The sequence below is a fragment of the Microtus oregoni genome, unplaced genomic scaffold (genome assembly GCF_018167655.1).
Source record: "Microtus oregoni isolate MIOR12 unplaced genomic scaffold, Mior012 000001F_ref0000356, whole genome shotgun sequence".
Classification (NCBI taxonomy): Eukaryota; Metazoa; Chordata; class Mammalia; order Rodentia; family Cricetidae; genus Microtus; species Microtus oregoni.
The window spans coordinates 25,931,140-26,003,228 of record NW_024543060.1 but is presented as its reverse complement, the minus strand read 5'-3'; the positions used below and the strand labels follow the sequence as shown (position 1 = coordinate 26,003,228).

Genomic DNA, 72,089 nt, shown 5'->3' with positions numbered 1-72,089 from the left:
ACTTATGGCCCTGAGAAATTAGTTTTAAATAAAATTCATAATTCATAAATAAAAAGACTAGGTAATGTATTCAAGTTTACCTCATGTAATAAGTTGAATACATCTAAAGGTACTAAACAAGAATCATATAAGCTAATGTATTTTAATATTGCTAAAAGAAAAGAAAATTATAAATGTTTTCTCTGAGTTTGCTCACTTTATGTAAAAATGTTTAGCTTTTACTAATGCTGTAGAGGAAGGAATTGATAGCCTATCTAACTAATAATGAAAAGGATTTTTCTTGCTTAGTTACAAATAGGAAATAATTGCAAAATCTGTTTCCAAAGTATGGATATTTATCAGATAATGATACTTACTAACAACTCTCAGATGCTAAACATTTTCTCCACTGCAAGCTTTTGTGTGAGAGCTCAATAAACATTTATGAAATTAAATCCATACTAATGTGAATGATATATAAGATAACAAATATTATTTCAACTTACTCAGATTTACATATATTTCTTTATAAAGTGATCACCAAAAAATCTGAAACAAATTTCATTAATCTTCCTTAATTTTCAGAATGTCTACCTGTTTATAAATGACTTATCATCATTCACGTATAACATCTTCTGCAGTAAAAAAATGCTTTTTAAAGAAAAATTTCAAGCATTTAAATTAAAATATTTTGTGTGCTATTAATGAGTAATTAATTTATGTCATTTCCCCTTCTATTCCTCCTGTGCCTATATTCCCTCTCAATAGTTACTGGTCTCTTTGAAAAATTATTATTGTTATATATGCATATACATATACACATCTATGTACACACTCACATACACAAACATAAACAGGACTTGTATGCACAGGTCAATGTAATGATACCAGATGCGTTTGGCTTTAGATTTTCTTTCTTATCAAAACCAGATTTCATTATGTCTTATGTAAAAATTAAGTAGGTCAACTCTTATCTGTGATTTTGTGGTTTCATCCTGATGTGCTATGGGACAATGCTTTTGTATACTGTAAAGATTTGTCACTTGTATTAGTTTAATAAAATTTTGATAGCTCACAAGCCAGGCAGGACGTATAGTTGGGGCAGCAAGACTAAGAGAATTATGGAAAAAGGAAAGGCAGAGACGCAGTCACATCTAGAGGCAGAAGAAACATGATGGTAATGCCTTACTGAGAAAAGGTACCAAGTCACGTGGCTAAACAGAGACAGGAATTATGGGTTAATTATTCTTTCAGAGTTAGTTAATTATAAGACTGAGATAATAGGCTAAACAGTTTAATAATTGATATAAACCTCTGTGTGTTTCTTTGAGACTGAATGGCTGTGGGGCCAGGTAGGACAGAAACAGCTATACTTTACTGATGAATTAGTTACTTTAGTGTTGTTCAGAAGCATATATGTTTAGGGATGATCATGTGAGATCAAGTAACAAGTAAATAGTTAGGGTGTTTTCTATTTTCCTGTTACTGTGAAGAAACACCATGACCAAGGTAACACATAAAAATATTTTAATTTGGGGCTTGGTTACCATTTCAGAGAGTGAGTCCATGACCATCATCTCAAGGATCATGGCACCAGATGTGAGGAATATTGCTGGACGAGTAACTAAGAGCTCATTTTTGGATCCACAAGTAAGGGGAGACAGAGACTGAACCTGGAATTTATTTTGTAAACCTCCGCAACCTCTTCTGGCGAAACTCATCTTCCAATAACACCATACCTCCTAATCCTTCGCCAAACATGTCCATCAAATAAAAATACTATGGATGACCATATTCTTTTCTTTCATGCCAACTTCCCAGATCATTACTTTGTCAGTACTTATTCAACTTTATGAACTTTCTCTGTCAAAAATAATATTTAAACAAAGAAACAAAAAATAAAGAAACACAATCAAAACAAGTAATCTAAACAGAAAAGATTATCAACAGCACAAAAAAAAAAGCAAAGGAATGACCACAAAATAAAAAAAAGAAGAAAAAAAAAAAGAAAGTGGACTCTGTTTTTGATTGGCCACCCATTCTGGGAACTGAGTCCTGTCCTAGACTGTGGTTGATATATTCCATAACACTCCACAAAAAAAAAAAAAAAAACTGCCCCATTAAAATCTTATATAAATTGCAAATAGCTCCTTGATAGTGATGAGACTTTGTGCTCATTTTACCTTCTGAGAGCTCTGATTTCATCTGCTTTGAATACTTCTAGTGTGTGCTGTCAAAGTCTCTGTGATTTCATTTGTGTATCACACCTATTGTTTCTGGAAGATATGTTTCTTTGAGTAATCCACCATGCCTAGTTCTTAAAACCTTACCCTTCAAATTCTGAATAGATCCTTGAACATTGGGGGATTGAATATTCCATAAAGATATTCTGTTATGTGTGAGTATTCAAATATTTCTTAATCTCTTAACATTTTCCAGTTTTGGTCCTATTTATTAACTATCGACCACTCCAAAAAAAAAAAAAAAAAAACAGCTTCTCTATGATGTATAACTTATTACCAGGATTTTACAATCAAACACATACAGAAAAATATAAATGGCTTAGAGGAATTATTTTAACATTGTGTAAAAAACACTAATTATATGATTAAGTAATGAATATTATAGTATACATGATAATGAAAAATCATTAAAATTTTCTTTTAAAATTAAATCTATACACTGAAAATTAGTTCAGTTCCATTGATCAACTTATCAATAATTATAATATCAAACTCAGAATCCTTTTTATGTTTTTGCACTTTATAACGTGATAGTCAGGTTTAAAATTAATGAATCACATTTTATAATGTTAATATTATTTACTTCACTGTACCATAAGATAATCTGATCTATTATTGTTAGTGACGTTTGAAAAATGTGGAAGCCCATGTAACTTTTTTTTTAATTTACTTAATTCCTTCCATAGGTCTTACAGCAGATTTTTTTGTCATTCAGCTTCACCATGCATTCCATTCACTTTATACAATTATTCCACACAAGAGATTCATTGAAAAAATTTTAAGTAAAAAAGATGTTGCCAACTGGTCCTCAGAATGGAAGCAGGGCCAAATAGATTTTTCACTGCCTGCCGCTTCTTTGGCAAGAAATGTGTTTTCCTTTGTTAAATTTAGGAGTTACAGTTCAGTATCTTGGTGGGAAAACATTTCTTATTTTTTTATTCTTCCATTCAAAAAATTCCACTCCCTCCCCTCCTCCCATTCCGTTCCTCTCCCACTTCCCCCCCCTCCCTCCCCCTCCAGTCTTAAGAGAAGGCAGGGTACTCTGCCTTGTGGGACGTCCAAGGCCCTCCCCCCTCCATACAGGCCTAGGAAGGTGTGCATCCAAATCGAATAGGGTCCCAAAAATCCAGTAATGCAGTAGAAAAAAGTTCCAGTGCCTTTATCAATGGCTTCTCAGTCATCCCTTGTTGTCTGCCACATTTAGAGAGTCCGGTTTGATCACATGCTCATTCAGTCCCAGTCCAGCTGATTAGATCGGGCACACTGTCTAGGTGGGTGGACCAACCCCTTGAGGTCCTGACTTCCTTGCTCATCTTCTTCTTCTTTCTGCCCTTCAGTTGGATCTTGGGAGCTCAGTCCAGTGCTCTGATGTGGGTCTCTGTCTGTACCTCCATCCATCGCAGGACGAAGGTTCTATGGTGATATTCAAGATATTCATCAGTGTGACAATGGGAAAAGGCCAGTTCAGGCAACCTCTACTCTGCGGCCCAAGAACCTAGCTGGGGACATCCCCGTGGACACCTGGGATCCCCTCTAGAGCCAAGTCTCTTGGCAACCTTAAAATGGCTCCCTTAATGTAGATATCTTCTTCCCTGCTCCTATATCCACCAGTCCTCCATCTCAACCCTCCCACTCCCCAAAATTTTCCCAATTCTTCCCATCTCCCTTCTCTCTCCCCCATCCCCTTCCCCCACCCAAGCTCCACCCCACCCCCATGCTCCCAACTTTCGCCGGGTGATCTTGTCTGCTTCAAATTTCCAGAAGGATCTATAAATGTTTTTCTTTGGGTTAACCTTATTATTTGGTTTCTCTAGGCTTGTGAACTATAGGCTCAATGTCCTTTGTTTATGGCTAGAATCCACTAATGAGTGAGTACATACCATATTCATTTTTTTGGGTCTGGGTTATCTCACTTGAAGTAATAAGGGCAGCGGGGCTGCGTTCCCAGCACCCCAGCCGCCTGCTCGGCTAGCTTATGCCCCGAAATAATTACACGGACACTGTATTCTTTTAAACACTGCATGGCCCATTCTCTTCTAGGCTAATTCTCACATATTAATTTAGCCCATTTCTAATCATCTGTGTGTAGCACCCCAAGGTGCGCTTACCGGGAAGATTCTAGCCTATGTCCATCCTGGGTCGGACCTTCATCGCATGTGTCTGCCAGGGAGCAGGGCATGGCGTCTCTCTGAGGCATCTGCTCCGGAGAGCAGAGCTGTGGAGTCTCTGACCTCACTTCCTCTTCCTCCCAGCGTTCTGTTCTGTCTACTCCTCCCACCTATCCTCTAACCAATAAAATGGGCCAAGGCAGTTCCTTTATTAGCCAATGACCTTCCTCCTCACTCACTCAGTATAGTGTTTTCTATTTTCATCCATTTGCATGCAAAATTCAAGATGTCATTGTTTTTTACTGCTGAGTAGTACTCTAATGTGTATATGTTCCACACTTTCCTTATCGATTCTTCCATTGAGGGGCATCTAGGTTGTTTCCAGGTTCTGGCTATTACAAATAATGCTGCTATGAACATAGTTGAACAAATGCTTTTGTAGTATGATTGGTATATTCCCAAGAATGGTATTGCTGGATCCAGAGGTAGGTTGAATCTGAATTTCCTGAGAAACGACCACACTGATTTCCAAAGTGGTTGCACAAGTTTGCATTCCCACCAGCAATGAATGAGTGTTCCTGTTGCTCCACATCCTCTCCAGCATAGGCTATCATTTGTGTTTTTGATTTTAGCCATTCTGACAGGTGTAAGATGGTATCTCAAAGTTGTTTTGATTTCCCTGATCGCTAAGGAAGTTAAAGATGGCCTTAAGTATGTTTTGGCTATTTGAACTTCTTCCGGTGAGAATTCTCTGTTCAATTCAGCACCCTGTTTTTTAATTGGGTTATTTAGAATTTTAATGTCTAGTTTCCTGTGTTCTTTATTTGGAGATCAGACTTCTGTCTGATGTGGGATTGGGGAAGATCTCCCATTCTGTAGGATGCCTTTTTTGTCTTAATGACAGTGTCCTTTGCATTACAGAACCTTCTCAGTTTCAGGGAGGTTCCATTTATTCATTGTTGCTCTTATTGTCTGTGCTACTGGGGTTATACCCAGGAAGTGGTCTCCTGTGCCCATGTGTTGCAGTTTACTTCTCACTTTCTCTTCTATCAGGTTCAGCGTGGTCGGATTTATATTGAGGTCTTTTACCCATTTGGACTTGAGTTTTGTGCATGGTGATAGATATGAATCTATTTTCTTTCTTCTACAGATTGACATCCAGTTATGCCAACATCATTTGTTGAAGATGCTTTCGTTTGTCCATTGTATAATTTTAGCTCCTTTTTCGCAAATCAGGTGTTCATTAGTTTGTGGATTCATATCCTGGTCTTCGATTCAATTCCATTGGTCAATGTCTCTGTGTTTATGCCAATACCAAGCTGTTTTCATTACTGTAGCTCTGTAATAGAGTTTGAAGTCAGGGATGAGAATGCCTCCAGATGTTCCTTTTTGTATAAGATTTTTTTGGCTATCCTGTTTTTTTTTTCCCATATAAAGTTGATTATTGTTCTCTCAAGTATTTTGTTGGGATTTTGATGGGGATGCATTGAATTTATAGATTGCCTCTGGTAGAATTGCCATTTTTGCTACATTGATCCTACCCATCTAAGAGCAAGGGAGATCCTTCCATTTTCTGGTGTCTTATTCATTTTCTTTCTTCAAAACCTTAAAGTTCTTGTCAAATAGATCTTTCACTTCCTTGGTTAGTGTTACCCCAAGATACTTTATGCTATTTGTGGCTATCATGAAAGGTGAAGTTTCTCTGAATTCCCTCTCTGCTTCTTTATCCTTTGTGTATAAGAGGGCTGTTGGTTTTTTTTTTTTTTTTTTTTTTTTTGAGTTGATCTTCTATCCCGCCACATCACTGAAGGTATTTATCAGCTGTAGGAGTTCTTTGGTAGAGTTTGGGGGACACTGATGTACACTATCATATCATCTGCAAATATGAAAGTTTCACTTCTTCCTTTCCAATTCGAGTTCCCTTGATCTCCTTATGTGTCTTATGGCTATTGCTAGAACTTCAAGCACTATATTGAAAAGATATGGAGAGAGTTGACAGCCTTGTCTTGTTCCTGATTTTAGTGGAATGGCTTTGAGTGTCTCTCTATTTAATTTAATGTTAGTTGTTGGCTTGCTGTATACTGCTTTTATTTATACTTAGGTATGACCCTTGTATCTCTAATCTCTCTAAGACCTTTATCATAAAGGGATGTTGAATTTTGTCAAATGCTTTTTCAGCATCTAATGAAATGATCATATGATTTTTTTTCTTTCAGTTTATTTATATGATGAATTACAATGATAGATTTTTGTATGTTGAACCAGCCGTGCATCTCTGGGATGAAGCCTACTTGATCATATTGGATAATTTTTTGATGTGTTCTTGGATTTGGTTTGCCAGTATTTTATTGAGAATTTTTGCATCAATATTCATGAGCGAGACTGACCTGTAATTCTCTTTCTTGGTTGAGTCTTTGTGTGGTTTTGGTATCAGGGTAACTGCAGTTTCATAAAAGAGTAAGAAACATATAATAAAATAAGTCATATATATATATATATATATATATATATATGAAAGTTCACAAATACACTTTTTTCACAAGTTTTGAGAATTTCATTTGTTCAGATTGCACCTATGCACATCAAATATTTGCATTTTTGCTGATGTGAATGAGAGTTGAAATCTATGGGAGTATCTTTAAACTGGATTTCTTTTATCTTGTGTCCTCAATCATCAACTTATATTATGTTTAATTTGCATTTTTAATTAATTATTGCTCCTATCTAAATTTTAGTCTGTGAAAATGACTAGTTTACCAACTGAAGTTTCTGTATTTTACATCATATTTTCTGTAATTAACTAAAAATGAGTGCTGGGCACTAACTCTGAAAGTACTATTATTTTTCTTTTATGATAAATTTACAGAGTTATAATAGGAAATTACCTTTTTGACAATGTTCTTCAGTTCTATGGATTTCAAATTCTTTACTCTATTGAGGGTGTTGGACAATATTTTTTAAATTTCATGCTGCATTCTAAAAAATGTTGAATATTTTAGCCATTTTAATACACATTTTAAAGTTAAATTTATTTTGTATTTCCTTAATATTCTGAAAAGCATTTTGAGATTGTGAAATGAATACATATATTTGCTTCTCTCAGTGTTTATATATTATAGGCCTTTCTTTTTTTCTAAAATTTGATGATAAATTTCCTATTTAAAAGCTCAAGATGCCCTTAAATGCAAAATTCTCCTTTATCATAATTCAAAGTTATAGGGCACGTATCACAAATCCTGAATAAGTATATTCTTATTTGAGGGAAATTATGTTTAAATTAGCTTTAAAATATTGAAGAATGCTGTCTTAATGAATTGTTGGTATGGCTTAAAAACCATTTTTTTTTTAAAAAATGAGTGTTAGATGAAAAGTAATTTTCTCATGAATATCCAACATACCCTCTTTTATGATTATGCATTCTAAATTAAATGGCTTGATTTTCTATGTCTTATTCAGAATGAATGGAAAGTTGTAACATCAAATCTTAAGAGGGAGAGTTATGGTAAAACAATTTACTCTTGACATGAGTTGAATATGTACCTGTAGTTGGTGTGTTTGTTGAACAATTGGGCTTTTTTATTTTTCTAAGAAGAGCACAAATCTCTGGAATATATTTATTTTATAAAAATGAAACTGTATAACTATTGAAGACAATTATTTCCCCCTGGCAATCACCACTTCAATTATTTTAATTTATTATGATTCAATGGTGTGATAATAGAAATAAAAATCACATTACATATATCTTTTGTTCCTTCTACTCAATAAATCCCCCTAATTACTCTGTTTTTATTGCCTATGTCACGTATTACCCTTAGGTTAAGGATCGAAAAGGGTGGCTTATGCATTTCCAGGTCCCTCATGACAAACAGACACTAGGTCTTTTTTACAGCACTCTGCCACTGTAGTTTTCCATTATGTCTCATGCTAACACTAATGAAAAATTATTGTTACATGCCCTGTCACTGTGTTCATTAACTCAGGTTCACTGAATTCCAACACTGTTTGACAGCCCCTACACTATTAATGTTTTACTAATATTGTCATAAGGAAAGTAAATCAATAGTAATTGATCTTCAGTGGACAATGGTCCTTACTTTGACTTTTGATATACATTTAAACAGTAAATACTCTTTCTTTGTCTCTTATGTAATCCTTCTAAAGTACTTTGTAAACAAGAACTAGTTTAAAATATTACCTAGTGTTTATCTCATTCTCACCTTCCTTCTGTACCCTCCTCTTCCACCTTGTTCTGTTTTCTTCCTCCTCCTGCTCTTCTTCTTCTTCTTCTTCTTCTTCTTCTTCTTCTTCTTCTTCTTCTTCTCCTTCTTCTTCTTTTTCTTCTGTTTTATTATGCAGCCATGTTATTCTGTAATATTTTACAAAGACAAGACAGGCAGTAACCTAAAGACTTGTGCATGTTTCTGCCTTCTGAGAGTGCTAGTGAAATCACTTGCCTCCATGCATGCCTTATATCTTCTTTTACATTTACAAACCATTGTTTTTAATTTTTTTACATCCATGTATATGCTCTCTCTTTAAATTACATAATTAGAACTTTTATTATATTTTGTTTCTCTAAATCCTATTAAAGTCCCAAATTTGTCAATAATTAAATATTTTCTTCAGAAATATTTGATATCTTCACTTTGTAACCCTGTTCTGTGTGACTATATGATAGAAAATCTTCTGACTATATTTTAAATCTTTACTTATATTTTTATTACATTGTCCATCTTAACAGCAGTTACTTGTACTTTGATATTGAATTATTTGTTATGTATATGCCTTCAGTATTTTTAAATATTTATTATTTTGAAAGTGCGTGTGTGAGTGTATGTGTGTGTGTTTGTGTGTGTGCATGCTCATATAGTATTCAAACTAGAAACATCTCTCTTGTCATAAGAATAAAAGAAATATTTTGTGGAGCCAAATATTATGGCCTTAAAACTATAATGTCTTATGTTTGTCCATATACTATGATTGTATGAGGTAGGAATTTTATGAAGATTTTATGAAATAATAATAAAGAAGATCATAAAAGACGTTTTCAGAATAATTATTGGGTATATCATATTTGCTTTATAAGACAGTTACAGCAAAGAGGGAAAAACTTTGCTATTCACCTTAGTTTAGTCTGACAGCATTTCTAGTCCAGTGATGGGGAGAGACTGGAAGTCTTTCCATACATGTTATAGAACTCATTTGTCACAAGAGGTGGGCTATTTACGCAGTAGAAGAAATAATAAGTGGCTGTGAGAGGTGCTATATCAATGAATGGTTATTACACTATCTCAAGGAGGCCCAAGATAATTTGGCTCTGACATTGATACATTTCAACCTTTCCATAGCAATGAAATTCTTATTAGGACAACAGCTTATGGAGATACCATTTCTAACCAGGTATTTTTTTTAACCAAATTATTTTATTTTATTCTTTTTTTTACTATTAAAAATGAATAGAGACCCTTCTCACATAGAATACATTCCAACCCCAGTTTCCCCACCATTGATTTCTCCTAGCTACCACGCCACCACTCCTCTTACCCTTATCCCTTCCTGTTCTGTTTTCTCTTCAGAAAAGAGGATTTCTCCAAGAGATGACAGCAAGAACATACAAAGCAAGATATAATAATACAAGTCAAATGCTGTACAAGGCAACCCAATAGGAGGGCAAAAGCCGCAAGAGCAGTCAAAAGAGTCAGTTACATACCTACTCCAAATTTTAGCAGTATCACAAAGAACACCAAGATAACAGCAAATATATATACCTAGAGGACCTGGAGCAGACTCCTTCCAGGTCCTGTGCATGCCCATTCCAGACTATGAGCCCTTGTGATCCCTGCTTAGTTGATTACTTATTTCCAGTCAATAGGCACATATGTGAATGCAGGTGCTCATAGAGTTCAGAATAGTTTATCACTTGAAAAGCTAACAGAAATCTCTTCATGGAGAGCAATTGTTCTTAATCACTGTGCCATCTCTCCAAATACTTTAGCTATTATCTCTTCAGTATCTCATTTTTCAAACACTATCTGTGCTTTTTTTAGGCTGTCAGTTCACCATATCTCTTTTGCTGAGATGAAATTTCATATCAATTTAATTGTATTAATATGTTTTTGAATTTATGCTATACACTCTTATGTATGTTTTTATTGGAAGTTTCAGGCACCTTACACAGGAGTAAATTTTAAAGTTTTATCAAGGATAGCTATGTTAGAACCAGAGTCTTTAATTTCTCATATATGCTGCTTTTTAGGGTAATCCAATGTTAGCTCTATGAACCATTATTCTCAAATTCAACTTATTTGGTTAGTTTTTAGTTCTTGAATGTACACTTAATTATGGCTTTTATTATAACAAGTTACTTTTACAACAAAATATTTACTAAAGTAAATATCCCTTTTTGTGTCTTAAAATAGCATACCCTTAATACAGCATCCTATTTTAATTTCTAAATTCTACATTATATTATTTCAACATGCTTTTCTCAAGAACAAAACTACTTTTATCACTATATAATTCCTTGAGAATACATTTCAACGGAATCAGTTTGGTTCAACTAGTTACTTCAGTTTAATTAGCATTTCCATGTTGAAAGACACAGTGTTTATCTTGATTTCTTTTTCCTGGTCTTTAAGACATGTTCTTGTAGATAGAAGTATCCTTGATAAAGATTACTGTAAGCAGTGCCTATAATAACATATGACAAAATGCAAAGTTATAAAACCCAATCCCAAAATTTATATACATAAATGCATACTATATACATACATTTGTGTGTGTGTGTGTGTTTGTATGTGTGTGTGTATGTGTGTGTGTGTGTGTGTGTGTGTGTGTGTGTACTCTCTCATAAAATATTGTGAAAGAGTGGGCAGAAACATTCTACGACCCAGAGGTTCTGGGAGTTTGCTATGAGATTTGGTCATCCAGTAAGCTCAGAAGCTATACACATAAAGTTTCCCCATCCTGCCTGATCAAATGTGAGTTGAAAAAGGATGACACCAGTGAATATGCCAAAACAGACAGAAAAGGCCCATGAGACCTCAACCCTAAACTAAGTACATTGGCACCTAAGGAAAGCTGGGAGTGAAAGAGATGGCTTGTGTGGGAGGTCCTTCTGTTTATGTGTTGCTTTTATTGGTTAATGAATAAAGAACTGCTTTGAGCCTATGGCAGGAAAGAAGAGAACTAGGCAGGAAAAGCAAGGCTGTATGTTGGGATAAAGAGGGCAGAGTAAGAAGCCGCTACCAGAGACAGATGTGCTAAAACTTTCCTGGTTAGCCACGGCCTCATGGTGATGCACAGATTAATGGAGATGGGTTAAATTAATATGTAAGAGTTAGCCAATAAGAAGCTAGAGCTAAAGGACTAAGCAGTGATTTAATTAATGCAGTTTATGTGTGATTATTTTGATTCTGGGCAGCCGGGAAGAACAAGCAGCCTGTTTCTACAGTGGCGCCTTTTTTAGGATTGCACTTTGCCAGATGTTCAGTCTTGAAAACATATGTACATGTTGAACAGGATGTATTTAGGAAAATATATGTATAAATATAGCTATATATGCAATAAATGACAATGAAAAAGGAGGCAATGAATGTAAGGTAGAACAAGAAGAGGTATATGCAAAACATAAGAAGAAAGAAAGGGATGGGAGAAATATTGAAATTATATTACAATCTCAAAAATAAGAAAGAAAACTAGTTTTTAATAAGTAATTTTAAGCATAAAATTATTTGTGAAATTTCTTTTTATCATCTGGATCCAAATGTAAGTCATATTAAAACCACAATTATATTTTCCACTGAAAAGCAAATTCTAAAATTTACATGAAATCATAGAAATCAATTTACAGAGAGCAGGGGAAACCTGAGTAAGTAATTTCCTGAGTTAATGTGCAGAGCCAAGCCATGTACTCCAAAGCTGATACCATGGAAAATTTGAAAAGTCTTTCTTTATATGGTACATGCTAAGAGGGAAGGGATAATATTATATCAATGGTCTGAGTAGAGCAAGTGATCTGTGTTTGTAAAGCTAGTAAATTTTGTTTACTATTCTTCCTGGGTGGTTAGAACCTAAGACTGGTGAACTGAAGATGCTTCCTATCAAGAATAACTAGTTCCTACACCTATGATGTACGTAATAAACACACTGAGGTTGCAGTTCATGGCAGTTATAGGTGTTGATTCATCAGAACACATATTCCAACCTTTCCAGCTTTTCTGTACATATAACTGAGTACCTGTCTTTTCTTCCTTCATCCCTTTGGTACTATTAGTGAGCTCTAGGACCCAAGCTCTACAGAACCTAGTACATATTCTAATTGAATCAGCATTAGTTACAAAAGAAAATCTTAGAGGCCTCAAATTATTTAATTATAAAAACTTACTGTAAAACTTTTACAATCACAAGAATGATCTATTGGTATGGTTAATACAGTGCTTCTTTGGGAGAACATTTATAGTAATAAAAATATAGAAACAAATTACAAAAGTTATGGTTAATGGATTTTAATAATGAAACCAAGAAGACAAAAATATAAAAATGTCTTGTTTCTCCATAATGATGAATAAAATCATTTCTCAAATATAAACTTCAATTAAACTCTCATCTCACATCATATACAACTAACTCAGAGGGATATATACATATATATTATATATATATATATATAATTATAAAACCTGAAAAAAACTAAAAAAAACCATACTGTAAAAACTCTGAGGTAGTTTCAAGCAATATTTTTTTATAGACAATATTCAAAAGTATAGGATTAGGAAATAAAACATTCACATATGTTTATATCAACATGAAAAAGTCTCAGTAAAGGCAAAAATCACAAACACAAAGAGACACCCTATGAAATGCAGAAAATTATTTACAAAAATAGGAATCTGTATAAATTGTTTTATTGTTCCCTTGGAAACTGCATTGGTGGTGCTGGTATCATGAAAGTTAATGCACAGAGAGGAGTCATTTAAATCAATTCCATTTCGGGAGAGACTCCAGGACCCTATTCTGAAATGCATGGCATCTTCAACAATGGAGAGTTAGTTACCTTTTACTTCTGAGGTAAACATCAGGCAATAGGAAGAAGCTGTGTCTTCTCAGAATCTTCTGGATAGCCCTGACCAAAAACTCAAATGAGAAATTCTCATGTTCAATATTAAGTTTTTTGTTAGATAAGTTTTGCTCTTGGAGTAAATGTTATTAGCTCTGATAGGAATATTTTATTTAAACTGTGTTTGCATATTTAGACTTGCTTTCACATATTATAGATTTTAGGTATTCAATAGTATTACTTGATTCTTTTAAGTTTTCAGACATCCCTCTTATTTGTTTTACCCTCACTATTCTTTTCTCTGCATTTATCTCTCCCTCCCTTCTGTAATTAGAGCCTGATTTTTCTGCAGTTGCCTAATAGTAGTTCCTTCTGTCTCCCCGGGGTTTTGTAGTTAGTCCAGGCTATGTACACACAGTAGAAGAACTGAAGCCTTAAATCATCTCTGGTGCACAGAAATGATATTAATAATTTTGATGTTTCTTTTGTGTTTTGTAATGTTGTTGGAAGTTTTAGATCTAAAGTATCAGGGAAGATTTAGATTTTTCTCTATATAAGATAGTGTCATCTGAACTCAGATAATGTCACTGTGAACACATCCACAAGACATCTAAACGTCAACACTTCTTGCTGCTAATTTAGAAAACAAAAATAATCACCTTCTTTATTTTTAAATGGCAATCATTTCTCATTTTATGTAATGCCTCTCCTTGGTACACTCATTTGACGTGTTATTAATAGTGGCTTTATCCAGCATCCAGACGTCATTGTTGTCGCTCTTTCCTGATCTGTCAAAGGACAGATGACATGATTGCTGAGTATTACTAATTTTCAATTATCAGCATCTGGTTTAGGTAGAGAAAACTGCAATAACATATTCAGGACAAATATAAACTTGACTTTGACATAAGCTAATGCATTTTCCATAGATGTTAATTGTATTTTCTGCCTTATATTGTTCCATTCTGAGGCTGTGAGAACATAACAAATAATGAGAATTGTGTTGGGACGTATACAAGGCATTACATACCTCCATTTAGTTTGCTCCATTTCAGACTCACAAGAATTTAAAAAACATATGATCTTTTCAAAGTTATGAAAATAAATACAGGCCAAAATTTTTCCAAAAGACAAAAAAGTCACCACTTTACCAATGAGTATGGATTATTAAAATTTATTAAAGTGACATGTACATCATCTAGCTCAAAAATGTTAATTTACAGAGCTCCTGTTTAAAAACACAAGAAGTTAAAAAGATTCTGAAACAGCAAAATCTTCGCTCATGAGAATGATATTTTGTAGATATTGTTGGTAAAAATACACTGATAAATAATTCTGAAATAGACAAAAGATCTTCTTACACATCATTAAAAAGTTTTATAGTGTGTTTTACTTAAGCTTTCTGTTTTAAAATTTTGGCAGAAAGTTTTGTCAGAAATCATAACTAAATTGTCCATCAACTAATATTTTTTCCTGTAATTAAAACTTCTCTTTTATTTAAAGAGCAGAGAGATCATTAATTAAATCATGCTTTGCATACTGAATGGGATCTTATCATTTAATTATATATTGTTTACAAATATGATTAGCAGTAAGTCTATAAGCATTTTTCATGCTTTAAAACAAATGATGGATTTTGAAATGTCATAGCAAAAGTGATTATGAAACAAGAATTACATAGTAGAAACCAGCATCTCACACATTCTTGGGCAAGCAGCCCTGTTTCATCCAAGTCATGAGAGCTACACTGATGGTCTTCTTTGTCCCAAACAAGCAATAGTAGCGTTTATGTCTTGTGAATCAATTTTATTACAAAGATGCAAAGGATGAAGGCTTTGTTGGGTTTTTGTTTGTTTGTTTGTTTGTTTTGTTTTGTTTTATTTGCTCAGAACTAAACCTTGATTTTGTTGTGGGAAAGCCTGAGTACTGGAGACCTCGCTTCCAAAGCCCTGGGGTCTGCAGCAGAGTGCATTGGGCTGTGGACTGAAGGGAGATGAGCAGGGGGTAGGTTATAATAGCCTGGGCAGGAAAGAGCTGCAGCAATTAGGACCTGACAGGAGGCCGATTCTCAGTGTGGCCAGTTTGGGTAGGTGGGCGCCTGGCTGTAGCTGGGTTCTCTGGAGCTGGGGTTGGGGAGAGGAAGAATTTAACCATGAAAATCAAGTTTCTGCTTGGCTGGGTATGGGTGTGTCCCGGAGCAAGGTGGGGATAGGTAGCATCTTGGCAGAAGGTCTGTGAGGAGACGAGGCAGGCTTCAATACCTTGCCTGTAGGAATGCTCATGAGCACCACACAGACAGCAGGTTGGAGGCACCGGGCTGGCCTCCATCGCCCAACCCGGATCCTAGCACAAGCTGCTGATTTGACTCTTACTACAGCCCCACTCGCAGCAGCTGCTGGAAACGCCAGCCAGGATATCCCTGCTGCCCCGAACTGCTCCAGGCGACCCTTGCCAGCTGGGTTGACTACCATAGAAGGCCTGGGGAGATTTGGTCAGGGCCAGCCACTCTCTGGAGCCCACAGCTTCGTCCAGTTCGCTGGCCAGGTTGTCTGTATTGGCTTCTGCATCAGGGAAGAAGTCCCCCAGAGAGTCATGGGCCAAGATGTCTGAGAAGGCTTTGTTTTTTAATTATTATTATTTCTCATTATCTGGTGAACACAAAATCAAAGAAACTGCCATATTAGCTCTTTTTCTAAAATGGCAATACAGAGATGACATCGTTCATATAGATCAGTAATACTGTCAGTTTCTCATTTGTGGAAAAGAAAACCAACTCCTGGTTCCCAGTGTAGCAGTTTCAAGAATGTCATGAGTCTTGCTTTGGCTTCCTTTCATAATGAACTAGAAACTGTAAGATAAAAAAAAAAAAAAAAAAAAAAAAAAAGCCTATCTTCCTCTCATCCCCACCAATAAAACAGTGTTAGTAATGGCTGATTCTTCTATGGTCCTTTTCCTTCGTGGGATCAACAAACCAGTAGTCATCCTGGGCAGCAAAAGACACATTTTCCATAGCCAAGTAAAGAAATTGTTAGAGGAGCTGGAGAGGTGGCTCAGAGGTTAAGCGCACTGACTGCTCTTCCAGAGGTCCTGATTTCAATTCCCAGCAACCACATGGTGGCTCACAACCATCTGTAATGAGATCTGGTGCCCTCTTCTGGTCTGCAACATATACATAGGGAAAACACTGTATACATAATTAATAAATAAATCTTTTAAAAAAAGAAATTGTTAGAGATCAACGTGCAATTCAACTTATTGATCAGAATGTACAAATGTAAACATTATAAAAATAAAGCAATAGAATTAAATTTTAAGGATAAACCAAAAAAAGGGGATCACAATATATTTGTTTTTGTAAATTCATTCATTTCCCTTAAAGTCAGGAAACACCGAATTTCACTTCCATCACTCTGCGATCATGACTATGATACCTGCTGACTGCTATGTATGGCAGTCACAATCGGGAATGTGCTATTGACTTCCCTATAGGTCAGACTAGCCTGGCAAGAGTGGTGCTGGCAACTGGATAATCACTCAATCGTCTCTCAGGATCTATGGTCTGTCTCTGCTTGTGTTTTCTTCTTAGGTCCATGATTGATTGAGAAGCCTGAAAACTCTATCTTATAGAATTTCACCCAATTAGTTGTGTGTGACTCCATTGCCTAAGGAGTAGAGAGGAAACCTTTGTATTATAAACATACACAATACAGTCTTTTCAGACAGGATTATTTCAAGTTCTTTGGATCTTACATATTCCATTATAAATTTTTCACTTTTAAGCTCTATGAAACTATTTTCTCTGCAAAATGGGTAAACTTAAAATTAAGTATATTATTAAGATATTGTTCATTCATATATATATATATATATATATATTGAGCTTTAAACATTGTAGAGTAGAAAGATCTAAAAGAATAGCAATAGGATTAAGAAAATATTTTATATATGCATTTTGAAATCTAGTGTCATTAAGATAATTGCAAAGGTTACACTGGAGAGTTGTCATTTGTCATCAAAGCCAAATCAATTTTAATGGCATTCCAGCAGCAATATCCTCATAACAGAAACCCCACTTGCAAAAATATCTCCCTGCTGTTATTGCCAGGTGTAATGATTACATTCTGATTTGTATTTAAACCTCACTTTCAACGGTTTTCTAGTAAATGGTTTTCATTTAAAAATGTAAAGAGCTCTCTATTATTTCGAAGAGCCTAGTAGTCCTTTTTTTCTTTCATGTCAATAGCCAACTGTCTGACAGTTATCAAGATAATAATGTCAGTTCTTATTCCTATTCCAACATTCTTGGTATAGAAATAGTGAATTTCAAAGACAAGCTTTAAATAAAAACTTTACCACCTTTCCTATAATTTAGAACTGAGCAGTTATTTCCAGAAATCATTCTCCTATTATACTCATAGTACCTGAGTCAACACTTTGACTCTTAAATAAGAGGTCAGTCTATGAGACTCTTCTCACTAAAAATATTTAAAATGGTGTTCTCTGTGAAGATAGTAAAATACTTAGATCATGATATATTTGAGAAAGACTGCCTATTTTACTTTTTTAAAAAGGCAAGGATTCCATTTGAGAATGAGACTCTTTTCTGAGAAACCATTTTTACCTAAGAAATAATGATTATTTTTTAATGAGTATTTTTCAGTGACTGGAGATCAGTGTGAACTATGTAGGAAGAATGCGTTCTGTGCTTTGCAACTAATTTAATTTTCCTGTTGGAACTAACAAATACAGGGCTCTGGACTGATTTTTCCTATTTTAGCTTAAACTGGGTCTTAAATATAAAACTTTTTCTAAATACATTACCATGAATAGGCTTATAGGAAAGTAATAACAAATCCTTTCACTCTGTATGGTGCAGTACTTACTCTAATTTGATGATGATGCAGAAAAAATATTTTATGAGTCTGATATAATAAATTGCAATATATAAACATAAATATTAATGGAATACATAATTGAACCAGTAATATAGTTAAAAGACTAAATTATAAAAATATGAACACAATAGCTTTTTGTTTGTTTTAATTAAAGAGGTAAAAATTATCATTGCCAAAATTGATGAGCTTTTAAAACTACATTTTGAAAACATATAAGGATTCTTCCTTGGTGTTAAGAAAAATGAAATACTTTAGTATTAGGTTTATAATTTAACTTATTCAATTTAAAAGTAAATGGCTTGGTCACTCAAAAGTTATTACTTTGCAGAACTGATATATAAAATGACAGTTCAATGAGAGGAAGATTGAATATTTAAATAAACGTTTTGTTAATTATAAATCATCAGAAATATTGTATTCCTAAGTTACAATGGTGCTTAATAAATCTTAGATAAAATATTGTATAATGTCTAATTCTTAAATAGAAAAATAAAAACAATACACTAGGTTTCAAAATATTTGTGAAATAAAACCATATGTAAGTATAGTTAATAACATATATAGATCATAGCAACATATTTCTAAGTATAAAGGTGTTTTATTTTTCATTTTGGGTAAAGATTTATGCAAATGGAGACATTGTTAGGATGCGCTCAAAATACAAATGAATAACACTCATTCCTATGCCAACATTTTTATTATCTAAATTATTTCATTTAATCAAATTCTACCAATATAATTCTACATATCCAAGTTGTGGTTATATGCTGAGTTTTCAAGGATATAAAATTTGGGGCCAATTTTTAAGTTCATCTTCAATACATTTTATATTTCTATGTAAGGGCACATTGATTTTAATAAAAAACACATAGAAAGCTATAACTTGAGTGCCAGGATTTCAAGAATTTTATAATTTACCTTATATAAGGGAGCTGCATTAAGGATAAAGACAGAAAAAGCCTATGGAAGAAAAGAAAAATATCAGTGCAATATATACAGTGAACACACATTAGCTTTGTTGCATATGCAAACATATTTAACATCCCAAAGTCTTCTAAACAGAAATGATGTTCTTTATGCTACAGATGCCTATTTAAAGACAAAATTTTAAGTGATCTGGCAAAGATTCTAAGTACAAGATTTTCAAATTTATCTAACACAATGTTCCATTGTGAACAGCACAACAATTTAGTTGGATGTCTCTGAATATATATCTATATTTCATTTTTATCTCCAATAAAGGTCTTTTGAGGTTTAATCTCTACCTAAATTTAACTGTCATCATTATGATTGTATTAAAAGATAAGTCACTGAAGATAACTGTCTTTTGGTTTTTTTTTTTATTATTTATTTATTAAAGATTTCTGTCTCTTCCCCGCCACCGCCTCCCATTTCCCTCCCCCTCCCGCGATCAACTCCCCCTCGCTGGCCAGCCCAAAGAGCAATCAGGGTTCCCTGCCCTGTGGGAAGTCCAAGGACCACCCACCTCCATCCATGTCTAGTAAGGTGAGCATCCAAACTGCCTAGGCTCCCACAAAGCCAGTAAGTGCAGTAGGATCAAAAACCCCTTGCCATTGATCTTGAGTTCTCAGTAGTCCTCATTGTCCGCTATGTTCAGTGAGTCCGGTTTTATCCCAGGTTTTTCAAAGCCAGGCCAGCTGGCCTCGGTGGGTTCCCAATAGAACATCCCCATTGTCTCAGTGTGTGGGTGCACCCCTCGCGGTCCTGAGTTCCTTGCTCATGCTCTCTCTCCTTCTGCTCCTGATTTGGACCTTGAGATTTCTGTCCGGTGCTCCAATGTGGGTCTCTGTCTCTTTCTCCTTTCATCGCCTGATGAAGGTTAATATTCAGGAGGATGCCTATATGTTTTTCTTTGTGTTCTCCTTATTTAGCTTCTCTAGGATCGCTAATTATAGGCTTAATGTCCTTTGTTTATGACTAGAAACCAAATATGGGTGAGTACATCCCAGGTTCCTCTTTTTGGGCCTGGCTTACCTCACTCAGGGTACTGTTTTCTATTTCCACCCATTTGCATGCAAAATTCAAGAAGTCCTTGTATTTTACTGCTGAGTAGTACTCTAATATGTATACATTCCATACTTTCTTCATCCATTCTTCCATTGAAGAGCATCTAGGTTGTTTCCAGGTTCTGGCTATTACAAACAATGCTGCTATGAACATAGTAGAGCATAATCTTTTGTTGTATGATAAGGCCTCTCTTGGGCATATTCCCAAGAGTGGTATTGCTGGGTCCAGGGGTAGGTTGAACCCGAATTTCCTGAGAAACCGCCACACTGCTTTCCAAAGTGGTTGCACAAGTTTGCATTTCTGTTATACCTTCCTATACTTTTTCCTCTTTCTTGGTTTACCATTTCTCATTCTATTTAATCTCTCTTTCCCATGATTCTTAATTTTGTTTTTATACTACATGTTCTACTCTCCTTCAGTGGAAAACCCCCATGGCTTCTTACTATTTTCCTGACTCTATATGTCTTTTGAACAGAGGCTTAATACAGGTTGATTAGCTTTTGTTGCCCTTCTGCCCAATGAAGACAAGGATAGAAAGTTCTATTCAGGTGAAATGCTGGATTTGTGATCTTTGTACACACAGCCTCTAGAAGTGATAAGAAATGAAAGAGATTTTGAAATATAAATGACCATTTCAGACAGTGTGTTGTGGCACCATTAATGGTCTAAGACAGAACTGAGTTGATAAATGGCACATGAGCTAAAAATATTAACCTAAACATGCTAAATTATAGAAAAAACAGAATAATTGCATATAATTTCAAAATAAGCTTGAAATGATTATATAAGTTGCCTAGAGGCAAAAGTCAAAACTGTAGACTGGTTTTCTTTGCTTTATGTTTAAAAACCACCTATGAGTGTATACATGTGATAATTGTCTTTCTGTGTCTGGGTTACCTCACTCAAAATGATGTTTTCTAGCTCTATCCATTTGCCTGCAAATTTCAAGATGTCATTATTTTTTATGCTGTGTAGTACTCCATTGTGTAAATATACCACATTTTCCTTATTCATTCTTCGGTTGAGGGCATTTATGTTGTTTCCAGGTTCTGGCTATGAAACTACTATCAGCGAGAACTTAGACAACAATGAAGACACTAAGAGAAACATACATAGATCGAATCTATATGGGAAGTAGAAAAAGACAAGATCTCATGAGTCAGTTTGGAGCATGGGGATGAGGGAGGGGTTGAAGGTGGGAGGAAGAGGCAGGGAGGGGAGCATAGAAAAATGTAGAGCTCAATAAAAATCAATAAAAAAGAAAAAAGCCAATATTGCAGTATGCTGAGGTGATGGAAACCATAAATTCAAAAGCTAAGAGATTTAAAAAAGAAATCAGAAACATAAAAGAGGAAAATATTTTAAAGTTTAAAAAGTCTATGTCTTAAAAGAGTTCCAAGACCGGGCCTCTATCAACATCATGGGGCGCTTACTGACCAAGAGTAAAATAATTTGAGTATCAAAAAAAATTATAAATCAAGAAAATAAAGCATTTAAACATATTTCAATTCATGAAACAATCTATGAAAAAGTGAAGCCAATTCATGTGGAAAACTTGAAAGAAACAGACTCATTTATCTACACTGGTATTCATTTATGCATTCTTATCAGTTTTAGTTTTTTGTAATTAAATGTTTATGAATTAAATTTTCTTTATAAAGAAATATTCTGTATACAAGTATATGTGGAACCATATGTACATGCATTACTATTATCTTAATAAATAGTGTTTTAATTAACTTTTCTCAATGAAATAGCCTTTTATTCAAATAATCTATATCAATAAATATTAATCAGAAATGTTGACTTTACAAAAAACATAATGAAATAAAAGCTTTTGGCAATTAAAACCTAAATAATAATTCAGAATAAGAATCTTTCTATTGACAATTTCTCTGCAACATAAGAATTTGTGGAGTATAAAATGTAGAAGTATCACCAGAGTCATTTTAAGGTGTATTATAATTCAAAGGCATTTCAGCAAACATAGTATCTAGAAACAAATATGGGAGGTAAAGGGAAGAGAAAAACAATTAAGAAAAATGTGAAAATAAAAAATATATAAATTCTATAGCTATACAGATATAAGTATAAATTGGTTTGATATATTAAGATAATTTCATTTGCTAAATAACTTAATTTTTTCCCATTAAAATAGTACTTAAAGCATTTTTAGATGATGACCATTTTCAACTGGAAAGTGAGCAGTCATACAGTTTTCACGTCCAAGTATTGCAAGCTTAAATATCTATAGAGAAACAATGTGTTAGAGATTTCTTGGTAAAGGTGATCTGCAGGAAGAGAATAGAGCAACATATGAAAGCTGAAAGCTGGCTAGCTGGCTTGTAGGAACAAGTATGTCATTATGTTTTTCTATATTTACATATTTTATAATAATTTAAAACTTAAGCTATTTCTTGGGCATTTTGAATGTCAAAATATCACAATTCATCTGTCTCTTTTTAAGGAGAGATTGAACACTGGAAACAACTCAAAAGTGGCACATTAATTCCTCAAATAGTTTCATAAAAAGAGACACAGATAAAAGTATTGGTTATATTTTTACACTAATTAATCATTTCCTGACTTCATATAGCTTGGCATTGGTATAAGCCTGCATTTTACTGGTGGTGTCTGACCACCAAGGAATCTTTATTTTTATAAGCATGATGATGAGCATTTCACCTTGTTTATTTTTTTATTTTTAAAATCAAAATATGAAAGTTAAGTTTAATTTAAAATGACAATCTAAAAATTATATCTATAATGTCTTTCAATATGTCAATGAAGATGTGTATATTCAGATCTTCCTCAAGAAAATAGTGCATAGCTGATGTCTGGCCAGGTCTGTGCAGTGTTGTCTTCCCCATTATTCTTCTCATGATCTATTTAAAGAACTGCTAAAAATGTGGAAGTGCAATATCTCTATGTTTAAACAGCTCCTATTTTTATAGGACTGCAGTTTATTTTCTGCGTACTGCCTGATGGGTTCCAGCCTGTGAGAGCAGTTCATTGCCCTTTATCATCGCATTAATTACGTTGGACATCTGGTGTCATTCCACAGTCTCCGTCCTTGGGGGAATCTATTCCTACCTTATTTGTCATCACTTCTCTTTATATAGCATACATAATTTCTGCTCATTTTGAGTTTCCACTCTATCTGTCAGGAGACCCTAGGATTGGATTAATAACTTTTCTATAAACTTCCATAATTACCAATGCATGCTTATTTAATGTACACAAATTTTGCAGCCAGAATATAAATGCTGTGAGTATCATGACATTGAAACTCTGTTCTAGAGAGGAACACAAACATACTCAAAATGCACAGGCACATGTTTTTAAAACAACATTGTTCTTGATATAATAACTGATAGACATCAATGCCCCTAATGCCTTCTATTGTTTAAAAATGCTAAATTAACTTCTAATTTCAATTGTTTTTATAATTTATCTTAAAAGAGACTAGAGAAATATAAACACATGTGCCTATTGAAGCTGTTGCTAAGCACCCACATCAGTAATACTGAAATTGGCCATTTCCATGTTTATGGTCAGGGTGCAAATTGGCATCTAAGAAATGATCAATGTAACAATTCACATTGAAATAATAGGTTAACATAAATCTCATCTGTCATTCTTCAATGAGAACTGTATTAACCTGATGGCTATTAAAAAGTTTGCTAATTAATTTGAGCACAATCATATTAATGCAAGAAAATTCTAAGTAGCTTTACTAGTGTAAACATTCAGATTTTTATAATGGGGAAAGATGCTATTTTATGAATGTCTCTAAAGCATTTGATAAAAATAGGAGAATATAGACAGTACTTAACAAATGAAGAATGTGTATTACAATTCAAAAGATATACATTATTGTGCAATGAAAAAAATGGGGCCATATCCAGTAGTGCATATCACTTATCAACACTAGACAATCAAGGAATGCTCATCAAATACTTTTATATAAATAAAGTATACTTTTCACTTGGAACCTCAATTAAAACTGATGCTTTTAATTAGCTGGTTGAGAATGAAATGGAAGTAAAACCTTGCAGACAGGAAAACAAAATTAAAGGGCATTGCCCAACTGTATACAGACAAGAATTGGTTTAATACACAGATACAAGAAGTGGTAAAACATAGTTTTCAATATAATAAACGCATCACTTTACATTATGCATTAAATTAACATGAACTAAAGACTTAGTACAATATTCAATAAAAGAAGGAAATTCAAGTTCATGAGACAGATTGCAAACTTGACAGGGTCCACATGACATACATGGTTGCTGTTTTTGTTTGCTCATGTGTTTTGTTTTGCTGAACAAATAAATGTGCATTTTTGTCAGACGAGAATCAGCAATTTACACAGCAGCTCATTGATCGTCATACTTTTAAAAAGGTATAAAGGAGAGACACCACATACATTTCTCAAAAGTATGATATTCTGCTACACTCATAGATAGATGTCTAACCCATTTGTCACCAGAGAGGGTTCTTTCAGCAGATACAGATATCCACAGCCAAACATTAGACAGAACTCAGGGAACTCCATAGAACAAAGAGTAGAAGAATTAGAGAAGCCAGGGGTGTTGAAGACAGTAGGAGAATGTAGCCCACAAAAACCACTAACCAAGATTCACAGGGATCACAGAGACTGAAGCAACAAACACAGAGTCTACTTGGGTTTACATACATGCTGTGGGTTTTAGCTAGGGTGTTTGTTGGACTTTTAACAATGGGTTCCAGGCTATTTCTGATTCTTTTGTATGCATATAGGATCAACTTCTTCTTAATGGGTGGCCTCAAAACAGCCTTGATATTAGGGTATATGGCTAGTCTTTTTGCATCTTGTGATACCAAGCTCCATTGATATCACTGGGAGGCCTGCTATTTTCTGAAAGGAAATGGAGGAAGAGTTGATCTGAAGAAGAGGAAAGTGGTGCTGTGGAGCAGGGAAAAAGGGGGAAGTGGCAGTTGAGATGCATTGTCTTAGAAAAGAATGAATATATAAAATAAATAATAAAACAAAGAATATAAAAGTGTATCGACTGAAATCTGACTCAGTATGATTCCAAAAGTACACAATATTATGTTTACTGTAATTTTATGTTTGAAACAATTTCTGATAACAGAACTCAACAATAGTGAAATTATGCTGCCATTGAGAAAAAAATAAAATGTTCATTAATTTGCAAATCAAATATTGCATTTAGCTGTCATAACAGAAGCCACAGTTGTTGCCAACTATGAAACTTTTCTGCCTAGGTGAATCTAGGAAGCCAAGCACAAACATATATGGGTGTATTTATTGAAATAGATTGTCCTTTTTAAATTTAAGTCAGCAAATATTCTTGGAATTACAGTCATCCATCCTGTAATGGGAAAAGCAGTTTCTGTAAAAGTCATGAAGCTACTGCAGATTGTAAGGCAATAATAATCTGGGCATTAATGTTTGCTTGGGACATTTACTTGTGTGACAATGCCTGAAGGTTTTAGTGAATTTATCTGAAACTTTGGAAAACATAAGCGTTGCTATATTAAATAATTTAAATTGTATACTTTGCAAGTTTATTTTGTTTCAAGAAGGGTCAGTCACTTTGAGTGTTAATGAAACTCTGTAGTAGGCAACGTACTCCCTAGAGAGAGACTAAAGAGAGATTATAAGAAGAAATCTTTAGACTTTCTCAGAGTAAGATAACTTCTGTATCACCTGGGTCTTTCACTAGATGTATTAACATGCACTATCCTAGAGGATTTTGTTTGTTTGCTTGTTTGTTTTTAATTTCATTCATTGATTCTTCTTTCGTCCCAGAAACAGAACAATTTGGAAGACTTGTCACTGTGAGTAATCCCTTCAGTGATCCCAAGCCTCCTTTCCTTGTTGCTTTTAATTAACTAACATGTCAATCAGATTTGCACAGTTTGTGTTTTCACCCATTATCACTGTTTGTATAGACTTTCAGTTTAATCTGTATGTATATTACATCCACCCACTTCTTTGATAAGCCTGGTTTTTGTGTCTCAGTAAGGGTATTTTGAAAGTCTGTATTTTCCTCATAAATTCTTATCCCAATCTTAGGAAGACCAATACTGCCATCTTAAGGCAAATTAAATTAACTGCTTTTAAGAAAGATCTCCAGAGTTATGCATTTTAGATTTGCATTTTCTGTCCATATTCTACTTAAAATTCAGTCTGATTTTAGGAAAATAAAACAGATTCAGGATTAGGTATTAATCTCTCAATTTGCTCAAAAATATCCAAGAGTTCATGTTTTAATAACTTCAAATATTTATTTTACCCTAACATTTACTTTAATTGCTGTATTTTAGGCCTTTCTCAAAATGGTTAATTGCCACCTGAAAGCTATATGCATGATATTCAGGAGTAATGAACTGATAGTGGGAAACATGTGTAGGAATTCACACGATAGGAAGTGTTCTGCTGCTTAATTCCATACATTTGTTCTCTATTTCTTCTGCCAAGTGCAGGGATATCCAAGATGAAGTCATGGTTGCCCTGAAAATACATAGCTATCGCTGGGTGTGGAGATGCATAGTTGTAGCCTAATACTTGGAAAAAGTAACTTTGAGTTTTAGAGTAGAGTACTATATAAGAGAGAGAGAGAGAGAGAGAGAGAGAGAGAGAGAGAGAGAAAGAGAAAGGTGTAAAAGTATAAGATTAGGTCTAAACACAAAGAGAGTTGTAGGGTAGTAACAAGACAGTGTTCAGTTCACAAGAGATCAGTGTGAAAAGCCATGTATATGATGCAATAATAAGGAGGTATAGACAGTTTATGATTCTGAAAGCTGCATAGCTTAATTTACATCCTAAAACTGCATAAACTGTATCTTGTTTCTCACTAAATTTAGATAAAACTTTAGTCTTCATTAAAAAGTTACACAAATGAGGACATGAAACAACTATTACTTCATCTTCCTCAATTCTCTCTTGGTTGCTCTATTTCTTTTAACATTTAGAATTTCTAACTGTTAGACAAAGATATATGCACATCTTGAATTAAAGACTGTCATTTCAATCTTTCTATTCTTTATAATGAACTTCATGTTCTAAACGCTAACATTCAATTATGCCCCAAAACATGTGAGTCAAAACCTACTTCTTTTGCTCACACTACTAACATCTTTTAAAGACATTGGCTTAGCCAAGTCGTGGTGGCGCACGCCTTTAATCCCAGCACTCGGGAGGCAGAGGCAGGCGGATCTCTGGGAGGTCGAGGCCAGCCTGGTCTACAAGAGCTAGTGCCAGGACAGGCTCCAAAGCTACATAGAAACCCTGTCTTGAAAAACTAAAATAAATAAATAAATAAATAAATAAATAAAGACATTAGCTTTATTTTTTGATATTACAAAACACACAAGCATATGTAGCACATTTGTAAATATTTTTCAACCACTCTTATGTGTGCCTCTGATTGTGAGTGTAGGTTTGCAAATATCAAGGTGCAGATGTGTCTAAGTAGGAAAACAACCTCAGTAGGATATGATTCTCACCTTCATCTCACTGATAAAGGACCTCTTGTTCAATGGCACATTTACCAGTCTAGCTATCCCTTAACCTTCAAAAATTCTTCTGTTTCTAGCTCACAACTCACAGTCAGAATTCAGGGATTATCGATAAGTGCTTCCATATCCAGGCAAGATGGGTTTTCAAATTCATTTCCCAATGCTTCAACATCAGGCACTTTGCCATGTAAAACATCTCCCCAGGACAAAATCTGATCTTTTCTTATCCTGAAACACTCATCTAAAATGGTAAAAGAATTCTGCATTTCATTACGAAACCTGTTGTATCAGTTGGCAAGAAAAGGCTGATGAGCCTTTTTATTCCTCGCCTATCATCAATCTATGTGAATTTCAGGTTTCCACTATGAGATGTTGACTTTTCACTGGTAATGTTTTTTCCTTCCTCTCAATTTCATTTGAGTTACTGCTTTCTTGACCTTAAATCAACCTTTTCTCATCCGTGTGCTTGCAGAGACCTTGCTAGATTTTCGAATTTATCAAGCCAGTCATCTCTTCTCTTTACTGTTCTTTTATTTAATTTTTCAATAGAACCCAGAAAATTTTCTTTGGAAACTGTGTGGTGATTATAGCTTGCCTCTTTGTATTGCTGTTCATAAGTGTTCAGCTAATGAAGGTGGCTTTGTCACAAGAGAGGGACTCTTACTTATCGTTGAAATCTTTTTTCTATTTATCGTTGTGCACAATATTTATCCATAACATGAAATGTGTATAAAATACATTAAGTAAGCTTATTGATACATTTGGCTTAACATATCATGCATTTGCAGTAATTGACTAACTTTGCCTTTGTGGCTTGCTATTTGCCAGTATGTAATTTCTGTCTTTTGTAAAATTGTGGAACACAGTGTTCATTAGTATAAGACATATTTATTTGCATATTTACAACAGGTATTCAATTATATTGTTTTTTATCTTTAGGTAAACTTACAAAAGTATTTACATAAGACATAAGGTAAATTTTAAGCTTGGAGAACAGATTTCTTTTCCTTTTTACATTATGTCCATCCATTACCTTCATCTTTTATTTACTTTCTTCTTGCTTCTATTTGCCCTTCTCTATGATTTCTTCTGTTTTTATATTTTCATCATTATTTATTTCTGCATATTTTCTTTTTACTTTTGCTTTCTGCTTAAGACTATCTTTCTGGCTAGGAAAATCTTAGCCAAGGATATAGCAAATATCACTAAATATTTACTTTTGATAGTTTGATTGTTTCTTAAAACACGGTTTTTCTTTTTCTGTTCCTTCTACAGGATTTTCTGAGCCAGAGGGGTGAAGGACACCACAATAAAACTCCAAGAATCAACTAACCTGAGACCATAGGGGCTAACAGGGACAGAACCGACAACCAGGTAGCCTTCACGATACTGACCTAGGCCCTCTGCCCTATGCTATAGTTGGACATCTTTGTCTTGTTGTGGAACTCCTGACAGTAAGATCGGAGGGTGTTTCTTACTTTTTTACTGACTTTAGGGACACTACTCCTCATACTGGTTCATCTTGCCCAGACTTAATACATGGTAGTATTACTGTAACTTGACATGACATAATTTTTTATATTCATGGGAGATCTGCACTTTTATAAAAAGAAATGGAGGAATGGATTGGGGGGAGGGGCGCAGAGATGGTTTGGATAGGAAGGACTGGGAAAAAGGAGGGACAGGAAACTGCTACGGGGAAGAAAAACTAAAGAAAGGCTCTTTCATGTTTTGTCTAAACTCTTAAAACAAACCATCCTCCTCCGTCAGTCTAAGTAATTGTTGCCTAAACCATGAGGTTTTATGAAAGCTGCAAAAACTAATATCTTGTAATTGCAATATTTGAAATACTTGCTTACAGAAAACTTTATTGGAACTTAGATATGGACAAGACCAGAAGAAAGAAATGCGGACAATTGTATAATTATTTAGCTGTAAAGTGATCCTAACCAGAATAAAAACAAAAATTGGCGTAGAAATAAAGTGTCTGTTATTATAAGGAACAGAAATTGTACTGTCAAAACACAGAAGCATGTGCGAGTGCACACGCGCACACACACACAGACACACACAGATACACACACACACACAATCACCAAGTCTTTAGGATACGAAAAATGTAGATGAGAATTAATTGTTTAGCTGGGGAATAGAAAGAATAGCCTTGTTGATCAATCTTTAATAAAGCTAGATTTTGATAAAATAGAATATTAAATGCTTTAAGGGAATTTTCCATTCAGACTTAAATTGTTAGGTAGATTTGGGTCATAGACCTGATAGGATGTATAAGAATATATTTTCTGCAAATAAATATTTCAATATAATTATTTATTATTTTACCTCATTTTGCAATCAAATTAACTCTTCCATAAAATAATAGATGAAATAAGGTTTATAATTTCCATAATTATTTCTATATAAAGTATAACATGTTAAAGAATGTAAAATATATTCTTTGTTTGTAATGGTCAATCGAATGATTTTTGGCATATTTACATACTTTATATGGTAGAAATCATGTTTTTGAATCCTTTGAATTTAAATATGTTTGAAAATATGTAGTTTTCACGTCTAATATTAACGAAAATAGACTTTACAAAATGACTTTGAAGTGATTAAACTTCAAATAGTTGGCTGTTTTCCTTAATGTGTGTTAGAAAAGGGACAGCTTGTCAAGTCCTCTCGAGCATAAAATAGGGTAACTTACCAGCCTGTTGAGATGCAAGACTTCAAAAGATAATCAGAGAGAACTATGCAGCAATAAAAAAAAATAATGAAAAAAATAAATAAAAAAATAATGACCAGAGTGTGAGAGTGCTCTCAAATCACTAGAAAATGAAGTTTCCTTTGAAGCTTCCCTATGAAAGCAAGAACTCTAAAGCTAAATTTTCAATAGTGAAGTTCAACAAGATCTCATCTACTCAAACATTTATAGAAATAAATATACATATTAAAGGTTAAAAATGCTATAGACCTGACTATTTATAGTATACTTGCCTACCATGCAGATGACCTGGCCTCCAATCCTTAAAAAGGACAAAAGAAAAAAGTAAGCCAAAAAAAATGATATTGGATGTATTAAGATGAGAAAATCATTTAATGTCAGTTTCATTATAATCAAAGCTTTTGATACTTAAAGATTCAGGTAGAAATTGTAGTATTACCTGCTATTTACCAAGTTTTACAGATTTTTAACTGGAATTAATGGTTTGGGTAATATTTCTTGTTAAGTAGATACAATTTGACATGTTCACATTGAGATTACTTGATAGTTTGAATTTGAAAGGCCCCCATAGACCCATGTGTTTAAGCGCTTGGTCACCCAGCTTATAGCAATGCTTTCAAAGCCTGGGAAACTTTGAAACATATGGCCTAGCAAGGAGACATTGTTGACTCAGGTGGGCCTTGATTCTGGGGCAACCTTAAGCATTCTATACTCAGATCTATCACAACGTGAAAAATTTTGCTATTTGGTCGTACAGCCGAGAGAGATGTTCCAAACATCTCTGTACTGTTTATAAAGCAAGAGCCAAGGCAGGTGTCCTTTACCTTATTTTATTTTTTGGAAAAGATACTCTGTCACAGCTTTGAGAAAATGGAAAATATAGAATGCTTAAATATTTAATGGAATAATTAACAGAATCCCTATCGGTAATTTTGTATTATTCAAATTAAAAGTCAAATGCAATATGACTTTGACACTACATGCAATAAGTAAGAAATGTTCTTACTTCACTCAGATTCACAATGGAGCAAATATAACTGCATTTTAACTCACTGATATCATATTTGGTATTATTTCATTTCCTTGGTAGAAAAAATTAATGCACTTGATTCATGTAAAGATATTAAAGCCAAACTTTCCATGCAGAAACTTGAATTTCACTTTAAATACTCTAAACAATGCTCTATTGCAAACAATTGTTCTCCACAGTTTTATCCCAAACACAAGTATAGCAACAGATTTCTGGGGAACGAGTTGCTGCTGTTTTTCCCCCATTGCACCAGGGTATATTAAAACTCGCTAAGATGTATGGCAGTGCTTTCTTTTTAAGAAAGGGCTGTGGAGATAGTAAAAATTTCATAGGAAGAAGCAGTCTGAACCATGAGATATGTAAGATGTATTCTCACAGAAAAATCCATTCTTGAAGTTTAATATTGATAGGCTTGAGAATAGCAAATAAAATTAATTTAAAAATGTATTAATAGTATTTCAGCAGAGTATTGTAAATATACACAGATTTTTCTCAGCCCTTTAAAGTACATTCAGTGACAGGCATATAACTCTATTGTAACTCCATAGCTATAGAAATTGACCTTTGGATCAAGTATATTAAATATGGTAAAAATAATTATAAGATCTATGATTATTAATTTATTTTATTCTGTTATTGGTAAAGGCTTCAAAAATAAATTAGAGAATATTTTAATCACTAAATTAAAGGCAGCATTCTCTGGAGAATAATTTCTATCCAAAGTCATGATCCATAAAACTCTTCTCACAGAATGAATATTCTAAATAGTTTTTTTGAATGACACCAGCTAACACTTCTAGAGTATGAATGTCAGTCCCAAATCATTCAAAATTATATACACACTTTTAATGCAGGCAGTGAACACAAAATCAACATTTCTCTCTCTCTCTCTCTCTCTCTCTCTCTCTCTCTCTCTCTCTCATTTTATGGAGTCAAAACTGTCAACTAGAAAACATACTTTAAAATTTATCTGATAGCACCCAGTGGTGGAGTGTACTGACCATGTTAATTGATGAGATTTTATTGACAAAATTGCTCTGCCAGAGTTCTCTTACCTTCCATGTCAGTCTGTCTGAATGCTGTTACGCCATCAAGACAGTATTGTCTTTTTGTCTTTCGCGTATCTGGTTTCTAAATTTGGCCTTGAATCTTAGATGTTTTGAGTTTATTTAATGCATTTGGTGATTCTTGTTTCCCCTGGACATTTTTGTACACATATGTTCAAACCAACTGTACCACTGTCAGAAAAAATAAGACAGAACATTAGTTCTTATGTGACACTTAAGTAAGTATTCAAAATCTAATTCAAGCAAATGTGGATTACTCCCAAAATAACCAACTGTTTTTGTATGTTTCCTGACTATTACTGAAATATGATATATTATTATTAACTTTGGGTTGTCTGTAAGAAATCTTCATTAAGTCTGAACTCTGTCTCATTTAGTGTTGGCAGTTGTGCCTACCATGTAATCCGTGACATGTTTATGATCCCGATATGAATTTTCACATGACACAGAATGGATGATGATCTTTATGTTAGGAAGTCATTTACTATTAAATTGCATATTTCTTTGGCAGGACAATATCATTCTGCCTATAATATTGGTAATAGGAGATGATGCTGTTGGTAGAAACTTAGTACAATAATATCTCTTATTTTCCAATATAAAACTGGAGATTCTACTAGAAAGAATGCTATGTGCTATCCTAAATGAATATGAAGGAAGAAATATAATGTTTAACTTCAAAGAATACCTTTCTCATGAAAGTAAAACTTAGCGGAAACATGTTAATTCTGCCTTTAGGAAACCACAAAATGAAGTTCAATGAAACATATTTAGTGAAACAATTAAACACTTAAAATTAACTTCTCTTTTAAGTCCAATTTCTATGCACAACAAACAGTAAATTTGTGGTGAAAACATTTTTCTGCTGTTCTTAAAGAATAGAATTTCTTAATAGGAGTTAATTTTAACTTCAGTGTTTTTGTGTTTGTACTAAAATTCTCAGACAAAATGTCTAAAATTGATTGTTTACACAGGATTTTATCATAGCATAGCAAACAGATGGGATTTAGATAAATTTCTTCTGACTATTTTTCTTGTAAGTTTTTAATTTCACCTGTATGAATCCTTGGCACAACCACGCAGCTTGGAGGGATGTTTCAATCCAACTCTGTAGAGAAATGCATTTAATATGTAAAAGCATATTTTTCTTCTGGTATTTCATGTCATAAACTTATTTCTAAAACATTTCCTCCTCAATTTTTAGATGGTAAATATGTATTTTGACATTCGACACCATTAACCAAAATAGAATTCCTGGATTTGGAATTGTCATAGTATTTTTATTAACACCATTATTTGTATTGATTCCTTGGGAGTTCATAGTATTCACCCCAATCCCACGCATTTTCCAGTCCTCTACCCCTGCAGCCTCCCCCCCCCCCCAAAAAAAAAGACTATTTTAAAAAAGAAAGAAAACCATTTCACTTCTCCATATTTCTCCATCACATGTCATCTGCCTTAAAGGCCTTAGGAGCTGCCATGTCGTGCATTATACACTTTAGACAAACAACCTTACTTGCAAATGTTTATTGCAATGATTTGTTGGTATGACTCAAAGCCTCTCTCTTATGATATACCATTTATACTAGAGCCTTCATCTAAACTTTTCTCAAATATTCTTCTTTTGCCCAAAGTCATGAAGATTCAGATGATATGGTTCCATAGAACAGAGATAACTTCATGAACTTCTGCAGGTCACAGATAGGGTATGTGTTGGGGTGGGCCAATTCAAATCCTTGAATGTGGGTTTGGGTAATATCCGAGCTGTTCTGTCCACTACTCCATTGGGATTGCCACCCTCAAGTGAGGGTCCAGACCAGATATTCCAACATCAGGGCCATCTCTCTCACATGTATGTTGAGGAGTGGCATCAGGTCTCCCTTTGTGGCAGCCAACAATAGGGTCAGTTTTCCCAAGGCCATTGAGATTTGGGGGCTGGCTACCCTGTGCCCAAGCGGTTAGGGCCACTACTCCAAGGAAGGGGATCAGCTCTCCCCTGAGGTGAATGGTGAGGGAAGGGACCAATTCTCAAGTTCTCAAGTGCACAAGCTACCAGGGTCCTGATTTCCCATGGTCTCTAGAAGTAATCCAGGCACAGATATCAACATAGACCCTGACTGAAATAAGATCATGAACCCAGGTATGACTGTCAGTCAAAGTTCAGTCAACGACATCACTATTGCCTGGGGTAGCAATCAGCACACTCAGATGAATATGGGCCCAATGGCAATATGGTCTTCAGACATCGACATAGCAGCATCAGGCTGGGGCACAGACTAGAAGCATATTCTCAGCCTTTGGTGGTAACAGGAGCCAAGGCCATCAGCACGGTGCATCTGTGGTAGGGACAGGGAACCACAAATGACCCTTGACTGCCACTGAGGCTCAGAATCATCATGGTCCCTGGCAATAGTGCAGGCCATGCAGATCGGCCTATTCCTAACAGCTTTGAGTCTTAAGTTCAGCTTCTCCTTCTCTCCCATTTCTTCAGCACACAGCACTTTATCATACTGACACTTGTCCGGTCCGGGTGGGAGGGATGCCATAATAATTTTTAAAGTAATTAAGATGAAAGAATCCTAACACTTATTTTCTCTTTCTTGATTGTTGAAAAATTTGAAAAGTATTACTTTAACACAAAAGGTAAGAATCGTTATAATCCTGAAATAGTGGCATTTTCTTCTAATCAATTAATGTCAAGTTTGAATTTTTCTTGAAGTAGGATATTTACACAAAGCTACTAGCAAGACTTAATCAAAGACTAATAGGCCCACAAGTTCCTTTCATCCCTATGGCACAGTCTACAGTCCCTAGAAGCTCTTGTTTTTTCTGTGTATTTCACTAACTCTGTCCCGAAGGCAAGACATCTACTCCATCATCTCCATCCTTGAGTACTGCACAAGCACTAGAGTCTTGATATATTATGTTAAGGTAAATTTTCTATTTCAGAAATCTAACTTTTACAGCACACCCTAATTGTTTAATTATTTCTTAGTCCTTAGCAATGTATTGCACAACAATGCACATGTTATTTTCCCTGACATGCCTATTAAACTTCTTAAAATTTGTAACCTAGAAAATGACATAGTAAACCATTTAATTAAATAATTTTCAGACATGTTATTGAAACCATAAAATCAACAAAAAGAAATCTAACATTTTAAGGACTGCAAAGAAAGCTGAGCAGAAAGATCGTTGGTTGATCAGCCAGAGGACTCAAGTGAATTCCAACATCACATTTTGGTTCACAAGTGTCTGTAAAGGATCTTCTGGCCTCTCTAGCATAGTGTGTATGCATCAAATAGGCATACCTGCAGGAAAATATCCATACATAGAAAATAAACAAAATGAAGCAATTTTAAAATGAAGCAAAACCAAGATTTTTATCAGTCTGGTAAGAAATTTATGGCATTAGTTTTATAAAGACATGTCTGTTATTAAGAAACAATATTTATACCAAAAGAAAGCTAATTTTCAAAAAGCCAAGAGCCCTGAAAATGTGTATACAGATGTGTTGATGCTTATAATCCATACTAATCATTTGGATTTAAGGAATTAATAGGAAGGTTTGTGAATAGCTAAGTAACAGAAACAGATAAACACATATTTATTCAGGTTTGTAAATAAGAGTTATTTTCTTAGCTTATTTTTCAGCTGTCACAATTACAGCAATTTCAATTTAATTTATTGCCATAGACATACAAGGTAAACTATTGCATATATGAATTATTAAGTAGGATGGTATCATTAATTATTTTTATAAGCTTGATTACTTGAGAATCCATCCATAAATATACACAACCATCCAGATAGATATGAACTTTGAGAACAATCTCTTTTTTCATATATTGTTTTTAATTTTTAGTTCATTTTCTTAAACAATGTACTGTAATTAGGATTTTTTTCAATAAAAAAGTTTCCAGAATCCAACCAAATTAGCAATAGAAGTATAATAGTAGCTCTCACTACATGATGGAAACAAACAACAACCAAAGCAAACAAACCATCAAACAAAAAGAGCAAATTATTTCTTTTACTTAAAAGTTCTAAGTTAAGCCCATCAGAATAGGGAAAAATAAAATATAAAAGCTTACCATTTTTGACACTTCTGGCTGTAAGTGATGGATTTGTTCCACCCCCAATTCATTTGCAGAAACATCTCATATTGAAAACTCTAGCTTCCTTAGGAGCCATTAGAGCAATTCATTTAAAACCATCTAAAGCAAGGCCTGAAGATGTTGGACGAATAGTACTGATGGATTTCATAATATTAACAGAGAAGCATGTGGAATAATATACTTGAAGTGAATTGAGAATATCTCCAATTACCTGATTAGTGTCTGGAGCCCTGACACTTCACGTCACTTCAATGTCGCTGCCCTATTATAAAAATAAAACCTGAACACCTGGGGAAAGAACTTGGGCTTTTTAAATTTCTTGACATGGCTATAATCAATATTCCTAATGGCATCAATATTCCTTCTATCATGTTTGGCTTAGTCTATGACATTCATTTTAGCAATTATTACGGTATGTCTGCTAACTGACAGTCTCTTCCCATGAGTAGCTCATGAACCAAGCTATGCTGGTAGGCAATTCTATGTTAAAATATGATTCTATTTATGAAAGTTTTCTATTTTCAAGATACTATAGTAGTAAAGTCATTGTTTCACCAAATATTTAACATTATTATACATAATGGAACATAGAGATATTATTTTATGTTTCATAAATATTCTTATGGTGTATAATACATTTTAGCTTTCAAATCACTTCTAAATAAAATAAACATAATATTTCCTAATATTTCAATTTTAGCGATTAGAAAATTTTGCAATTGAATATTTTATCGTTTTTTAATAAATTAATTGCTCACAAAGTTAAAACTGTTCTTCACATTACATATTACAAATATAAATGATACTTATGTCTCCAAATTACAGTTGAAGCATTAGAAAAAAATACCATAGTAGTTTTGAGTGTTAAAAGGCTTAAAGACTTGTAAATGCTTCATTTAATTTTTACAATTACACATTGATTGTAAATCAATCCATTTAAATGAGAACATATACACATATATTAAATTAAATGTAATTAATAAATCATAGCATATATATATGCTATTTTTAAATGTATTACAAACTATCAAATTATTAAAGTTAAAATTTCCTAACATTTTCTGTGCGTTAGGTGAATCTCAGTCTAAATTTATGTTGAACAAAGGTAATGATTTTGTTAGTAAATTTCCTAGACATTTTTAAAACTATGAATGTTTCATGAATTTGTGTAACATTCTAGCACGAGGGCTATGCTAATCTTCTCCATATTGTTCCAATTTTAGTGTACATGCTGCTGAAGAGAGTACACTCCTAGGTTGGAATATATCAATTTTAGTTTATAAATGTTCCTTAATTTATAATTTAAGTATTTATTTATCATTGTAATTCTTGTACATGAATCAATGGAATAATATTGTTTTTCAACCATCAAGGTTTTTTTTGTGTTAGACATTCTAACTTAGCAATTCAACATAGAATGATAATTTTTAAAGTTTCATAATAAAAGCCAGATTAAAATACTGATATAAAGTATGTGTGCATAAAAGTACATGTAAACACCCATCTTACAAAATGTTTTAATTAATATACATATATAATACTTTAAAATACAGACATTTAAAGGCATCTTTGTCATAAAATATATATTTTATAAAAGGTTATTATTATCTAATATTAGGTAAAATTAGTTTATTTTCATTATATATATGTTGAAAAAGAGACATATAAATTTCAATGTCACATGATTTAGTGGTATATTATTTGTGTTTTAATAAATAAAGCTTTCCTAAACAGAGGCAAAGTAGTCATACTAGTCAGCCATACTGGCTGGGGGTGGTAACAGACAGCTTTAATCCCAGGACTCAGGAGACTAAGACAGACATATATATGTGAATTCAATGATACCTTGGGATTCACAAGATTGATCAAGAAATAGATCCAAGTGGTGGCCTTTCACACCTTTAATTCCAGTGTTTGGGAGTCACATAACTTTATTCCCAGCAGTAGGGAGATGGAGACAGGAGAGATATGACTTACTGGAGAGAGGAATGGTGGAGAGAGAAATATAAAGGGGAGAGGAGACAGGAACTCACAACAATGTGGGGTTAGAGGGTTCATAGAGATAGACTCTTGCCCTTTTGGTCTGAAGATCTGATAGAAGCAAAAGGCCTGCAGGGCAATGGTGGCCCACACCTTTAATCCCAGCACTCGGGAGGCAGAGGCAGGCGGATCTCTGTGAGTTCGAGCTCAGCCTGGTCTACAGAGCTAGTTCCAGGACAGGCTCCAAAGCCACAGAGAAACCCTGTCTCGAAACAAAACAAAACAAAACAAAAAAAAAATAAATAAATAAAATAAAAAACAAAACAAAACAAAAAAAAGAAGCAAAAGGCCTTTCTGGTGCTTGGCTGCTTTGCTTTTCTGATCTTCAGGATGAACCCCAGTATCTTTCTCTGGGTTTTTATTATTCGTGCTACAACATGATTTATATATATAAAATATCACGCCCCAATAGAATTGAATTTTCAAATTTTAATGACATTTAAAGAGAATGTTCATATTACTATTGGACAGTTCTTCTGTCATGACATTATTTTGATATAAAAATATGAACAAATTTACAGCATAATCTTTAGTATTCAATTAAAATCAATAAATTTCTATACTCATCTTTAAAACTTTTCAATGAACATAATAATTGTTTACAATTCCATTCCGTTCTTTCTTTTTATGAATGTAAGTGTTTAAAATATTTCACAGAGTACTTCACTCTTTACTCTTGACAGTCAGTCTCACCAGTTCAGGTGGAGAAGTTTAATTTGAGCAAGCTTACTTTTATTGAGATTTGAAAAGAACGCGTGACCTGTAAACGTTATCAGAAACAGTAATGCTCTTTGACAAATGGCCTAATCACTCCACTCCAGATCAACACATTTTTCTTGGTATAATAAAATGTCTTTTCTAAGAGTGCATATGGATTTAACTTAGCTGAAATTCTCAGGGAAAAAAAAAAGGCTACTTTATACCATAGCTTTGTACTGGGAAACTGAAATGTTCCACTAGGTAAATGCTCACCCTATTTTCCTGCACGCCACATAAAAGTCACTTTCAAGGTTCAGAGAAAAACTATTCTTTACTTCCTTTGTGACATTGTCAGTTTTTGAAAATGCACAAACCTTCCTTCTCACTGAAAAGAAACATGGAACATTCAATACCAGAGGTCAGTTCAGCCTCCTAAAGCTATTTAAAAACATGGTCATATTTCCTCTGGTAACTGTCACTGAGCCAACTTAGCAAGAAAGCCATGCTGTATTAGATGTTTACATGTCCAAACTTTCATTAAAATAAAATATTGTAGGTTTCAGATCAATGAAGTTCTAATTTTTACAATATAAGGTAAGCTAAAACACACAGCATAAAATATTGTAGCCTTCAGTCACAATAAGGGCACTTTTGCTTTTCCTCCTAACTCTACCTCTGTCATTAAGACTATGATCTTTTCAAAATAAAAATTTTCTTCCTGTGTTACCTTATTGCTGAGAGCCTGGGGTGTGAACCCTGATTCTTTCTTTTTTATAACTCTAGTTATTACCACATGGAAATTCATAGCTGGTGGCATACAATTGTGTTTTTGGTAATTGACATTTTACTTTCCATATATCTAAATAAATTGAAAGATCTGACTTAAGTGTATAAATTGAAAGAACTAACCTCAGTGTATAAGATGTAAACTAATTGTATAAAAATACAGACACAAGTCACTGTGTGTTTCTGACATTTCAAGGAGGATTTAGAATAACATTGTCAGAATAATAAAAAAATGAAATGTATAGAAGTAAATGTAATCATCATTTAATTAGGTAAAAGATTGTGTGTTTTATGTGGTTTTCAATCTAACATTGTATTAACAGTTATTAATAAAAAAATTGTAGTTAGGCAACACAAATACTTAATAATCAAGGAGAGGCATAAGTACCACTTGGGCATTTAGGTTACTGTTGAACTCTGAAACTGTTTGCAAATGCAAAAATATATAAAGCAAAAGGTCAGAAAAATCTCTACTGTGTATTTATTATGTTTCTATGAATATAATTTTGTAATTGTACTATATAATTTTCAGGATTTTTATCTAAACTTTTACTAGTAATCTGAACTTTGACGATGGAGTGTTTTTTTTTAAATATTTTTCTTCATTATACATACCAATCAAGTTCCCACTCCTTCTACTTCTCCCATTCCCTCCACATACTCTCCTACCCCACCCCCATCCAATCCTCAGAGAGAATAAGGCACGTTGCTTTTGGGAAGATCCTGGTGCCACTACTAGTGACCCCAAGTGTGCCCAGCCATGCAACTGTCAAACACATTCAAAGAGACTACTTTGGTCCTATGCTTGTTCCTTCCTAGTCCAGCTGGAGTTGGTGAGCTCCTATTGGCTCAGGTAAACTGTTTCAGTGGGTGTACCCATCATGGTCTTGTCCCCTTTGCACATATTCTCATTCCTCCCACTCTTCTACTGGACTTTGGGAGCTCAGTCCAGTGCTCTGATGCGGGTCTCTCCCTCTGTTTCACCAGTTGCTGGATGAAGGTTCTATGGTGATATTTAAGATATTCATCAATCAGACGACAGGTCAAGTGAGGATCAGGCCTCCTCTCCACTATTGCTTAGGGTCTTAACTGGGGTCATCCTTGTGGATTACTGGGAATTTCTCTAGAGCCAGGTTTCTTGCTAACCCTATAATGTCACCCACAATCAAAATTTCTTTTTCCTTGTTCTCATCTCTGTCTTTCCTTGTTTCAACTATCCCATTCCTTCAAGTTCTTATCACTCCTTCCATTCCGTGATCCTCTTCCTGTTCCACCCTCCCTCCTCCTTCCACCCCAACACTCCCAGTTTCACCAGGTAACCCTGTCTTTTGAATCTATATATATTTTTCTTAGGGTTCACTTATTACTTAGCTTCTCTAGTGTAACATGAAGGGGGCTTGCTTGTTTTTTTTTTTTTTTTTTTTTTTTTTTTTTTTTTGTCCTGCTAGGTTTTCACAGCTGTTTAGCCCCAAAGAAAATCACACATAGGTCTCCATAAATTATAAGCTGGTTGGCCCATTAGTTCTAGCCTCTCACTGGCTAACTCTCACATCTTGATTAATCCATTTTTTTAAATGTATTTTAGCCATGTGGCTCAGTATCTTTTTCAGTGGGGCAGATCACATCCTGCTGTTTTGGTGATCTGGGCAGGAGTGGGGGAACCAACTTCCTCCTTCCCAGAATTTTCCTGTTCTCTTTGCATCATTTCTACTTCCTGTCTGGTTTTCCCACCTATACTTCCTGTCTGGCCAATCAGCATTTATTTAAAACATGATTGACAGAATACAGATAATTCTCCCACAGCACTCTAGGATCATGAAACATAGGCTCAATATCCTTTGTTTATATCTAGTATCCACTTATGAGTAAATACATACCATATTCATTTTTTGCATCTGGGTTACTTCACTGAGGATAGCTTTTCCTAATTCCACCCATTTGCAAACAAATTTCAAGATGTCAACTTTTGGAGTATAATTACATCAGTAAAATATAATATACTCAAATAAATAATAAATACACATTAATACAAATAAATGTAAATTTTCATGGAAATATTAGAGATGAACATTTGTAAAAACAAAATAATATGAAAAATATCTTCTGTATAGTTTGAGGTTAAAATATGAAGAAATTGAATAAGTATAACATTACTATTAATGTTACACTAGTTGTATGTATTATGCTATTTTCTTTATCCATTTGTGTGTGAATGAACAAGTTTAATTTTGATATAATCCTTCTGCTTTTGTATACTGTATTTACTGAATCAAAGAGATTTAATCCTAAGAAAATGCAATGGTTAAGTATACTCATTTTGCTTTTATAAAATACTGGTCAGAGTAGTTCCATGAGAAGCATTCCAAATATATTATTTATAAGCCTATATCATTAATTTAAGTTAAATAATAATTATATGTAATTACATGATTACAACATCTTACTTGAAAGTTTTGTGTTCATTGTTCCTAGGAAGTTTATGTTGAGACCTTTGTCTAGAATGTTTAAAATAGTTAATTTTTCTCAATCTTACTGTACAGTATTTCATAATACATTGTTCAGTGAAGAGATTAAAATGGGCTGAACATACAGACCCCAAAAGTACTTCTGTTACCAGCCTAAGAATCTGCATTCAAAGCAGGTTCTATATAAATGAGACACAATGAAACGTCTGGATTCTGAGAGTTATGGAGGTAAAAGCAAAAATTTAAAGTCATCTATATAGTACATTCCATTTGAAAACACCATTGGGATACATGAAACATTTTAAAAAATACATTTATCAGAAGTTACCTCACAAGCTTCAAAAGGAGAGAGACAACCATTAGACCTACCCAGTTGTGATGCTCATTAACTTCATCAGTGGAAGGCACATAATGAATAAAAGTAAGGTTGCATACATGTATACAATGGTTGCTGTAAATAATAGGTTTCTACTTGGAGTTAAGAACCATTCACGAAGGTAGCAATCATGGCCTAGCTACTAATTCAGTGCTAGTAATATCATGGATATTAGAGAATCTACAACCACTAACTTATTAAACTAACATAAGCCCCAATACTCATCTATAAATATTTATCCTTACAATGAATTAATTATAGCCCTCCTCTCGCATTAAGGAATCCTCTTTTTACAAAAGATGGAGATGAGTAGAGCAAGCAAAATATCAAAAAGCAGATTGTGGACCCAAGTCCTGGTTGATAAGCCTGTAAAACAATGCAGCACTGATGGCTCAAAGAACATTATAAAAGAGGGGCATAATTATCATACGATTTAGAGGATGTTTTCTGTAATATTTTGTCTCATAGTAATGTCAGAAGCTAAAACCATAAAATCTCAACCAAAATGACCACCAATGTGAGCTGACCTGGAAAAACAACAACAGACTTTGAAAGTGGGCAAGAAAAGCTCTCAAGATTTCAATCCTACACACAAAAATAAAATAAAATAAAAGCAACTAGGTAAAACTGTGGATCATGTCTTTCCAGGGAGCCAAGGACATAATTTGCTTTAAAAAGGATAATTGAGCAAAATACCTGTAATGCATTTCAAATATAAAGTATGAAGCAGGAAGCTACAATATTTTATTTTATTTTTTATTTTTATTTTTATTTATTTATTTATTTATTTTTGGTTTTTCGAGACAGGGTTTCTCTGTGGCTTTGGAGCCTGTCCTGGAACTAGCTCTGTAGACCAGGCTGGTCTCGAACTCACAGAGATCCGCCTGCCTCTGCCTCCCGAGTGCTGGGATTAAAGGCGTGCGCCACCATGGCTTAGCCGTTAAAGGCTAGGCTCACAACCAAAAATATTTTATTTTTTATATTTCCTTCATGGCACGAATAAAAACATATGAATCTATAAACGAATATTTTACTTGATACAAAGGGAGATAGCCAGTTTCTACGGATGGTTATGTAATCTATGCTCACTTAACTGTTCTTGGGTTACAGGTGTTTTTAGTGGTGCCCTGAATGTGTGATTATTCTTTTATTTATGCCAACATAGAAAAGGTATAGAAGAGTGAATGGCTTAGTAGAATGAATGAAATCTGGAAAGTAGAAAACTCATGAGACATCAACATTCAGTTCATCAGAATTTTTTTCAGTATTTTTGCATCAATGTCTATGAGAGAGATTGGATTGTAATTCTTAGTTGAGTCCTTTTGTGGTTTGGTTATAAGGGTAACTGCAGAATTCTTGTGGGTTAGGAGGGAGTGGGCACTTAGATTTGTATGTATAATGAAAAAAGATAGTTTGTTTTCTCTTAAGATTAAAAATAAAAATAATCTGATCCTGTTTTTGTAGCCCCCCCCCCCCGAGAGACTCTTGATGATGGTTTTTGTTTCCTTAGGGGTTAAAGGTCTATTTAAATTGTTTATCTGGCATTGAGTTAATTTTGATGTGTGCTATCTATTCAGAAAATTGTTCATTTCTTTTCGATTTTCTAATTTTGTGGAGTACAGGTTTTCGAAGAATGAAGTAATGAATCTCGATTTTTCCTCAGTGTCTCTTATGTAAATCTTTTTGTTTCTGATATTCTTAATTTGGATATTCTCTCTCTGCCTTTTGGTTGGTTTGGATAAAGGCTTGTCTATCCTGTTGATTTTATCCAAGGACTTGATCTTTGTTTCATTGATTCTTTGTATTCTTTTCTCTTTTTTTTATTCTATTTTATTGTTTTTAGCACTCAATTTGCTTTGCCCTCAATTTATTTCTTGTTGTTTACTCTTCCTAGGTGAGTCTGCTTATTTTTGTTCTAGAGCTTTCAGGTGTGCTAGTGTGAGATTTTTTCTGCTTTCTTTATGTAGGCACTTAGTGTTATGATGTTTCCTCTAGCATGACGTTCATAGTGTCCTATAAATTTGGGCAAGTTGTACTTTTATTCTGATTGAATTCTAGAAAGACAAATTTCATTTTTATTTCTTCCTTGACCTGGGATGCTTCAGTTGATCATAGCAAAAGCAAAACAAAAATATTAAGACTGGAAAAGGAAACCACTATCAGGAATTGAATCCCAAAGCCAATAGAGAATGAGAGGCAGCCACTGCTTCTCCTGCTAGGAGACCTCCAAGAGAACCAATCAACACAACTATAACTTATATGCAGAAGTCCTAGAACAATCCCATGCTGGCTCTCTGGTTATCAAATGACTGTGAGCTCTTATAAACCTAAGCGGGCTATTCTCAGAGATTTCTTGTGATATCCTTAACCCCACTTGCTCCTAAAGTTTTTCCTTCCTCTCTACAGTAGGATTCGATGAGCTCAGACTGATGTTTAGCTGAGGGTCACTGCTTCTCTTTTCAACTGATGATGGATTAAAACCTCTCTGATAATAATTAGGCAAGACACCAATCATGTTTGTCTTTATTTTGGATATATAAATATATACATACACACTACATATATATATATATATAGTCATAAAAATTATTTTTATTTACTCATGTAGAAATATCAATATCAATCTATCACTAAACGTATTATTTGATTTTTATACTCTGTGTACTCTGTGTAACTTTTGCTGTCTATAGGACAGGACTAAATTAAGATTATTTGTATAGAAAATAGGCTACTACTATGGATTTCTGCCATTGTATCTATCCCTTGCAAAGGCAAGTTATCTTGAATAGAAGTGAGGACTACACCTATGGGAAAAAGGACAAATGTTCCATTGTTGCTTGAGAATGTGTGATTTCCATGTCGTAGTAGATACATATAAACACCTTTGCGCTTAAGGCTCAGAAAACATATCCAAGAGGGGTTAGAAAGAACCATAAGTTTAAAGAGCTTCCTGTGCTATTGTGTCTGCTAGTAACGTCAAAAGAAATAATCATGTAGTCACATCAACCTGACTGCTTATATATGGGTGGAACAGACACAGCAATAATAAACATGCCTAAGTTGATGGAGTAAAGTCTCATCTAAAAAGTACTATAAGCTACTAAAGAATTTTGATAATGGGAGAATTGTCTTCATCACGCAAGAGAACTTGAAGTATGTTTTCCAGTATCAAATGGTTAGTCCTGAAAATACTCATACAAATAAAATTATAGAGACTGAACAGGTTATATTTATGAGTATGTGTATGTAAAAATATATGCATATATATGGATGAAATAGCAATTATTGAAAAGGATGCAATAGGTACAAAAAGAGTAAGGGGCTACATGAAAGGTTGGGAGGGAAGAAAGGAAGTGGAGAAATGATGTTAAAGATAGCAAAAAAGCTTCTGTAATTCACACTATTTCAGATACCTCAGAGTTGATGAACTTAGCTACCACCTTGAAATCTTTACTCAAAATATAACTTTAATATTTAAATAGAAATTGTAATAATTACTTTTCTACCTCCAGCTAAAAATCTTCTTCCCATTCTTAAAAATAGCAGGTTAAAATGTCATCTTATTTCAGTTATTATTTTTCTTTTTAGGATAAAATGACTGTCCTCTTTCCTCTAACCCTGTCTCCTCCACATTTTATTTTTATAACGGCAGTTAAAGTGCACATGCTGTAACCTTTACCAAAGTAAGTTTCATTATTCCTTTAATGCACCTTCCAGGGATAAATAAATACAACCTCTATAATGGTTTAATAAGATAATTGGGTTCTGTTTCACTTGGTACTGCAGCCATTTGAACATTCTTTCACTGGTGTGCACTATTAAAGATTCTGTCAGAAGAGATTAAGTGGCGCATTGCTTTTCCTAATGTACAACACCGCTAGCTTATAGGAGTAAATGGAGACCAATTCTTGAAATTAGAAAAGGTCTTTTTTCACAGGCTATGCTTGGGACATTACAGATGATTTTGTTATTGCTGGGGATAGTATTGATGGTTGAAGTAGAATGGACATTGGCCTTTCTCTTTCCATAGGGGCCTTAACATTATTAGGATTGAGTCTACCCAGTTGCTGTGAAATGATATTTGGCTATAGCTGCTTCAATGTGTCATATTTACCACCAACTATTGACATTGAAAACTTACATAAATGTTGAACATAAAACCTAAGTCCTTTACAATATACTGTTTTTACAGAAACATTTTAAACAGGAGAAAAGTGATTAGGAACATAAAATAGCTTTTGATTGATGCAGAAAATTCTGAAACAATTACATCACTCATCAAAATCTAGTATTTATTTTATATTATTTTATTACTAAACATAAAATAAATATAATAAGATAAAACAAAAACTAACACATCACAATGGGAGACAACAAATGAACAGATGGAGAAGAGCTAATGAGACCTACTCATCCCCTTAATCAGGAATACCCCAAAACACTAATCTGAAAGTTGCAAATGCCCAAAGAAGACCTGGTGTCAAACTGAGTATATCCTGTGCATTCTGTCTCTGTTCAAATATGGTTCGATCTCATTGATTTAGACTGACTTTTTCCTGTTTTCTCCATCCACTCTGGCTCTTACACATTTTCTGCTTTTTTCTTCAGGGTTTTATGAAATCTAAGAGGAACAATTTGATGAACATATCCTGTTCATGCCTGAATGTAACAATTTTTCTTACTCTCTGAGTAATGTCTGACTGTGGGTGTCTATATTTATACCCCTACGCAGCAGGATACACCTCTAATGATGGCTAAGCAATGACTGATCTATGAATATGGCAGAATATCATTATGACTCACTTTATTCCAATTTTGTTCTAGTTTTTTTTTCTTTTTTTAGACCATTGATATTAGTTCTACCCTAGGTTTTTGGGCTACATACTCTCTGGTTTGTTGTAACTCAAGCAATACCATGGAGTGGACCTTAATCCAAATTAGTTAATAATTACTCCCACAAGCTTTCTCATTGTTACCAAGGCATATGTATATAGAATATATACTATATCATATGAATACAATATACTACACACATATATACACACTTATACATACATACATTCACATACATATATGTATACTTTACTCAAAACTTCACTATAAGCAGATTTTTCTGTCCCCCCTGTCAGCTCCAAAATAACAACATGGAGTTTTCTTATTAATAATGGAAGCTCAGACAATAGTATAGGCTTTTTCCTAAGTAGCTCATATAGATTAAAAGGAAGCATATTTAGATTAATCTATGTTCTATTACATGACTTTTACCTCTGTCTTACGGTGTGTGACTGCCTTGTCCCCCATCTGTCTGATTTCACTGCCCTTCTTTACAGCATTCTCATTGGCCACATAATCCTGCATAGCTATTGGCCATTTAGCTTTTTATTAAACCAATCACAGTGACATATCTTTACATAGTATAAAAGAGTATTCCACAACATTTCCCAATTTTTGTCTAAATAAAAGGGATAAACTTGATTTTAACATAATAAAACTGTGAATAGAGCAGGATTAAACATGGTTATGCAACTGTCTCTTTGACATAATTAAGCATCCTTGGGACATATGCCCAACTGGTACAGATGCATGCTAAATTAGTTCAATTCTCATTTTGCTAAGCATCTACCACACTGATTTCTGTAGCATGACTACTAAAAACCCATAGAGAGATATTGGGGTTCAAGCTGAAAATCAGAAAAGAAAAGCAGCCAAACCACTAGAGAGTTCTTACCTCTACCAAGTCTCAGAAATGCAAAGGAGAAATCTTTTCTCAGTGTGACTGTGGATTTGGTAGCACTGCTCCTTGGCCTCTAGTAGGTTAGCTCTGCATTCTGATCTTCAGGCAAGCTTTATTTATTAAAACACAAATAAAATATCACTATATTTACACTTTTTGTCTAAAATAAAAATAAGGATATGACTTATATAAGAAAACTATATACAATAAGTATAAAATAGTATGTAAGATAAACAGGCAATAAGTATGTCAACAATGTCTAGTCCATTTACATTTGACAAATTCAGAGAAATTTCTCCATTATCTGTTCTTTCTTGGTGAGTCCAAAATCTTGTACCTAATTTATTTTCTACCATAACTTGCAATTATCACCCAAAACTATCTTTTGATATTTCTCAAAAATACTTGTAGAAGATCAAATGTGGGCTATATATGTGGGGCAATTCCTATTCATCAGTATTTATTGTAACTGAAAAAAATAGTTGATTCTCTATCGTCTTTTATAAATTCTATATGCAAAATAGCTCTTTCTGCATATTGTAATTTGGTAGCTATGTTGAGAGGTTCTTTAAAATTCATTAGTTCCATGAGAGAAGTATATAATTCTGACTTTTGGACAGAATCATAAAGGCTTAGATATACTTTACTTAAAATTTGTGATTTATAACTTGCCTTCCATGATTTATTTGCATCAGTGTAGAATTCAGGGGCTCTAGATATTGGTGTTTCTCGTATAATTCGAAGAAGGATGCAGTTAATTAACTTTGTAAGTTAAATTTTTTGGGGGGAGGGATATTTGTTGTTAATATATCCCAAAACATTACTATATGCTCTGTGCCAGGGTTCACTTTCTGCCCATAATTTGTCAATTTCATCAATAATAAAGGAACTAGAATTTCCTCTGGGTCTACTTCTGCTAATTGATGAAATCTTCATTTTCCTTTTAGAATTAATTCAGAGATATTATCAACATAAGTTTTTAAATTTTTAATGCAATTTATGTGATAAAAAGATCCATCTAAAATAATACCTGTTTTCTACATTAAAATTATTGTTGGGTAATGCTTGGAGGATAATATGACCAGAATCCAAGTAAAATTCATATCCACATGATCCGCATGTGACTTCTGTAAATACTTTTCCACCAAAGCTAAATCTCTATCAACTTCAGCTCTTAATTTCCTGAGACTCTTTAATTCGTTCTCACCGTCTAAGAATTTGTTTAAATTAACCAATCTGTTACCATTCAATATATTCCAGATTTCTATTTAACAAAGGAATCAGAAGAATTACAAGGGTTGGTTCATACTTCAATATGCTGAGCATTTAATTGCTCCTCTACTATCTGTTCAAAAGCTTGAAGTTTTTCTGTGGTTAAAGTCCATTGTGCAACCCATGCAGGTTTGTGTGTCCACCGTTTTACAGGTAGTGATGTTGGTGCCTTTAGAAGTTCAGCAGTTGTTCTGACCTGTTCTTGTATAAACTGAATTGTCAGTGACTGTTCTTTATAATATCTTCTTATGTTCTTCTCAGAAGCATATATTAATTTATGGCTTACTTCTAAGATTGAGAGAATGCTAGTTTTAGTATTCCATTCCCATAACAAATCACTTGCTCCCCCCAAAAAATTATTGTTATTTTAGCAACATATAGCTTTAATTTTCCTCTTTGTCCTTCTGACCCTATGCATTTGAACAATATTACTCTCTATTTCACTTGAGATGAAGTTCCAATCCCAAAATCCTAAACATTCACCTCCTTTAGAGGACAGTTTGGATGGAAAGATTCTGGTGAAATTATTGTTAAATCCAGACATGTGTATACAAGACTATTAACGACTATGTTATTTGTTTGCAATTTTAAATTTGGTCTTTGTTCATTTATAGAAGTTTGTCAAAATGCTTGCTTTATTATTTCTCCTGAATTTGTTTTTGCCTTCGCTTTAGCTTTTCTAACATCCGGAGCAGTATCTTTTCCTAGTATAGCACTGAGGTTTTTAAATTGCTCTGGAAAGAGTTTCCTCTATGCTGGCAGGAAATGACTGACATATTTGGCACTGGGGCCTGTAAGAGTCCCCTAAACCTGTTTCCAAATAGTAAAGTGTTACCTTGATTATCACTTATTTATCTTCATTCGTTAGTCCAATTCCTGTCTTTGTTACACCTTCTGCATAACCTAGATGGAGGGCCATTCTCTTTGGGTTATATATTTTGGAGACCAGTCTTCTGTCTGATATGGTGTTGGTGAAGATCTTTTCCTATCAGAGGCTGCCTTTTTGTCTTATTGATAGGTAATCTTAGATTTTTCAACATATATCAAAACTGATCCATAATTTTCCAAATATGATGGACTCTTAATTTTTAAATTTATTATGAGATAAAATTACCTCAAAAGTGAATATGGCCGGGTGGTGGTGGCTCATGACTTTAATCCTAGCACTCGGGAGGCAGAGGCAGGCGGATCTCTGGGAGTTCGAGGCCAGCCTGGTCTACAAGAGCTAGTTCCAGGACAGGCACCAAAGCTACAGAGAAATCCTGTCTCGAAAGAAAGAAAAAAGTGAATATGACTTGTAATAAATAGCTCCATGACAAAATTAAAGAAATAAACAACATCAATATAAAAGTTTTTAATGGCATCTCAAATTTAACTGTATGAAACTGTCTAGTGTATAGTTCAATACATAACCTAACCTGTGTTTCAGACAATGGTCTATTTCTTCATCTAAGCATTTTTCTCTGCAAGTCTTTGAACTTGAGTCTCTTTTCTGATGAATGAGAAACTCTACCTCTGTTTATCCCTCTAATTCATTGTAGGGATAAGTCCCGCCCCTAGAGGGGGCGTGTTCGCCTCGGACTAATGTTTGCCTATAAATTTGGCTAGCATGCTCCCAGCAGCTGCTTCTGCTTTCCTGGTCCCCGCAGGAACAGTGGTTCTGTAAATCTATTTCTCCATTAAATCTGTATATATTTTTTTATAATCTGCATTCGTTTATGCCGTTACAATTCATGTTGCAATTCTTTTCTGAGTGTTTTTTAGATTGTGTGATTGAAATTTGATGGGTATAATTCATTAAAGAATAATATCCAATTTTTTTTTTATATTGAGAGATATACTATAAAAGAAACAAAGGTGGACCTTTGCCATTCTCAAGTTTCTGATTTAATGGTGGAAGATAAAGTAATGTTTAGAAAATCACCAAGCAAAGCACCAAATGTTAGTTGCTAGGTGAACATCATCAATAGTGACATAGATGATGGTTGAAAGAGCAAAGGGGACTATTATGATCGGGGAGAATGCGCTCGATTTTGTTCCATTGACCTAAAATATAAATGATAAATGGAATTTTTGTGGGTTTTAGTTACAAAAGGGAAGCAGCATTTGATTCAAACCTAGCAACATAACCCCTTTGACTTAAATTATTGATAACTTAGCGGGTTAGCTACTAAAACTGAAAAGAAAGAAAGGATTCTACAGGGTAAAAGGAATCTTTACCTTCAAAGGGAAGAGGTGTACAATTCTCCTATGTCTAGATATGTCTCCTAACATATTGTTAAGCAATCTGAAAGCAACAAGGTAGTTAGTGAACTATGGATTGCATTCTCATATAGTTTAGGATATGATCTTCAAAGTAAAGCCCTAGCCACATTTCAGTACAAATTAAGGTTTATATCCTATTAGTTTAAGAAGTAGCTCATGTTAAGCCATTTATCCTTCTTTCATAATTCTCAGTGTATTCTCAAAATGCCCTTCATTTTGTACAAGTCAAAATAAACAGCAATAAGTGAAAAAATAGGACTGCTTTCCCCAATAAGCAGTGCTGTGTAGAGAGCATTACTCTGGCTAGAAATCTTGAAATTCAATGCCTGAAGAGAAATGTATCTTAACATGTTCTGTAGGAAGTAAATTATTTTAGAGAAGCATGCAAACTGAAAATAAGAAACAGATACCAAATATCATTATAAATAGAGACAAATAGTTACATATTTTCATGAGCAATACGCTTCTTATTTCATTCACTTTGAATTCTTAAAAGATTCCCTGAGCATCAGTAGAAATAAGTGTATAAAAAAACTGTACTTCCTTATTTACTGCTGTTCTATATGCAGTAGATATAGGCTAATTTTATCTTAAACAACAATCAACATATAAATGACATGTATGTGTGTGTGCACATAGACACACAGAGACATGTGCATGCACAACCATGGGAATTTTATCAGGCCACAAATAATAAAATTATGAAACATACAATAAATGGGATGAATCTGGAATACATCATATTAAGTAACCAGACTAAGAATGAAAATAATTTTATGTTTTAACACATGTCCATCATCTAGAGTTAAGTAGTCATACAAAAAGCAGTAAATTTAAAACAGACTATGGGAAATTAGATAATATTGGAAGGGAAGTGATAGAATTGTAAACGAGAGATAATAATCCTTGTGAACTTGAAAAAAAATACATGGTACAGCTATGGCATACATAAATGGAACCCATTATTTGAATTCTGTTATAAGTAAGATGATCCTGTTCTCTAACTTGTGATTCTTTAACTGTATCAGAAGAGGAAGATGCCTCACTTTCTCTCATGCCTAATCTTCTTTAAACATTTTAATATAAAGCACAGTTACATATTATCAGTGATAGGTGCAGGGAGAGAATAAGAGAGGGATGGATGGAGGAGGGAGGGAGAGAGGGATGGAGGGAGAGACAGAGAGAGAGAGAAAGAGAGAGAGAGAGAGAGAGAGAGAGAGAGAGAGAGAAAGAGAAAGAGAAAGAGAAAGAGAAAAGAATTTATGGTTGCCTTTATGCACAAGGATTTAGTGCTGACCACTTGAGATTGAAAAAGTTCACTTACACAAGAAAAGATTTATACTCTCTCCCTCAGCAACCATTGATTGCCTGTAGCTCTTTATTTGGGTTTAAGCTCGTAAAACTTGTAAAACTTCCCTTATCTATTTTGACATATTGGCTGGTGCTTTTCTATAGACAATGATATTTGTGAGATTTAATTTTTGCAGATTCCATACCATAAATCGAAGATACTATCTTGAAGAAAATGAAAGTCTTCTAGCCCTTAAGAAAAAACCTAAAGCTTTCTGCTGCCTTTTCAACAAGGGTCCAACTTGAAGTGTTGAATTTGTACCAGTTGTAGTTTAATAACTTAAGATTATTTACTCTGATTTTTTTTCCAGTTGTAGATCTCTGCAGTAGCCTCTCAGCAAACAGAAGTTTGTTTGAGAAGTGGCAGTAGCTACACATTTTTTTTTGGTATAAGGATAGATGTATCAAATATATTCAGATATTATATTCTCTTCGGAAAATGACAGTAGTAGAATTTCCTCTTTGGTCAATGACTTCTCTAGCCAGAGATAGTCGGTTAGTCTTCAGTGCTAAATACGAATTACTTTATTTTATAAAAGTTTTAAATTTAATTTAACAGCTATTGTTTATTCCCAAGATAGAAGTACCTTGATAAATCATCATGGCAGTTTTGCACTATCTGTCATTGTTGCATTTTATGGGCTTTACAGCCAAAGTGGGTGACCACTACAGAAATAGGACTCTTCAAATTTTGGGAGGTAAACAAGCGTAACAGTAATGACCTATGTTCTTTTAGGAAACTATGACCCTCTTGATAAGAGAATGAAAGGATGTTTCTAATGCTTGGCACTGGGCATCTTTGATAATCTACAACTCTTAGAGGGAATATCATCTCATATAGGATAATCACATCATATAAATATATGTTAATATATAATACATTTTAAAGAAGCTTATATCTTGGTTCTATAGTGCTTTTCCCTTTATAAAAGACTATATATATATATATATATATATATATATATATATATATGCACACACATATATCTTGATGAGTCTATTTTTCATTGCATACACACACACACACACACACACACACACACGTGGGAAGGATTGAGCTTTTGGTGTGGACAACTAATTTAAGTGATTTTCCTGAATGGAAACTAATTCTCTGTCACTCAGCAGGCATTGACCAACATTGACCATATGTCATTTTCCCTGTCCAGATAAGCATGCCAATTTTTGTCTTATCACAGTGGTTGTAATCATGCAATAATATAGTTGTGGTTTTATGGATATATATTTTTTTTCTATACCAAGGAACATTATCTACCAACACTCATCATGGTCCTCTGTTTCTTACAATCCTTCTACCACCTCTTCTGTGTTTAGCTTTTACACACATTAATAGTGTTTCAAATATTGCTTTTTCTTCCCTCTGCCTCCATATTGTCCTTCTCCCTCCCTATCTATTTTGTCCCCATTATTTTCCTCTCATTTTGTTTGTAGCATCTGAGTCAGGTAACTTCTCTGGAGATACTACTTTCCTTGTTTTCTTATGATTCTTTCTTTTAATTATACTTACCTGTCCAAGAATATGGAATGATCAGGATGTATGCACCTATATCTCACACATACTTTAAGAACATATTTTTAAGAGCAGAATCCATAATCTGCCAAGTCATATTTCTGATATCTATTTCAGAACAAAAGGACATAATTTAATATGACTTTCAGGAACAATTCTTTGTTTTTCCAAATTTCTTGTTTTCAAATACACTTGCCAATCAAGAAGACATAGTAAAATAAATTTCATACTTTTATAATTTATTCTAATTGAACATATACTTTGTGTATATTGAGTTTCACAATTTTTGAAATATGGGTCAATATCATCATAATTAACTATGTTTTTGATGACATAGGATTAGTGATGAACTAATCCTATTTTTAAAGGAAATTAGGGATAAAATTACACTCTCAAATAAGCATTTATTTTGACATCAACTAATTCTTTAACTTATTATCTAATAAATATTTTAATTTAATTTGAATGTTTTCAGTTTTATTATTACTATGTCTCTATTCATATTTTCTTCTTGAACAGCTGTTTATCATGGGAATAGTACCTGATGTAGAGTTTGTAGATGTGTAGTATAAAATCAACTTTAGTTATGATATGACTTAGAATATATTATGAAGTATAATTACACTTACTTAATTTTTGCATTCCTACATGAAGAACACCCTATTATTTAGTTAAAATAATATTTTAATAGCATATATGGTTTATAATCTCCTATTCTTATAAAATATTACTATAGAATTCCCAGAGCACTCCAGTAGTCTGCCAGTCTATTCCCTAAAACTTGTGATTTTAAAAATTGAGAAAAATATCAGATGTAATCCTACTAATAAGAACTGATTATACTGATTATCAGAGACAGTGTGTAAATCTATATAAATTGAAAATTTTGACCATTGGTAGTATGAGTGCATAATTATATTTTTGAGTTATACTACTTAAAAATCAGTATAGATACACCCTAATACCAAGGATGATATGTGTTAAACACTAAAACTATGTGACATATCTAGCTAGTTTGATTTCTGCTAGTTCTCAAAATTTTACCTCTTAGATTTTTTTGACTCATTTATTTGCATTTTCCTGTGGGAACTGAAATCATGTCTTTAAATACTCTACATGGGTGATCTGACAGTTTTATGTCCAGACCAGCTAAAGCTACTTTTATTTTCATCATTTTATTTCCTAATGCTTGACAGTCCATCTCCATCTTTTTCCATCAGTTGCTAGATGAAATGTCCCTGAAGATAACCTAAGTAGGTACCATCTGCCAGTAGGACATTACCAGTTAAGGTTACATATATGCTATTGTTAAGATTCTTAGATGTAAGTGGTATCATATTTGGATCATACCCACTCATAAATGGCTTTTAGACATAAAGCAAAGAAAACCAGCCTACAATTCACAATCCTAGAGAACTTAGACAACAATGAGGACTCTAGGAGGAGGCCACTACTTAGTTCCTGGCTGCTCAATCATGAAATAATCACACAAAAACTGTATTAATTAAATCACTGCTTGGCCCATTAGCTCTAGCTTCTTATTGGCTAAGCTTACATTTTAATTTAACCCATTTCTATTAATCCGTATATAACCACAAGGTCAAGGCCTACCAGCAAAGTTCCATTATGTCTGATTCTGGCGACGGCTCCATAGTAGTGTCTCCAACTCCACCTTCTTCCTACCAATATTTTGTTTAGTTTTCCTTGCTTACCTAAACTTTGCCCTAGCAACAGCCCCAAAGCAGTTTCTGTATTCATTAATGTTAATCACAGAATACCGAAGGAAATCCTACATCAGAGTACCCTAAGAGTTGCATACATGTATCTAAACTACATGGGAAGTAGAAAAAGACAAGATCTCCTGAATAAATTTGGAAGATGGGGACCTTGGGAGAGGGTAGAGGGGTAGGTGAGAGGAAGGGAGGGGAACAGAGAAAATGTATAGCTCAATAAAAATCAATAAAAAAATAACAAACAAGCAAAAAAGTCTTAGATGGGATCATTCTTTTATATTCCTGGTGGATTCCTTTGTGCAAAAATTTTACCTGATCCCAGTGTGCCCCCATTCCCAAAAAGTCTCTTTCAGCACTTTCTCCTCTGTCCCCACCCAACCTGAGCACTCTTGTCCCCATAACCACCTGACTCCAGTGCACTGATAAAATCTCTTCTATTTCCCCTTCCCAGGGAGTCCCACATATCCTTCCATGAACCCTCATTACCTAGTCTTTTTGATTTGTAGCCTGCAATATAGTTATTTTACAGCTAAAATTCACTTATGAGTAAGTGAGTACATACCCTCTTTGACATTCTCAGTCTGGGTTAACTCAATCAGGAATATTTTTTCCACTTCCCTCCATTTGCTTTCAAATATCCTGGTGTCCTTGTTTTTAACAGATGAGTCATACTCCCTTCTGTATATTTGTTATTTAATACTTAACGGACAGACCTGAAAACTTACATACAATATTATTATAGAGATTGAGGAGATCATATTTAGGAACATATACATTGTATATGTGTGTGTGAGTGTGTGTCTGTTTGTGTATGTATATATGCATGTATGGATGGATATGCATGTAAACATTCCTAAATAAATTGTAACACTGCAAAATGTTTAGATACAAGTTGCCTGATACAGTTCTCTTAAAAAATTGCTTAAAGAGCTTCTTGTTTAGAACACTTAAAGAGTTTCTCATTTAGAAAATTATTTTTCACTTTTGGACTTTATGTTTCAAAGGATTTTATACATCTTTTATCCCTCAGTAGAAGAAAAGACTCATATTAATTAGTAGTAATATTATTGTACTGTGAACCAGTACTGTGTGATCCAGTTGTTTGAGTAGAAATGTGCACAGTGCCAGACAAATCATAAAATAACAAAACTTCCAAAATTTTGTGAAAAGCTATAAAAGGGAATTTGGAATACATGCGACATAAGCCATTGTATTTTTCTCTAGATGCCACTTAGGAACTAAAATTTTATGACTGTAGATAATATAAAAAGTTTTTAAATAGTTAAATAAGACACAATATGGAAAGCAAATTAATGTGTTAGCTCTGGTATAGTGAATGTTTTCAAATGGTCTGTGCATTTTTCTTTAGTTTTATTTTCTATTTTAGTTATGTTAACCAAAAGACAATGAAATAATGAAAAAAGAAAACAGTGTTTCAGTTAACGATAAATTGTGTAATCCTCGTTGATGAAAACCACTTTGTTCTTCTGTCTTACTTGACCATATTGGTCATTCTGAGCATTGTAATTAAATTATATATGAGGAATGAGAGTGCATCGCACTAATTTTAAATCTTGGTTACAAACAATTCCCCTATTTGCTATCATTTGCATCTACTGAGAGCAGTAACAACAATACAGGAGGCTAGGTATCAATGTGAAGAAGAAAGAATTACTCTTGAAGTGCCCTCCATAGTTGATCGATTTTAAGTATATTTTAAAATTTAAGTTGTAGTTAGTTTTTCCTAGAAAACTGGGTGGATAATAATGAAAACATAAATTATATGTGAAGATAAAGTGCCTGGCAAGGACAAGAATTCAGAGAGCTTTAATTATCTTATAACTAATCCTAAAATTTATTTCAAAATCTTTAAATAAATTTAAAATAAATAAAATCTTTAAATAAATCAATACACTTAGGACACCAAAGTTTAGTCGGTGACTGTTCTATTACACACTCTCCCTGAGCTAAATAATGCCATTAGATAACATAACAGAGATTCCTTTCAGCTAATATATAGCTTTCTCTTTGCAACATGGTTTATTCATTATTTTGTTCAGGTCTAAGAAATGTTACATTTCCCTTTTCCATTTAATCCACTATGAGCAAGCAAGCCAGTGTGTGGTAATGTTCCTCTTTAATAATGTTTTGTCAGCTATTCACTGTTAACTCAATAAAAGGACAGGAAGTTTGACCATAAACATATTTTAACAGTATATAAACTTCTAATTTCTAAGTGTTTCATTTTCATAATATTGGCCTTAGCTGAAGAAAAGGGCATGTATTTTGGGAGCATCATACTTCTTCCTGTCCCACAGTTAATGAGGCACATGAAGCATTGACTGGGGCTTGATCATGCATACAGAGCAGGCAGCCAAGAGGAGGCACATTCTTCTCTGGCAATGAAACCATCTGCAGCCAATCCCAGCAGGTTTTTCTTCAGGGCAGCAAGCAAAGAGAAAGAATACAAACTGTTTCTCATTCCGCATCATTCTAGTGCAGCACAGCCAAAATGCAAGGGGGAAAACTTAAATAAACATGTACAGATGTCTTTTGCCAGGTTATTTTCCAAATCTTGTCTTTGAGTTGTATGATTAAGGAGAAGAAAATCTCAGAAGAAACTCAGTGCATTTTGATGCATTGGCGATAAAGGGTCCTGTGTGGTGAGATGCACATCTGTTGGGTCTTGATTTTAATCATGTGCTTGATAGATATTTCTGGACAAACAGACTCAGCCACGACCAGATGTAGCATGTCTCTGTTAATAATCTGAGCTAATTGAACCTCCCTTTTGCCATTTGCCAATTATCTATGCTTCCATATTGAGATTTTTTTCCCATTTTGTTTTTCCACTCCACAGATAAAGAAGCATAAACAACATGAGAATGTTACAATGACTGAAAGTGAGCACCTTTTTTTTCCTTTTTGTTTCTTTTCTCCTTTATTTTTTGAGAGTAGAAAAAAAATTCAATAAATTCTCCTTAGAAACTTACACTGAAACTGTTGATGGCTTATGAAAGTGTTTTTCCTTCTGATTAAGGGAAACAGAGGGGAGGGAAGGGAGGCAAATATCAAATGGAATGTATTCACTGCTGGAATATAGATTTTCATTGCTCTGACTGAGCGCTTGGTAGAGATTTTCACCACATCTAATAATCATTTTCTCAGTAGGCTGTAAAAAATTAGGAGATTGTGCTTCTCATAATCAAGGTTCTATTTATCAGGCACACTACTTAAGAATTTCTTTGTTATCCATAACCAGCACATGTTATTCATCTGAAAACCTTACATAAAATGATGCATTCTTGCTTGAGAGGGAAAATATTCCAAAAGAGATAATGCACAGTGTCAGTTATCAGCTGATTCTAATCATTCAACTGTGAAGAAAGCTACCCTTGGTGACATTACAGCCTTGAAAACGGGCAGCTGAAAATTTATTATGTGGTCACAGAAAGAAAAGAGCAGTGCCTTTTCTTCACAGGAAGTTCATCAAACCTAAACAGAACAAATCTTTGAAGGTCAAGATTATTAGCTGGGAGGTTAGTGTTTCAAACAAGGGAAATATCAAGGTACTTGAGAGTTCTGCTTCACAGCAATTGTTCAAAGAATGATAGCAATTTAGAAAAGAGAATGTTGTGTCTGGTAAACTGGATGAATTTGTGAAGGTATAAACTGTGTCTGTTTAACAACGTGAAATGTGAGTTTTCCCTTTGAAATTTTCTTTCTAATACTGCATTAAGATTTCTGGCTAGTAATTCTCTATATAGAATTACTATATAGAGTCATAACAAGTAATATGATAAAATTGAAGGAATGTTGATGAGAAATTTAAAGAAATACAAAATTATTTAATTAGCCTAAGTTGCAAAGCTGTAACATGCATACTTTATCTCCTAAACTGAAATGGAGTCTGTGACAAATAGGAAATTATAGGTCTTATTACAGTGATTGAAGCAGTGGTTGCTTAAGACCAGGATTCACTGGCTAATAAGTTACATAAATACGGACAAAGATAGCCTCAATATTCTCCATTTCACCTGAAACACGCCTTATATACCAGTATATATTATTGTTCATGTTTCGGGTAAAATGGAGAAAATCGAGTAAATCTCAGTTATTTGGGACTTAGTATTTTAAGAATTTCCTTTAAGACTCTTGGGTGGGGTCCTAAATAATATTTGAGTTTCTAAAAATTTCACTTATAATTTCTTGAAATAGTTACTCTAGTCTTTCAATTCCAATGTGGGCTTGATGCTATAAATACTTATCAGAGATGTATTTCACTATTATATATTTTGTATGTAGTCTGGATTTGTTCTATCTATTATAGTCAATTTTCTATTTTCTAACTAGATCCATTGGGACAGAAACAATTTCAATTACAAATTTTGAAGCAAAAATTGTGAATTGTAGACTCTAGTCTAGGAAAAAAAAAACATTAATTCAGGTCCAGGAAGATGAGCATCCAAACAGGCTAGGATGGAGCAGGAAGGACCTTGGACTTCCCACAGGGCAGGGAACCCTGACTGCTCTTCAGAGTGGACAGGGAGGGGGAAAGGAGTGGGGGGGAGGGGGAGAGGAGTGGGAGGAGGGGGAGAGAAGTGGGGGAACTGGAGGGAAATGGGAGGTGGGGAGGAGGCAGAAATTTTTTTCAATAAAAATAAATAAATAAATTATTTAAAAAATTGTATTCTACAATCCATGGGTTCTTGTATAGTTTATGTCATTTCTTTTTCTCTTGATTTAGTTTTCTTCCACTATGATATGAATACATATGCACAATAAATTACTTTGATTAAAAAAAGCATTAATTCTTATAGTTAATCATCTTCCAGGAAATAGAAGGTTGCAGAGGAATTTCATATAAAAAACATTGGGGTGTAAAATTAATATTCAATATTTGCTGAAGGCATTTTCCTCTTATATTAGTTCATCAATGGCAAATATCACATTTCTGTACTTTAAGCCAAATTGAATCTGATATTATTAAGAACTATGGTAAAAGCAGTGAAGTTAATAGATAATTATAATTTTGACAATGTTCCCACTTAAAGCAGAAATAACTGCAATAGAAAAGCTTCCAGGCTGGCCTTGAAGTCGTGATCCTCCTGCCTCTGCCATTCTCAGCAAATCTTACTGGTCTGTGTCACCACAACTAGGAAAAATAGACATCCAGTTTCTCCAAACAATTTATTGAAGATGCTTTCTTTTTTCCAGTGTCTATTTTTGGCATCTTTGTCATATATCAGATTTTTTTAAGTAATATGTACTGAAGTAATTTTGTATCAATACCATTTGGGTTTTACTATGATGGCTCTGTAATTTATATAAAATCTATACTGGTAATCCTTCCAATATTTTTGGTTTTGTTCAAGGTTGTTTGGAAATCTCAGGTTTTATGTGCTTCCATATGAATTTTAAGATAAGTAATTCTTCTGAAAATGATACTGTGGGGATTTATTGGGATTACATAACATTTACTAATATTTGGTTAAAATGATCATTTTCACACATGAGCATTTCCATTTTCTAGTGTCTTTATCTCTTTCTTTTTTCGCAGTTTAAAGTTTTCATTGTAGAGGTCCTTCACTTACTTGTTGTGATGGCTCTTCTTGGTTTTTAATTTGCATGCATCTAGAATTAACTAATTCTCAAATGGTGGGCATACATGTGGAGGAGGTTTCTTTTTTCTTACTTAAATCTTGTGAATCAGGAATACCCATTTCTAATCTGAATAATTGAGGTGGGAATATAAATCTTTAAATTGGGCCATACCTTCTGCTAGATGCTTACATAAAAGATATGGAAGAAGGAATCTTGTTCTCTCTACCTGCTTTTCCTCACTTCCCTGGCAAGTCTATTACTTCACCGGCATTAAAACTTTCTTCTTTGGAACTCTGGTGTATATTGAATACCAGCTGAGATATTCAGCCTTATGGACTGAACAGTTACTTAATTCTTGAACCATCCATTGGTAGACACTGTTCAACTAACTGTACCACAGGCTATAAGCCGTTTTAATAAACCATAAATATATATTCTCAAAAAAGTTTATAATGTATATGTGTCCCTAGAATCAATTATATTAATTATTATTTTGAAATTTATTTTTCTGTCATATATTACATTCCAACTGCTTTTTCCCCTTCCACTTCTCCACAATTCAAGATCCATTACTTCTGAATATATATTACTTCTGAATATATATACATATATATGCTTGTGTGTATACACATATAAGATCATTTATGCCTATGTATTTATGATCACATGATACATATATCCTGTGAACAGATAAAGCTTTTTGTTGTCTAATTTTCTTCCCTTATTCTTTACTTAGAAAAATACCAAAAATTCTTGCTTCTCATACCTTCTACATTATATTCTAAAATATTTTCTCTATGATTTAAGCAGTAAAAACAAATAGTTACGTTAAAAATTTTCTGTTTTCATTACATTGTAGCTCTCTAACCACTGTTAACTGAGAGATTTCTTTTAGCCTTTAAGAAAATTTTGGAAAATTGTGATAGACAATGGATTGTTTTCCTGCTTTGTGATGACAATTATATTTACATTATATCATGTATGTAAATGTGTATTATGTAATGAAAACTAAATTTATTTATATTTGTGAAAACACAAGTGTAAATTATAGATTGACATGTGATAATTATTCTATACTTTTCACCCATAAATTAGAGTGGAAAATATTTCAGGTCTCCAGGTTCACCTACATTCAAATTTAATGACAAAGGAAAGTATTACAGTATTGATATAAAAAATCATAATAATAATGAAAGGTATTTTTCTTATGCTACATATTCAACTATGAAAAACTAAATGAAAATAATTCTTTTCTGAAAATTTAGAAGTCAAATTATTTAAGGCCTTCAAAATATTTAATGTTAAAATGATAATAAAGATGATGAACAGTGAAATTACTGACAGATATTTCAACTGCCTTTGATATTTTTGTGTATAAAACATCAAGAAATCTTCAAAATAGAAATTTTCAATACCATACTAATTTTAAACAGTATATTTTAAAAGATTAGATACATTTTTTTCTCAAAATATAGTAACATTCACTGAAAAAAATTCTAAAGCTTAAATGCATTTGTGTAGCTTTTGTGCATAGATTTGCAAAATCTATGAAATTTACATTGTATATTGTAAAATTAGAGAATAAAATAAAATGACAAATATGTGACTCTTTCATTTAAACATTAACTTTCAACATATACTTTAGGGCTTTTAAAACATTACAATAATTTCTTCTTCACATATTTATTATGATCCATAGAAAACCATGATAAATTTTTTTAAAGGAGAATTTTTTAGAATAGTGTAATTTCGTATGGGATGATTTAGATACATTTGTTACCCATTTGTTGGTAAAAGCATGTATTTCTGCAATGGACAGCATATATATATATATATATATATATATATATATATATATATTAAATAAAAAAAACAAATATACTCTTCTATTGTAAATTTTTCTCCATCCTATCAAATAAATTTATATTTTATATTTTCATCTCATAATATCTAATGATGTAGAAAATACCTTGAATGATGTAATACTTTCACATTCACTGATTAATCTCTTTGAATTAGTTTGGAGCTAGATGCATTTTATCTAGAAGAATAAAATTGAAGCCATAGATGAAGAGCATGACCTTAATAAGGAGTTAGAGCACATGAGCCTGTGAAGAAGTTTGGATACTGAGGGCTGACTCCCTCCCCTGGTTCACCATCTCAAAGGGATCTGAGTTGGCATTTAGCTGAATGTAGTGAGAGAAAAGACAGACTGCTATGCAGCTCTTCTGTTCAACAGCCTCATCACAAAGGACAGGTTCAACTTGGAGCGGGGTTTTGTGCTTGTCAGAATAGAAACCTACAAAAACATAGACAAATGTCATCATGAAAGTGGTTATAGAACCTGTAACCTTCATAGACAGGGCTTTGGAAAAAGAAGTCACAGGTTACTGCCTTTTGACATCTTCCCACAAATTAGTCATGAAAGCTGTTTCCATGGCAATTTTACATTGAGCTATGACCTCTAATTCGTTTAGCTTTCCAGATCCATCTATTCGTTTCATATAACCTTCAAGATGCATGTTATTATTCATAATGTGATATTTGCTTGACAGGGTTTTATTAAAATCATTTTGATTATCCCAGTTGAAGAATTGGGGGCAAAAAAATGGATTAGTAGAATTCAGTATTGAAAGAAACAAAAGGAATAAAAGAAATGACCCACCTTTTCAAGCTTATCTCAGTTAAAATTGCAATAAGAACTTGAGAATTTCAAGTCATTTATCACTAATCGGTCTTCATGTCCTTTACCAACACATATTTTCTGTCTATAACATCTGAAAAAAGTCTTCAATATAAAATCATATTAAGCTCTGGGAGCATTTGTTTTTTACTACTACTTGCCAAGAACTTATTATTGACTTAAATTTCTTTGATAACAACCTATGTGCTAAAACACTTAGTCTTCAAAGGAAGAACGACGACGGCATTCAAAATATAATGAAAAAATAAAACATGATATATAAATAAAGATTGATTCTAATCATATTTTTATGTGTCTGGAAGCTTAAAAACTAAAGGGAGCTGTAATAAAAGTGAATAAAACAATAAGGAAATAAATTACCAATTAGATAAGTACAGAATTGCATGGTTCCTGACAATGTAAAAGAGATGACCCGGACTAATTACTACATTATTCCTAAGATAATAGAGTTCAGAAAGTCATTTTGCAAGGTTTTATTGTATAGAGATTTGCATATTATGTTTCGGCAAACTATATTATTAAATTGTATGAATTGATTTACTTGCTTTTATTTTCTAACATAATGTTACAAATCATTTCCACCATTACTTATTCATTTATTTATTTAAGATCGATGATTATTGATTATTGAGCTACATAAAAGGGAAAATTCAAGTAAGAAATGTGTTTGGAGTATAGTGTGTGTGTGTGTGTGTGTGTGTGTGTGTGTGTGTGTTTACAGAGGACAATATACAAAAAGATTTTCTTCTGTATTACATTATGATATTGTTCTTGTTAATTTGTTTATATGGTATTGAGGTTTAAACTCAGTGTATATATGTATGTGATGTGCCAACAGTAAGTATTTTGGAAGAAACAAATTGAAGCTGAAACCAGATAAATGAATTCCCCATTTCATTTGTTTTCTTTGTCCTTGACTAAATAAACTCACTTTCGTAGTCTCATGCAGATAAAGATTTGTTTTGATTTCCCATTTCATTCTATTTTACAAAGTGTTTCAAACTTGTGATGCTATTCAAGGTTTAAAATTTTAATTATCTGTAACAGCCTGAAGTCCAAGTTCCAGATGATCCTCAATCATTAGGTATGTGGAAGGAGTCTGGGTTTCTTGATTTCTGTGATCTTCTAGTGATTCCAAATCTGATATTGGAAAGTTTGAACAAGCAAGTATTGATAGGAATTGGAATAAGGCTCTCAGGATCTACTCACTTGGGAGTGATATAGAAGAGGAGTGCGGTAATTGCTGAAGGGGTAAATAGGCAGAAGTAAGTCTAACACTTTAAACACCTGTTGGAAAAAAAAAGACTGACAACTTTCAATAAAAAAAGAGCTCATTTTTTTTTCTTTATTTTGAAAGACTTATCATAAATGAAGCAAGAAATGACAGTAATAATACTAATTTAGTGTAAATACCTAGTAAATGCAATATAGTATCATAGACAATATTTGAGCCTGTATTTTGAGATCACATCTAGACTCTTCCAATGATTCATTATGGTTATAGGGAAGGACAGAAAAATATGAAAACAAATAGATAAAAATGTCATCAATAATCAAACAGGGCTGTCAAACCATCTTTTGCTATTTCCTCTATCAAAAGGTTTAGATAAATTTGTTATACAAACCCAGCCCTTTTTCCAAAGTCTTTGCATATTAGTTCATATATCTATGCCACAATTGATGAAACTTCATCTTCTCAGGTATCATTCAATGCAGAATTGGTAATGTATGACTGTGTGAGTGAATATTTACTGATAAAGTATCAGAATTGAAGAAAGGAAAGCATTTAGATGAGAAATGGTTTTATTTTAGATATGCCGTAGTTGACAGACATGTCAATGTTGCTGGACATAATCTTTTCTCTTCCAAACTGAAGGACTGATCTCTTTTTAGCACTATTGAGAGAGATGCTTTATTTGTGCTGTATCATATGAAAGGGGTGGACTCCGTTATGCTTCTTTCTCACATCACTCCAGAGTGCATGGTTTCTCAAGGAGAATGAGTGGACAGCAAACAATATAAGATACATGAATACCACTCAAATATTTCCTCAAAGTCATTATTTCTTGTAAAATTTCAGGTTAATTGTAAAGGAATTCATTCTTTATATTGCATTTTCCACCATTACAGAATAATGGGTATTTTTGCACTTGTCAAGCAGTTTTCCTCTGGGCATCTTTTTATAAAATGCAAAACACCAAATCATTAAAAGAAATAGAAATTACATAGGGTTATATAGTTTCTAACTTGATTCAACAAATAATTCTTATTGTAGAAAATGATTCAAATCTATTACTTTCACAGACATTACCAACATCTTGTCAGTGACTATCCACTGAACCAAAACAAATAATCATGCTGCATAAATGGAGATTATATATGATACAAGCCTGCCATCTACTGACCACATCACAACTGAAATCTCCCTAAGACAAGAAATGGGATTGCTATTTCTATTTAAGTTTTAGAAGAAAGAATGTAGTATTCTCATTAAGGTAGTTCCATGCTAAAAATTAAACAATGTTAAATTGTGGTTTTGATATTCTGGTTTGGATTTCCTTAGTCAGTATGAAAAGCATGTCCAAATATTGTATTTATCATGTAAGTCAACACTAATACATCACTGAATTATTCTGTGCAATTAAATCTCTATTGAATTACCTCATTCAGAATAGTGTTTTCTATTTCCATCCATTTGCATGCAAAATTCGAGAAGTCATTGTTTTTTACCGCAGCGTAGTACTCTAATGTGTATATATTCCATGCTTTCTTCATCCATTCTTCCATTGAGGGGCATCTAGGTTGTTTCCAGGTTCTGGGCAAAGAAGTCGGGACCACGAGGGGTGCACCCACCCATTGAGACAGTGGAGCTGATCTATTGGGAGCTCACCAAGGCCAGCTGGACTGTGACTGAAAAGGCATGGGTTAAAACTGGACTCTCTGAACATGGCGAACAATGAGGGATGATGAGAAGCCAAGGACAATGGCACGGGGTTTTGAAACTACGCAATGTGCTGGCTTTGTGGGAGCCTAGCCAGTTTGGATGTTCACCTTCCTAGATATGGACAGAGGGGGGAGGACCTAAGACTTACCACAGGGGAGGGAACCCTGACTGCTCTTTGGACTGGAGAGGGAGGGGGAGAGGAGTGGGAGGAGGGGGAGAAGGATGGGAGGAGGGGGAGAAGGGTGGGAGGGAAATGGGAGGCTGGGAGGAGGTGGAAACTTGTTTTTTTTTCTTCCTTTTCTCAATAAAAAAAGAAAAGAAAATCTCTATTGAAAATAATTTCAAGCTGATTTTATGTTTCAAAATATCTAATAAAATATAATACACACAAAATTTTAAACATAAAATTAGTCCTTACTCTTTTCCCTGATAGCTAAGGAAGTTGAGCATGACCTTAAGTGTCTTTTGGCCATTTGTACTTCTGTTGAGAATTCTCTGTTCAGCTCAGTGCCCCATTTTATAATTGGGTTGATTAGTCTTTTACGGTCTAGTTTCTTGAGTTCTTTATATATTTTGGATATCAGATCTTTGTCAGTTGCAGGGTTGGTGAAGATCTTCTCCTAGTCAGTGGGTTGCCTTTTTGTCTTAGTGACAGTGTCCTTTGCTTTACAGAAGCTTCTCAGTCTCAGGAGGTCCCATTTATTCAATGAGCCCCTTAGTGTTTGTGCTGCTGGGGTTATACGTGGGAAGTGGTCTCCTGTGCCCATGTGTTATAGGGTACTTCCCACTTTCTCTTCTATCAGAATCAGTGTGTTCTGACTGATATTGAGGTCTTTAATCCATTTGGACTTGAGTTTTGTGCATGGTGTTAGATATGGATCTATTTTCATTCTTCTACAGATTGACATCCAGTTTTGCCAGCACAATTTGTTGAAGATGCTCTCTTTTTTCCATTGTATACTTTTAGCTTCTTTATTGAAAATCAGGTTTTCATAGGTTTGTGGGTTAAAGTCAGGGTCTTCTATTCGAATCCATTGATCGACTTCTATGTTTTTATGCCAATACCAAGCTGTTTTCAATACCGTAGCTCAGTAATAATAAAGTTTGAAGTCAGGGATGGTAATGCCTCCAGATGATCCTTTATTGTATAAGATTGTTTGGGCTATCCTGGGTTTTTTGTTTTTCCATATAAAGTTGATTTTTGTCTTCTCCAGATCTGTGAAGAATTTTGATGGGATTTTGATGGGGATTGCATTGAATCTATAGATTGCTCTTGGTAGAATTGCCATTTTTACTACGTTGATCCTCCCATTCCAAGAGCAAGGTGTATATACTCTTTGAAGAATAGTATATACACCAAAAAGTGCATCTAGATAAAGCATGTAAATACTACCATTTGTAATCAAGCTACTGTTTAAAACTATAATGAAAAATTACATTAAAAAACTGTATCTTGTATAATTAGTATCTTTTCAATTGTTTTAAATATGTTCAGAATAGAGGAGATAACTAAATTGATAAAGTGCTTGCAAAGTAAATATAAGAATATTATTTGATACATTTAATTCACATAAAAAGCTGGCCAATATGTCAGGTCCTTATTATCTCCAAACTATACAATGGAATAAAAGGATTAGCCAGTGTTATTGAGTAAGTCCTAGGTCAATGATCCTGATGATTACATAGAGATTATCATGCTTGAATTGAACATTCAGCAAAAGTCATGTAGAAAGTGAAAATAACAGAATTACCACATTCAAACAGAGGATGGCTTATACTGGTATTCACCTAAACTAACTCTGGTTTAAACTGTTTTTTTTTTGTTGTTGTTGTTGTTTGTTTGTTTTTGTGGGAGGGGGAAGTGGGTTCCTGAATTCTATGCTTTCCTCTGGTGCTCCTATTTAAGCTTCCTGCCTTTTTGTCTTCTTCTATTTCTTTTTTTTGTTGCAAAAGCAAAAAGTCTCTTATTTATTGTTTATAAATTCTTATTAGTTTTATCTTTTTTAAACTACATTTTTTATTTTATATACCATTCCCAATTCCCTCTCCTTGTTGTCCTCCCACATCCCCGACCTTCTACCCACTCCAGCCCCCCATGAGAGGATGAAACTTCCCAGAGGGAGCCAATAAAGGCTGTCACCACAGTTTCAATGGCAATGGCCTTCTTTGAAGCATCTTTATATAGATCTGTGTTTTACTCTCATTCACATTGTAAAGTAGTTTCTATAAACAGGATGAATGGTACCTGTGGAAAAACATCAAGGTTGATCCACCCCATGCACACACATCCACATATATGTATGTTTGTAAACATATCATATGAATACAATCATATGTTTATACAAAGACCAACACTTGCCGGAACATGTGAAAAACACAAAATTTTAGAGTCAGGTTTATGCTAACACTATAATGACTCCCTCAATCAAGATATCTCTTTCTTTGCTCTCATCTCTGTCCTTCTTCCATCTCAACTATCCCATTCTCTCAAGTTCTCCTCACACCTCTCCTTTGACACCAGCTAGGACCTGAAACAATAGAGGAAAGAGGGCTTATTCTTGACTTGCCTATAGTAAAACTGATGAATATCTTAAATATCACCACATTCTCTTCATCCAGAAACTTTGATGGAAACAGAGCACTAGACTGAGCTCCTCAGGTCCAGCTGAAGAGTGGAAGGAAAGAGAATGTGAGCCAAGATGTCAAGACCATGATGGGTTCACCCACTGAAACAGTCTACCTGATCTATGGGAGCTCATCAACAACAGCTAGACAGAGAAGGACCAAGCATGGGACCAAATTGGTCCCTCTGAATGTGGCTGATAGTTGCATAGCTGGGACAGAATAGGTTGCCACTGGCAGTGGCTCCAGGATTTATCCCTACTGCCTGTACTGGCATTTTGGGATCCTATTCTGTTTGAATGGATGCCTTGCCTAGTCTAGGTAGGGAGGGCATTGGACTTCCACAGGGCAGTGTGACTTGACTATCTGAGGAATGGATGGGGGTGGGGTGGGAACATATGTGGAGGAAGTCGGGGAGGGGAGGAAGCTGAAACTTGGATTGGTATGTATAGTGAAAAACATTGTTTGCTTTTATTAAAAAATAAACATATTTATTTAAAAAATTTAAAAAACAAATTTTGATATTGTTAAAAATAATATTATTTACATATGTATGTTATTCAATTATGCATTTATATATACTTAAATATAGATAAAGAAATATTTTCATATTTTTAACATTAGGTCACTGTTTATATTAAATATTATAACAATTAAATACCTTTAGGTAAGCTTGATATCCTTCATTAGCTTTCTAATATGCTTAGGACATCTTAGCATTGAAAGAGTAGCACAAAAGAATACACTATGCTTTATGTAATTAATTAGCAATAGATTTAGAGTCAAAATAAACCCATGCTTATGATTTTAATTCTGAAGTGGTTTCTCTAAGGATGAAATTCGTAATATAAGTTAAAATAAAACTGCAAAGCAGTCAACTCCTGCTTCTAGGTCAGAACTCTGAATGATAATAGATTACATTTATAGGAACTACAGAAAGTAAAAGAAACAAAATGTTTTCTTTTTAATTAATTAATTTTGAAAAGAAAGCAAACAATCTTTTTTTCATTTACATACTAATTTCAGTTTCCTCTCCCTCTCCTCCCTTCCCTCCACTTAACCCCTCACCCGATCTCCATCCACTTCTCAGAGAGGGTAAGTAAGGCACATGCTTTGCGGATGGTCCAAAGCCCTCTCTACTAGCAAGGTATCCATGCAAAGAGAACAGTTTCCAAAAAAGCCA

The 72,089-nt window shown here is 33.8% G+C and overlaps 1 protein-coding gene and 1 non-coding gene across 2 annotated transcripts; both read right to left on the bottom strand.

Annotated features, from left to right (window-relative positions):
- Nucleotides 1–15,734: 15,734 nt before the first annotated feature.
- Nucleotides 15,735–48,508, bottom strand: LOC121458747 (relaxin-3-like). The gene is made up of 2 exons (XM_041668070.1): nt 48,427–48,508; nt 15,735–16,006 (listed from the first exon to the last, which is right to left on the bottom strand). The coding sequence occupies exons 1-2, from the start codon at nt 48,506–48,508 to the stop codon at nt 15,735–15,737; spliced, it is 354 nt and encodes a 117-aa protein (XP_041524004.1).
- Nucleotides 37,925–38,031, bottom strand: LOC121464948. Its single transcript, XR_005976592.1, has one exon. It is a non-coding gene; the product is annotated as a U6 spliceosomal RNA (small nuclear RNA).
- Nucleotides 48,509–72,089: the final 23,581 nt, after the last annotated feature.

Coding starts and splice junctions, on each gene's coding strand:
- LOC121458747 (XM_041668070.1), bottom strand. CDS start 48,508: ATGCAGGATTATGTGGCCAATGAGAATGCTGTAAAGAAGGGCAGTGAA. Junction 16,007..48,426: donor GGACAAGGCAGTCACACACC/GTAAGACAGAGG, acceptor TAAAAAACAAAG/CCTTCTCAGACATCTTGGCC.